Raw genomic sequence first — 54,126 nt, 5'->3', positions numbered from 1 at the left:
GCAGTGAAGACAAGGAGAACACAATTTCATTCAATACCTCATTCTTACCTGAGGTCTGTTTTGTTTTTATCTCTCAGCAGGTTTTACTGAAATATTGTGTATTAGGAAACAACCTCTCATATTAACTCAGTTTCAGTAGTGCAGCAGTTATGATACATAAGAAGCATTCTCTGAGGAGGCGGCAGGTTCTTCACTCTTTCACTTTCTTTCCTCTTACCGTTTTGTGTGCCATAAAGAAGAAGACAGGACAGGGACCCCCTATAGGCAGTGCATATCTGCCTCTAAAAGCATCACTCAACTTTATGTTCACTTCTGGTTCCCCTAGCCCGGCTGTGTTTCTTCCATTGGTATCTGCTCATAAAAAAAGGTACAGAGGTTGTAAAAGAAGTGGAACAGACAACTGCTGGATACACACACATTTACATGAAAATCAGGTGTTTCTACTGTACGTACCCGTCGGCACTCACAAAGCTTAAGTTTAAGTGGAAAATAATAAATGTTATGCTGGCAGCATTCATAAAAATAACATATTCCAAATATTTTATCAAAACGTATTTATTAGTAATAAACACACATACAAAATCCCTATATACAAAATACATTTTCTTTTAAATTACCCCAGTGTAAAATGTGGGATAAAAGGAAATGTTTTAAAACCCTGCAGTGCACTTGTTTAGGTGACATATAGAACTAATTACTTTGCATTTTATTAGACTGTGACCTCAAATCTCCGGCTCAACAGGCACCTTAATCCCTTGCATGGAGAACACTGTAACTTCAGGCTTTTGGGCTTTCTCTGATGTTATGTAACACTGTTTATAGGACACATTTTGAATACTGACTTTAGACTGACAGAAAATGAAGTGCTACCAATTTGAATTATCAATGAATCATTTTGATTTTGAGAAGCAGAAATGTGAATGTCAGCTTCTTATATGCAGATACTGGTATTTGTTTTATATTAATAACTTTGAGTGTTATTGAACCATTTTGATGGCCAATTCTTTGATTTTTCAATGTTTCATAGACTGACAATAACCAATTAATAAAAAAAAAAAAAATTGAACATATTAGTCTATGGTGAAAAAGATAGATATCAACATCATGCAAGCTAGCCAAGGAGAAATACAAAGACACTTAGTAGTTATAGTTGGCACTTGAGTTTGGTGGGAGCTGTGTGAGAAGTTTATAGAACTTATATTGACTTAAAGACAATACAAAAAAAGTGGATATTATTCTATGATAGCATTTCGTTTTTTTAAATGGTTCAAAAACTGTGGGAAAAAAAAGAAAATCCTCAATAGTTTTTATAAGGTAAAGTGGAAAAAGGTCACAGTGAGGCCATCTTCAACCAGAAATGATCCTGTTTACCCCCCTGGAGTGGAACTGAGAGGACGCTGAGTGACGCAGGTGAGAGACAGGCGTCCAGCCAGTCCCTGGACCGCACCTCTCTTATCTGCCTATGGAGTGGAGGAGGAAGGAGTGACAAAGGCCAGGGCGCTGGGTGTGATAAGGAAGGGCCTAATGTCCTGCTTTGGCCCTGGCTCTCACCCTGGCTGTCCGTTGCGAGGGGCCATCCAGGGGCCAGGAGCTGACCACAACCAGGAAAGCCTCCAAGACGGTGTTTTTGCACACAGGTATGAATCTGACCCTGTGCTGTCAGATAATACAGAAAGGTGGTGTGTGTTTACATGTGGTAGCTTTGGGGCAGTGAAAGAGAGGAAGGGAGAGACAGACAGAGACGGAGGGTCAGGTGGAGTTCAGGGCAGATTTTTTTGCCGTCTCACACTGCAGGAAAGCCAAATTGCTTCCGGATCTGGATATACACCCCTGTTCCTTCCCGCCTCTGTGTCTTCCTCTTTCTTTCCTTCCATCATACGTTTTTTCTTTCTTTCCCCCCCCTCTTTGTCTTTATTCTGGCTCTTGTGGCAGTCGGTCCTGCTGGGCGGCATGGCTCAGAGTGACTATGTCTGTAGGGAAGCAGTCTTTGAGCAGGATACCTCTGTCTCTCTGGCAGTCCAGCTCTCCTATGAAACCATACCAGTAGATCACAAGGCCTGGACCGAACCTGCAGTGTAAAACAAAAGAAACAAAGCACATATTTCCTTAGTACATCATTACTGTCAAGTCTGAGAGTTCTGAAGTAGCTATGAATGTTTCTTTTAAATTCATATGTGCAAAATGCTTATGGCTGTTGACTTTGGGTTAGGAAAAACAAGAAAAGCAAGAATAAGTAAGTAAAGAGACTGAAAGATGGGACACAAGCAAGATTGATCTATGAAAGATATGATCGCTTAGTTTATTTTCCCTTTGATAACACTTCAGGAAACTGAAACAAATAAAAAAAGCCGCCAGGAAGATTAAGATCTTTGTGACAGGGTGATACACACTTGATCATATTACAATGGCAGTGAAGAAAACAATAATCTGAGAAATAACAAAGCATTACACCAAGGCCTCCGGATCCTGCCGTCGGAAGCCTTTGGCACATAGCAGAGAACAGAGAGTTCAACACAAAGTCTGAGACTTAAACACACTGCATCTGGCGGCTAATGTTAGCCAATCCAACAGTGTCCAGCTGTTTCATTCACATTCACTTTAAAAGCCAGAACAACTTTGACTTAGTTGGCAAGCACTGCAGCTCCTAAAAGCTATAAATAACAAATTGCCAAGCAACTGAGAAGTCAAGTTCAGGCTATTTAAATAAAAGTGTTTTTTTTCTATGTTTTGTTCTCTCCCTCTCATCATGTTGCTGCTATTGTTTCTTCTGGGCACTGTAACTACTGTACACCTGAAGGTCTGCTGAAAGGTGCAGAGACAATTAAAATGGTTCTTCAGCGGGAACGTTATTTCACTACTTCTCCTCACAAAGGCAATAAATCATCTTTCAAGCTATTTATTATGCCCCAAAGAGCCACCGGTGGCCCCTCTCTGCCTCATATAGATCATACCTATTCTTTGAACATTAGCTGCCATGCATAAAGACATGTCACAGTTGAACTCTGAACGGAGAGCACCTCAGTCCCCACATGCAAGACCAGATTCAAGGGGGCTGACAGTGCTCCGGTCCCAGACACTCTATCCTCAGACAGTTAACAATGTTGTGGGGCCTCGGGAGAGCTAGACAGGAAGCTAGCCAAAGGGCCACGGAGAGCAACAGAAGTTCACCTCCAAGGTAAAGTGCATAAAATCTTGAACCTGTGATCAATCATTTCATATTAAAACACAGACCCAAACACCCTTTGGTGTTATTTTAATATTAATTACAGAAATCTTTAGTCTTTTATGTGGTTATAATTTACGAGCTTATTATAAATACCTGGATGTTTGAACCCCCCCCCAACTTTGACAAGTTATTCTAGCCACATAAATTATAAATATGAGTGCAAGAATCAGTTGTCGTGACATTGCCAACTATGTATATGTTCTGTTGACTGAGCCTTGAGGCAGTGCATGTTCTACATACAGTACTTGTATGGAGACAGTCACAAGCACAGAAAAATATGTGACTCCAACGCGTGCACCCCTCCCTCCAAGAGGCCCTTCCAGCAGTACATGCTTCGGAGCCCCATCCCCGGATTCTACATTTTACAGTGTGTGATTTACGGTGCTGTATCTATGAGCAAACAGGCCAAAGCTAACAGCCCAGCAGAAAGCCCACAGATGCACACTGAAAGTTCACCACGATGTCACACACATAGCTCAGCCTCTCAGCACTGCAAAAGGCTCAAGCCCCCAAACTCTCATCGTTTCCATGGTCCACTGCTGCACATGGCCGCCAACTCTTAATATGGAAATGTTATGGAAACAAAACCTAAACATTTACATAAGATGACTTTGGAAAAGGGGTTATGCTCTTCTTTTTATTCAGCCGCCGTGCTGTATGCATTTCCTGTGCTCTGGATGGGGAGGTGAATCTGAAGAGGGGGGAACAGGGAGACTGGTCTGCACAGAGTGGAGAGAGGCAACCTTCTGGAAAGGTTAAAACTGTACATCAACAGATAAGGCAGCGGTGTACGATACATCATGTCCCGGCTCTGTCAGAGGAGGCCGAGCACAAATTGAAACAAGCAAAATTATAAACACAGGGGAGCCATGTCACCAAGGCCTTTCCATACCGTAAAGAAAATAAATGGACTTTATATCCTACTCAGAATTAATACAGGTCAATACTACAGGGATCTGGAGGTAAAAATCGGAGACTGGGAATACAAACAATAACAGTAAGGGGGAAGGGAACGGTCAGGGGGTCGAGGCTGAGCCTGATGGCTTTGGATTGAGAAGAAAAAGTTCCAAGCAGCATCCACACTCTGTGAAAAGAAATGATAAATACACATGATGCTATGTACTTTCAGGTCCCTCTGAGTTTGTGTGTTATAAATGCCTGATGAAGTGAAGTTCAGTTGAACATTGTCAGCAAATTATGGTTTATTAGGTGGGCCAGCTCATCTTAACCTGGCACGTGCTTATTACATCCACCACTTCTAAGTCAGAGTCAGCCATCTTCCAATAAACACCTAGCTGTGTAACGAGTTAGGGAAATTGTTTGTGAAATGTAGCTAATTTTAGCGAGGGGGCAGGTTGACGAGCCTGGGCGTGGAGTGCGGCTGCCAGCCACGCTTTCGTTAGTGTTAATGAGCGGGTGGTGGTCGTATTTAAAGCAGGTGCCAAGCAGCTTACTACGGCAGCTTAATGATCACTAAGCGCTCAGGAACAAAAACCTTCAAATGGAGAAAAGGGAGTGTTATTAGTGTCTGCCTGAACACACACACAGCGAGTCATGCAGCCAAGCCTCACACAGAGCTGGAAAACTGAATTAAATCTCTGCATCTTAAATGCCTAACCCATGCATACACAGAGCACCAGTAAAAAAAAGTGCAAATCTAATAAAAATACAGTAAAACACGAACTGTACCTTTCAGAGAATGTGCACACTTGCTTTCTTGATTTTTATTTATGCCCTTCTCATTTTCTGAGAAGCCTGAGGTTGCTAGAGGTCAGACAGCTCACCCTTTACCTCTTCCAAAAAAAACGTTCTGTTTTTTATAGTACAAACAGATCAAGGCTAATTTGATCTGCCACATTTGGTGAGAAAAAGCTTTACTAAAAACTGGGGACCGAGCACCTCTGCCAAAACACATTACACACCATGACGGATTATCAATAAAATCAAGATGAATTTACGCTGGACTTTAAAACACCGTCATTTTACATACCACGCAGACCCATTTTAAACAAACGCCCCGGCAATGATTTAGACAGCGTAAGCCTCTACCTGAGCCTGAACTCTACGTCTCTGAGGTTTCCTCACAAAGACCTCTTTGTTTTCAGCATCCATACATCAGGTCACAATGTAGGCCCACTAAAGCACTGCCAAGCATTAGCTTTAGTCTTTTCTCTGCTCCCTGAAATGCAGGTATGGAACCGGCTCAACTCCTTTTAAGACAGAAAGCATTGAGAGTGATTGGGGTGAGAGGTATAGAGGAATTAACATCTCTGTGTTGGAGACAGGCGGACTATGTACATAGACATAAAATGTGTGTATTAGTGACAAACGGCCTGCTCTTTCATGGTCAGTCCATGCTATGGGCAGCTGCCTAAAAGGAGTTTATTTACAAGGTCAGATAATGGCTGTGTGATCTGTTTGTACGTGCAAGGGGGGCAATGACCCAGGGCCTGCGTTCCAGGTGATATGGCCCCTCAGCTGATCACTGTACATCCAGTGTCTTTATTTTAAAAGCCTTTCAGTAGCTGTTTGTAGCAAGTCAGCCAGCCTTATGAAGAAGACACCCTGATAACACAGGCCTTAGTGCACACAAATAGGATATTTAAAGGCTGGCTCTGCCCGGAGGGGCGTCCCCGAACAGGGAGGTAAATAATCCCTCGCTACAAACTATACATCCTCCTGCACATAAATAACAGGAGATGAATGGAAGAGTTAACCTGCCACAGACAAGTTATTAACATGACTACAGCTAAGAATAGAACACCTTCTTTTCTCTCGCCACCGCCCCCTACATTTTTGTGGGCAAGGAAAAGTAAAATTCTGCTCAGCTATGTAAAACACAAATACAAAAGGCAGCCATGTGCACACGGTTAAATGAGTCGCCCAAGTCTACACAAGCATCGTAATTAAAGTGGAATAGAGGACAATAAATAATAAAATATCTTCTTTCAGTTGTAATTCTTCACGACATTTTTATGTTTTCTGTCGATGGGTTATGGAAATAGAACGTGGAGCGGATGTGGTTTGCCTTTATCACTGTTGGAGGTAGAGAGAGTTTTACGCGTATGTATGTTTGTGTAGTGTAGTGTTAGGTTTAACATAGAGGTGTAGAGGCGGGATGTGCGAGTATGAAGGGTGTGGGAGGTCAGGTCGAGCCGGTGTGTCGTGAGGTACATGTTACACCAGGAGCTAATTTACGCTCACTGATGCATGATAACCAGCACTACAGGACTCTAGTGCTTATCCGGTAACCATAGCAACCACTGTAACCTCTGTTGCAGGACCTCAGCTCTCGGACCCTACACAATATTAGCCAATGCTATCTTAAACTTAGACACACAATAAAACACAAATTGTAAGAAACACAGCCTCCATTATTTACACGAGGAGATGAAATAAGTGACTAAAGGAATATCAGGGATACTACCTCTAATCTCACAAAAATGACAAATGTGATATTGAAAGGGAAATTAAACGTGTAAAATATAATGATTTATTTGGGACAATTGGGAGAGCTGGGTCTTTCAGAACATATTTTAACACATAAAACATTGAAAAATAATAATGCAGATTCAATTATAAAAAAGATCTTTGTAGTCAAATTCACTTTCCTAAATTAGTTATATAAATTCCCTTTGTTGTATTACTGTAATGCAGCCTAAATAAACTATTATATTTATATTATCTGAAATAGTTGTAATTTTAACTATGAGAACATTTTCTTGTATTGTGTGATTGTTGCAGGTCAAGATTTGCATTACATTTAGTATTTTTAAAGGAATATATCAAGCCTCAAACCATGTAACAGTACAGTGTTATAACAATGTATTGCTTACATTATGTTCTTATTACAGTGGTGTTTCATACAGTATGTTTCAACTTGCTGCATTAGGAATATTGTTTTATGTGCTTTGAACAGGGATAAAGAATTCTACACAACCGTGAACGCTGCTAACTTTTAAGTACTCATAGTGAAATCCACAAATACCAATTATTCACCTCCATCTCACTTTTTTCTGAATTATAAATAGTACAAATACTTTTTTTATTATCACATTATTTTTAACCTATCACTGTTAAGCTCCGTGAACATTAGTGGGTTAAGGGACACTACAGTCTTTATCTTGCTCTAACAAATTATCACTTTCTCTGACCTCAGTCTACCTCACGACATCCTATCACCTCAGCCACCTTCTCACATTAGCCTAAACCTTATCTCCTCACACACACACACACACAATCTGACAGGCTCTATATCAATCAGCTGATTGATAACCAGGCTAACACATGATTATGTGAATGAGCAGTTGAGCTAACAGGCAGCAGCCCAATTTCTATTTGTATAGCACAAAAGCACGAAGGAGAGAGCATACGACATTTGGTCCTAGTTAGGATCCGTTTGTACAAAATCATGCTTCCCAAACATCCTCCAGCCAAAGGGAGGAGTCTTAATCAGTGTTTGGAACTCGTTAAGTCCCTTAACTGAGCATGTCGCCGACCGCATTAGCAACACATATCTGAGGGACAAGTGTGTGTAATGTGTGCTGGTGCCCTGTAAGATCTACGGCGTCACGCTCTAACGCACTTTGACACACTCTGGTCTGCTTTGGATGTGGAGCGAAACCAAACAAGGTGTGGTGTGGCTTTGTCTGTTTAGTGTTTAGAAGTTGTTCCAAACAGTATCGGGGACACACATACGACCAAACAACCTATAGACGACAGCTCCATGATCACACCAGAACATACATATTAGAGCTTATGGAACAAATAATTCTTCAAACAGATCCTTTTTTTTTTACGCTTTGCTCCTACTTCTCTTTTACAAATATTATTACGTTTGAATTCATCCCTTGTAATATAAATGTAATAATGAGAATGCTCCGTCTCATCTGTGTTACTCCCTGGCTGTGTAAGGGTTAACATTCAGTCGGTCAGAGGAGCTCACCTGATCTTTCCTCAGATATCGACTCCTATCCTCCATAATGACCCTCTACATCATGAAAATGGCTTGATCTCCTCAGTTATGACACACTGAGTGGGTATTCATTAACACTTGACGCTGATATTATTAAATTCTATTATGCCAATGGCTGCAAATGGTGTCTCCTATGCAAGTACTGTACTGAGCAAGCCATATACTGCGTTCTTGAGTCTGTGTAAATACATTTTAAATGCACACTCTGCAAAGGATTGAGATGACCGTCATTATATCTGATATGGGAGGTAAGAATAACAGAAGAAGAAATGTCTCTGAGGCTTCTTCTGTTTTTAGATGAGGCTTATTAGCCTCTAAATCCAAACACTGGGTGCAGTGCTAATTTGGAGATCAGTCCAGAGTCCCTGTGGCCTTTGATGAGTCCTCATGTCTGTAAGTTCAACTTGGAGACAGGAAGCTCCCCGCGGTGGAGAGCGAGCAGGCTGGGGGCCTCTGCAGACGGAGAGGACGACAGCGTCAAGGGGATACATGTTCCTTTAACCTGTTATTGTGAACTCCCAACAGCCCTAGCCGATAATTGCCACTTGTCTCTGGGGAAACACAGTCAAAGGCAGGCAGAGGGACGGCCATTTTGTGTCTGCCGCTGCTCCTAGTCCCATGCCGCCCTGGTCCTAATCCTGCCCTTAACCCTAGCGGCTAATGTGTTTTCAATTTAGGATGATCCCCCCACTACAGGCACGGCCCTAATCAACAACAGTTTGTACTGTAACCCTATCTGCCCTCGCTAGGGCAGCGTCAGTCTGACCGGGCGCCTGCAAACCTGGTACGTCCAGCACAGGAACAGTGTTATGCGTGTATATGTATGGATGATATCATGTTTATATGTGAGGTCATAGGATGTGTGCCTGATGCTTGGCTGTTTATCTTCCACATCTTGTTATGCTATTGAAACAAACACATAAATATGCACACACACGCAATGTAACGGCACGTACAAAAAAAAGAATGTCAATGCTCTATTTTTAAGGATGTTTTTTGGATTAAAAAAATATTCTGTTTTCGTGATGGATAACGTTATCATGGCTATGTTTAGTTTTAGGTGATGTTTTTAGTTTGTAGAGTGTATTTTGCAAAGAAACCTTTCATTTTTTCAACATTTCAGAAGATTTAATTCTGAAAAATCCACAATCCACTTCAGGAATAAGTGGTATATCTTAAATTCGGCTGCCACTCAAGTGAGGACTGAATCAAAAGTAAGGCATGGAAAGGCAGGTGTGAATGTTTGTTGTGTAGGGCCTCTTGGCCTCTGCATCCATGAGTAGAACCCTGCCCCAAAATTAGAGTGAGGCCTCTAATGTCTCCCTGGGAGAAAAAGAGGCCTGGCTTTCGTCCAAGTCAGCACCTTTGGAAGTGCAGTCGTGTTACCACCACTAAATCAACATGTCAGCGCCCGGCCCAGTGAACTTCTTCACCCATACTCCACCGCTTACAGCTACTCCACACACCTAATGAATTGGTGTGAATGCCCATCTGTCTATTACAATGAAAAGGGGAAAGGAGATATGATGAAAAATAATTCAAAACATATATTTGTTTTTCAGCTGTTGCATAGAGCATTTGCAGTTTGCCAATATGATAATCCTAACCAGAGACAGAAACACTTTTATAAGTCCTCTTACTTTAACTAAGGAACAGCCAAATGAGGTTAAAGGTATCCTCGCCACCAACCTTGGCCTCTGAGTCCAAAATGGATCTGTCCCAGTTTGGGTGGCGAGTTTGGAGACGGACGCAGGCGAAGGGCCACAGAAAGCCGTGTGCTTACTCTGCAGTCTGTTTACATTCCTGAGGGTAATTTTAGCCCCTAGGGGGGAGCAGAGCAGGGGGGCCAACATGTCGTTGGGGCCTGTCAGTGGTCGACGGGCCAGCAGGCGCAGTGGCGGCACCTGGACATGTGGGTGGTACATAAAAACACACAGACCTCCAGCCGACAAATCACTGGAACGGTTTTCTGTGTTTTGAACTAATCAATTATTTACCAGGTTTAGTAGGAGGACATTTAAATAGAGCCAACGAGCATCTTCTACATATTATCAATGGCTACCTTGTCTATGACTGGACGACTCAACAGAGACACGAGCCAACATAGAGAGGAAAACCACTGCCTTGGGGGCTTAGGCTTGCTAACAGGCCCACCACAGAGCACCATTAGCTTTGGCCAACACAGGATATCCCCAGTGTTTTCACTGATGATCTAGGGTGCAAATCTAATTTCATTGTAGTTTTAAAAAATTTGCTATGCAAACAAAAAAATAATCCAAGCTCAAGAATCGCTGAGGGCTTCTGTGCGCATATTGGGGATTTGTCTTGTATTACTCCCAGCCCAGGGTGTCCCTTCAAAGGGCAAGAAAGCAAAATGTCCATGTGTGTTTGCGGAGCTTGTGTGCGGCTGCACATGTAAGAGAGAGGGAGGGAGAGAGACTCTGAGCTTATCGAAACTAATTAGGCGAGGGATGAGGATGGAAGTTAAATACTGGGCTACATGTAATGAAAGGAGCAGAGTGGGGGACATCTAGGGGTCAGGCCCACACCAAACAGTGGTCCTCAGGCAATCTGGTATTGATTTTCACTCGTTTGGGGATGAAGGTGGACGGGGGGGGGGGGGGAGTCATAGAGAGGGAGACAGGGAAAGGCGGTAGTGCTGGAGTCTAAAGGTCTTGCGAGTTGTCAACTTGACAGTTTAACCCCTTTTGGAGGAGAACAAACAAACAGAGGGATCTCCTGGGCTGACAGCGTTGATCTGTCATAGCGACGACGCTGCAAAGCCCCACACAATGCCACACAGGAGAGGAGAGTGGGGTGGGATACAGATATGCAGAGGCACATTCCTTAAGCCTAAGAAGATAGGACTGTGCTCTGCTTAAGATCTGGCAACCCTGATCTATGAATATCTGCACCTCAGATCAGAGAAGGGAAAAAAACTTAACTAAATGAATACGGTTTAAGAACAACTAGATTTAATATGAATACATTATGCACATGATATTTCTTATCAGTGGTATTATACTATATAACTATTTATGACAGAACACACATGGAAAAGTCGACCAAAGTGGGCCCATGGGTTATATTTTGATCTCTTTGCTTGTCAAAAAGTTGGGATTTCTCTGAAAAGAGTATGGGTGTTCAACCACACAGACACACAGATGTCAGCGCTCCTCTCTTGTCACTCAATCTGTGCAGGCCGTCACCTCGAGCACCTTCCCTTCTCATGTCCTTAAACACTTGAAGACCCTTTTTCACTTTTCCCCTCAGACTGCCTCATCGCTTTGTCACATTGCCAAAGGGGGGACTCCATTAGCCTGGCCATGCACAGAGCCCCCCGACTCTCACTTATACTTAACACACACAACCAAAAACACACACACACACACACACACACAGGGGGAAGCTGATCCGTGCAGCCATGGCTGTCCACATCAAATTAGAGTGGCCCCTATTGTCCCTATTACGGCCTGGGAATGCTCCATCATGACGGATGCTACGGGGTCCCTCACTTGTCAGGAGTTGTCAGACAGAAAGGGAGTCTGGATACACACAGCTGACAGGTAATCTTAATGTCTTCAATTAGCCCAATTAGGCCTGTCATAAACAATTCGATAAGTGCTCGACCAACACAAACAGATAGACGTACGCACAAGCACACACGGACGCACACACTCACACGGCCAGGTCTGCAGGGTATTAATGAGAAGGGTAATGGGTATATCAGCAGACGCTTGACTTGTCTTTTGTTTCGAGGAGGGGTGTGTCCCCCATCCCTTGCTCTCAGCTGTGCACTGCTGGCTGCTACCTGGTCAGTTCAAATTGTACTATCTCCTTTCATTAGCACATCTCTGGCTGAGAATCTGAAAGGCCGTGACAAAATTCATTTGAGACGAGTAGGAGCAGATTGCCTGAAGCAGGTGCTATAAGGGAGATAAAACAAAAGCAGCACCTTTGAGAATCTGTGTGTGTGCATGCATGCGTGTGTTTTCTGTCTGTGTGTGTGAAAGGCTTTCCCCTGGTCTTCACATGCTGTTCTTTTCCTTGCTCTGGTAAATGGGTAATGACACAAGAGTGCTTTAGAAAAAAGAAAGAAAGAACAGGGACCAGAGAGGAATCGGCCTAGCGCACACTTAACGTTTACAAAGCTGTGGTGAAATATAAATATTGTTTCTAGCGTGACTAAACAGGCCAACACCTTCATGTGGAGAGGATGTGCGATAGCTAACACTGTTTGATTTGGTCTCTCTTTTGCAATATCTTATCGCAGAACAATGGTGACACCCACTCTACATCCCCTCCTTTTGTCCTCTAACCGTTTCTTTGAATTCATCTATTTGCATTCACTATCAATTTATTTTTCTCCAGATACGCAGGACACGATTGAGGAACCGTGAAGCACAGGCAAATGGTTAAAACAGAGATTCCACAGTTTGCAAACACAAGACCCGAGCATGCAAGTTTGCATCAGTATTTGAACAACAATTTCAAATCAACACTGCTTATGTACAGAGGCCCTGAAATGCCTCGTATTAAGCAACAACAGAGCCTTAGTATACTGGTCTCTGGGCATTCAGGGCAGTGTTGTTTAAAGACAAGAAAGCAATGAACTATAAATAATCCACAACGAAGATTTCAGTTACAACCAAGGCATTAAGCACAATGGTGAAATCCAAACACAAATGTATATTCGAGGAGTAAATCTTGGACTATCATTTCTATCAGCGATATTCATGATGGACATCTAGCTCTACGTCTGATTTTTACCTCAAGTGACGGCTGGAATGCCATACGAGGGAAAAAAAGACAGAAGCAAAGAAAGAGAAAAGCCGTCACCGGGAAGTTGTAATAGGAAATTGCTCTTGGCAACTATTTGTTCAAGCACCAGATTTTTTTCATCTTTATGCCAACCCAGCGAGCCCCCATTGGAAAACAGGGCAGGTCTCCCTAATGAGTAATCTATTTCAAAGCAGTCGTGTCTGGGCATGACAGTTTACTGAGAGGCTTGAAGAACTGGTAATTACCAGTGTTACGGGGCAATTAATGCATATTACACTGCGGCACTCATGGCGGTGACTGTCAGCTCCCCAATAAAAATGAGCACTCTTCAGCTAAAGGGTGACATTAATTGGGCCCTTAATGACTATGCAGAGGAACCAAGCCAAATAGGAACAAAACAGGGGACTCGCTCTGACTCCAGCAGAGGGCTGGAAATTGGACTAAAAATGAGATTAATTGCTGTTTAGAAAAAAAGAAGGGAAAAAATGTGGTTGAGGGGAAGGGGGAGAAAGAGGTTGGAATTATAGGGTGCAGAGAGCAAGGGCTGCTCATACAAATGACAATTCAATTAATTATTTTATTCTGTATTTTCTATACCTTAAGACGGGCAGACAGGCGTAAGGTCCTTTTCGAGGGCTCTGTCTTCATATGTTGCTTATTGCATAAACACTAACATTTCCTTAAGCACCCACACACTACGTCTCAGGGTGTAAATGTTCAAATGAATGTGTAAAATCTTAATTTAAGCGAAAAGAGGCATGAAGAAGGTATACATGTATATAGCTAGGATGTATGTAATGAGATCAGGTAGCTAGGTCAACCATAATGTGCAATAAATAAAATTAACATTGAAGCAGCGAGAGTTTCTGGGTTACACATTTTCCTATGAAGCCTAGGGCCTTAAGGATGTCTTTCCACTTAAAACAGTCCATAAAAACATTAAGCAGAGCTTTCATTAAAAGTAGATCTGCCAAAGTGCAGGCCTTCCACCCCCATGGATGTTTGTTTAGAGGGAGATCAAGGATGTGGTGGAGACATGAAGTAATTCTGATGAATGTTGCTAAAGCTAGGCACGTACTGAACACTACCTGAATATGCAAGCCCCAAATCATAAAAACATCAGCATGCAAAACATGCCGTCATTTGCATACATTTTTTATTCTGGATTTCCTTGCTATTTAAATATGCAGTTAGAAATAGTCCAGCTCTGCCTCTTGCGCTGTCACGCTGCACGCTCACACTGTCATTGGCCCTGATAGAACTCTTCCGCTTCAAAGAGAGCTTTGCAATGGAGAGGAGAATGAGCAAATATTTGAATTGCAAAAACACATCATCTTGCGAGGGGAGAAAATTCAAGACAACTTTTTAGAGTTAAAGACATCCCCAACCCCCAGTAAGCTAACCCTCTGCACACAGCTCAAAAAGGCAACATATTCATCGCCGCTAATTTACCATGTCCAAATTTGCGTAATGGGATATGACACATTTTAGAGGGGATTGCTGAAATAAACTTTAATTTGAGTAGAGAACCATAAAATGTTTTAAGCTGCTCCTGTATTTAACTGAAATCCACCGCACAAATCCAGGTTCTCAGGCAACCTGACATGGATTTGATTGCAGACTGAAGTGTAATTAGCTGCTTAGGTTATCCTCTGCTAGGTTGGAGTAAGCTGTCCCTAAATTGTAGCTAGCTATTTTAGCATAACTAAAGATACCTTGAGATTCTACTGGAATATATTTTCCCTTAAGAAAGAGCTCAGCCAGTTTACAGCCATTTTCATGCAAGCTTTCTCCAGAAGAATCTCCGACATCTTCCAACTTATGCAGAAGTTAGTGAAAAAAAGTGCAATAAATAATCTTCATGACAAATCAATAATATGACTCATAGCATATTTAAAAGTAAGAGCTCCACAAATTGAAGCCAGGGTAAATAGAACATACAGTATAAGCCAACATTTACAGTCTCGCCACAAAGGCCGCAGACACATTTAACAGCAATAAATACCCATCTTCAGACATATAAAAAAATACCCATGCAAAGAGGGACAACTGTGTTTATGATTAAAAAATGTATTTACCACAGGCTGGGAAATACCTTGAATTTTAAATCGGGGAAAATGTGAGTGTCTCAAACACATTTAAGGAAATGTCTAGGACACATGGAGAATCACTGTGAGTAGCTAAAAGTAACTGTGGAAAGAAGGGCGATCAGCTACTGGTGAAAAACTAATTTAATATAATTATTTTCATAAACATCCAAAGATGTTAATGCAATACAGTTTGTAAAAATAATTAGATGATACAATTAGGGTTTACACGGTTACCTTGATTCTAAATTATATGTTAACAGGAAACCTAAATATGAGTCAACTTATAATAACAGTCCTAACATTGTTAATTATTTTCAGCTCTTAAAACACAGTAGGCATTTTCCAAAGCTCCTCAATACACCGTCCACTTTTCACCTCCCACCAGTCAAACCTTCCTGTGGCCTCTAGTTTTCGTGACTACGTGTAGACAACTTGGAGACAGGTCATAGCAGAAATCAAACCCGAATGATGGATAGCTTTATTGCACAATGACCTCTGTCACTGCGTTCTTGCCCTAAATCAATGCTGGCGATAAGAGCCCTGCGCCAGCGCTCACCTTGGTATGTTCACTAGCAGACCTTATCTATGACAAGAGGAAGTATGAGTAATAACTAAAGACAAGCTACGACAAAACCACTAACCCCACCTTGTCAAACATAATTTACAATGTATATCCCTCTCCCGCCCCCCCCTGCTGCTGTTAAAACAGTAATTATGAGAACCAAAGAGATTTGGGACTTTGAGTTTGGAAGATTAACCTACGATAGGACGGTGGGAGAGCTTTGCAAGAAATATTTGGTCCAAGTGAGGTTTCAATTATATAACAAGAAAACTTTGTAGACAGAGGTCTGACATATCGTACTCTTCACTGGAACAGTCATTCACAAAATCATGAATAAGATATTTAAATCGTAGCACTGTCTGGAGCGGCCAAAATGTCAGTGATGCAGGAGAGAAGAGGTTAGAGGTTAAAGGTTAGAGGAGGGCTGACAGGAAGTAGACACAAATACTCAATAAAGATTACAGCATTGAGAACTCTCAGACCTTTGAGCAGTTTTTCATTTGAGTGTGTGTGTGTGTGTGTGTGACAGAGAGAGAGAAACACAGAGAGTTGAGCGAGAGAGCGAGCATACTTTCAGGCAGTCGAATCAAAATGGAAAGAGAGACCAAACATGACATCAAACGCTGCAATTAGCTGACCCCTTTCTCTAAGAGTCACAGTTGGAAAAGCCCTTCCTTTAAAACACTGATTAAAATACGTTTGCTTTCTCATTCAAAATGACATTTGACAAGGTTAGTAATATTTCAACTACTGCAAAAACATTCTTGTGGCCGTAATGCTTTTTTCCATCACTTTTCAGGGGCGCAGGTAACCTCGGAGCGAGTTTTCCATGAACTCAGCACTACAATTTGAAAACAAAACGGCAAAAGTTCAAAGTTTTACTCAAGCGTGTTTTGTTTCACCCGGGCAGTTGAAGCTAAATGTTTTGCTATCATTATTCAGAGAATTTATCCCCTTTCTAATTCAAACCACAACGAATATTTTAAACAGGGCCAGTAGTCTTTTCTCTAACCACGAGCTCGATCCTTAGCAGACACTCAGGGGGGCTGAGGACTGTCAGCAGCTCCGAGGATAGAATTCCTCAAAGCGCTAAACCCCCTCATCACCAAATTAGTAGACGTGTAGACTGTAAGCCAATGGCCTCTCCAATGGAAAAGTGATATAGAAAGTGAAATATAATTTAATAATGCAAGAACGTAATGATATTATTGGACTTTTTTCAAAAAGAGCCTTGAAGGATCTGAAAAGTAACACGAAAATCATATGAATATTGTTTGGGACAGTCTTTGTCAGTGTGCAATCCTGACAAACCAAGCTGAAAAAGAGAGTCAAGAAAAAGGGGTAAACAGATCAGAACTGGTCAGACCAAAACTCGGTCTAAAGTTAAAAGTTTTCACATCCAATCCCTTCGAAAGAGAAGAGAATGTGTAGTGTCGGGCTGGACAGTGAGTCGACCAAAGCTTAACTGCAGCTGTGCACAGATTGAAGTGGCACTTTCTATCAGAGGTCTTTCGCCAGACAGCTCTATTCTGCCCTTTCACTTGTAACCTCCATGACACACAGACGCCCAATACAAAAAACAAGAGTGGTCATTTTAAACACACTGCCGTCATTGAAGAGACAGATTCTGGGTTTTTACATGGGGGAAGATTCATAGTGAGAGCGTGCCAGCTGATAGAGATATCACTCAAAATGAGAAATAAATGTCCCCGACATATCCGTGGCGGCCGTTCAAAGAGGGGGGGGGGGGCGTCTCAAAGCCCTAAACTCTGTGCAGAGTTTATATTTCACTTGTTCCGAAATGTATGCCTCTGCTATCTCGCATCAGTCCAAAAGAAAAGGATTGGGTATCGCCTGTTTCAACTTCCCTCCCATGATGAAACGTTACATCGACAACGGACGGATTGGTATTTGGATCGTATAGTTACCCTGTTAACTCCTTAATACTGTCACAAAGGTTTGGTTTATGGTACTACAGAATAGATAAAATAAAACATATCAGCATTAACACAAAAGATTGAAAGGAATATATAAGTCCACATTTATTTTAAGAGGTTTCAACAGGGTTCATTGGCCAAAGGCATTTTTTTCCCCCGATTCTTTTATAGACCTGACGAAGCTTGTGGAGACAAATCTGCTGACCTGATAGATCTTGTACATTAACCCTAAGAAGTGATGAGCAAAATCAGAAGGTCAGCACTTGGACACAGGCTCCTCATGTGTCTTTGATTACACACTCCCACTAAGGGATAGGCAGGCAGAGATGTTTAAGCTATCAGGCAATCAGACCGCCGCGAGACGTGAAACTCAAACCAGAGACGGGAGAGGGCTGCCTGGGAACAAAGATGGGGGAAAAGGGTCCTGACGAAGCTCTTTAACAAATGCCAGGCCGGTGAGGCAAGACTCAGATGTGCTTGTATCTCTTTCAGGGTTTCTGGCAACAATGCAATGAAGGGAATTAATACTGAAATATAAAGCAAAAGTTCAAAAAAACAAATACCTCCTTATCTGGTATTTAAATTCAGTTACTTACGGTACATCAATCTAAATGACGGCCATGAGGTACAATCAGATATAGGTCTTATATAGTGAAACAAACGATTCAAAACAAGAACGTTATATTGAGAGATGGATGAGGTCAGATGGGGAATGGTGGAGAAAATCTCAATTTAACTGAAGAATGTAGAATGATAGGCGCAAATAAGGAACAGCATTGTAGCTGTTGACGCAATGTATTGTGGAAAAGATACAGAAGCTGATGGGGTTTCTGGCTTTTATAGAAAACTTTATATTTGTATCCAACACCCTCTATAGTAATCTTGTTTGATTTACTGGGTTATCTACAAAGATTAGGAGAAACTTGCCATCTTGGTTTAGAATACTCAAAGATGTGTCTATCACTGACAGGTCAAGCCAGAATATACCAGAAAGGGAAATGTACATGGACAGGACAGTACAGAAGTATGTGTCTATTTTATATAGGGATTGCATTTCTGATAGTAATATACATGTTCCAGATTACTATGTAAACAATGTGAAGAATACAATATACAGAGAGGATGAAGAATCAGGAGATCAATGGGGAAAAAATAAATAAAAATAAGCATGGGTGGTAAAAAAACAAAACAAGGTTATGTGAGGGACAGTGGGCCTATAAAAAGAAGCCCACTGTCTAGATTATCTATAAGGAACCACTTATCACAAGCCACCAGCTCCACATGGTGACTGATGGGCCTCCATGGACCCGAGTACCAGCACATTATCAGGTACACACAGAGCTGCTCTTTAAACACAAAGGCTGAAATATGAAGCATTGTTTCCTTGGCTGTCATTCCGTGAAATATCATATTTATTTTGGGTCTAAAATAGAAAAGAGTGTTTACTGTTTTTGTGCTCTGAAACACAAAGACAATACTGACCAACACATAAATTACAGCAAAGATAACGTGGCTAAACTGAAGCATTACAAATCCAAGTAGCTGATAAAAAGGTTCAATTCAATCCTGAAGTCTTCCATTAAAAATGAGCACAAGTAACCTTTACCATACAGAGAGCAATACTGCTTGATGTGAGACAAGTCAAAATCAATAAATCATAAGAAAAGAAAATCTTAATCCGCCCAAAAAGCTGTTAAACACTTGCCATGTCATGAAATCGCACATCCAGAACTAAAATATGCATTCCTCCTCTATCCATGTGTACCATGCAACAATAAAAGCCCCTTTTCTCTATATCAAATGTCGTTCCTTAAGAAAATGTCAGGAATAAATGGCTGGATAGGAGACAAAAGACCAAACTGTTGTATTTCAATTGTAAAATATTTGTTTACCAATAAGCTATTTTTTGCACTTGGGTCCCATTCATTCCCTGTTATTGGACTCATGGTCCATTGCCCTCCTTAGGTTTGGAGGGATAATGTGATGACTCTCGGCCTCCCTACTTACTTAAATACTTTAAAAAGGAGTTATAAAAATAAATAAATGGTGTTTTATCTTTATGTCTTCTTTGCTGTAATTGTGTTGATTCGAGTATATTAATAAAAACCCTTGCATTCGTTTTAGCCTTTAAGGTAGCATGCAACATCTATGTGTCTACACTGTCTCTGTGTCAATAGCAAATATCACTGCAAGTTTTACGTCACATTGAATTAAATGCAGGCCTGATTTTCTTTTGTGGGTCGGGGAGCCATCAAAATGTCTCCTGTTAGATTGAGTCTTACAAAGAGCCATTCTACCCTTGCTCACTACTCTCTGGGCTTTTGACAAATGCTGCTGACTTCTTCCTGGAATGAAACCCAGAAGGTCACCGTAAAGGAAGAAGAAGAAGAAGGAGGGGGAAAAAGGAGAGCGAGACCGAGAAAATGAGGGGTGAAAAAAAACGTGCGCATCTGTAAGTCTGATGACATACATTGTGAAAGCTGACAAAAAATGTGCGTTAATCTTTAAAAAAAGTTCCATGGCAAAACAGGAATTCATGGCGCAGACATGCTTGCACCTCATTTAACTCGAGGCTTTCTTCTCCATCTCACAGTGTCACAGGCTAGCAGAGAGACAGGAGGAGGGACATTATATCGCTGAGGTGCCGCTTTCTGTCCCGTTCCTCGTTTATACACACAGCGGCCGTGTCAAGGCTGCTCTCACACTCAACGGTAAATGACAAATTTAGATAATGCACACATACAACCCTACAAAAATAAATAGGAGACATGGCGGCTTAACCAGAGCTAAATCCTGAGGCTGCTGCAGACCTGAGAGTGCGGATTACACCCCAGACGCCTTAAACAATGCACCCAAATGTGCATCCTTAAAAGCATGAAATCCTTGAAGCATCAGAGCCGACTTGTCATTTGCCATTAATATTCCAGGTTGCTTGTGCTTTAGGGGCAAGCATTGCACTTCTGTGTGCCGATGTGCCCTCAAACAAACACTTGCAAAGCCCTAAAGGAACCACCATTGTGGATAGCTATTTTTCTAGCTGTGGAATATTCTACGAGAGGAAGTCATAACAAAGGAAACAATAAAAGAGGCCACGTTCCTGCTCTGCATGGGGTATCTAGAACTATAAATAGGAAGGCAATGTTAGAGGTAATGTTAGAGGTGCTTGTGCTTTAACAGAAAAAAATCATATTTGTGCTTTTATTTGAAAAACAACATCATTTATGCATATTAAATAAATAGCAAGCCACGTAACCCTGAAAAGCAAAATTATTAAAACCACAATAGAAAGGCTTTTATAAGAAACTTAACACATTGCTGACACTGTACTGTAGGTGTAGTAAAGCACCACATATAGTATGAGGTCAATATGATTCCAATTAAGTGTTCAAAGGCCATTATTGCATGGAAATGTGTTTCTTACATTATGTTCCTCCCTTTCTTTGCTAGGAACATCTCTGAAGGGAAGGTGAGGTGAAGTGTGGTAGGGTACAGGTCTTGGAGTTGTCACATTGTCACCCCAGAGGCATCAGTACCTGTCCTTGGGGATGGCCCTGTAATGTCCGGCCTCATTGGATCAGCAGCAGCCTCGGCCTGTGGGCGCCACCCCCCCTCTCAGGTGACAGCCCCTATCTGCTCTGGCTGGATGATGGTCCTGCTGCTACTACTGCTTATATATTGCATTAAATGCACTATAAGCCCTTCTAACATTCAGAAAATGCCTCTTTTTTTAATTGATCAAGTCATACACATAAAAAGCTAATTATCTGCGAATCTGAAAAAATATTTGAAAGAGAAAGCTAAAATCTGTTGAATTCATGAAAGATTTCCAGCAACACATAATGTAATTAATTGGGCATTCCTGTCGGGAGTACTTTGGAAAGTTCAACAAAAAATGATGGACATTTCCATTAAAAAAAGACAGCAATTTACAATATCTGGAATCAAAAAAATCATTTGATGTCGCAAATGGATTGACGGCTCTGAGAGAATATAACAGAATTACCACGCAATGTTATTAGGAGCTGTAAAATCTACAGTCTATAGTTCCAGATATAATTGGAAAAAGTTCAGAGAGAGCTCAAGATGTCTAATTGCAGCGGTGTCAACTAATATCACATAAACACATAAATCAGATTTTTGTCTATTCATTAGCCAATGTGTCGGCGAGCAGATTAGTGATGTTGTAGGAACAGTCTGGTGAGAATCTTGAGAATGATGACTTCCTCATTCATTGTAGTCTTGCTTCCATGTGTGTGCAAAAAAGTGTTGCAACAAAAGACAGGCACTAATCTCATTTGCGCAAAACACATTTGAATGGAGATCGATATGCACTTTTAGAGGATGAGAGTTGTCCGCCCTTTAATTAAGCCAGGACATGAATTATCTACATGACAACAGAGCGTGACGTTCAAAATTACAAAAACATTAGAGGAAACCTAATGCATGTTCGTGCATTCAAGTCTCAACAAATTTCAAAGTGGTCAAGCCAGATGATGTATAATAGCAAACCCAAAAGTCTTAACCCCCATTTCATATGAGGGAGAAATGAGGCATACTGTCCCATTATAAAGCTATAAATCATTTTCCGTGGACGTCTGACAGCTTTTTATCAGATCTAACCTTTTCAAGCCTCCATTAAGAGGGCTAACATTTTCAACTCTGACACGTTTGCAGTTTAGGAATCTCACAGCTGATTTACTCTGGGAGGGGGGCACGATGGAGTTTATGCTCATATCCACACAGGCTGTCCATTGTATTGGATTGTGAGGAATGGGGGAGGGAAACTAAGAAAACAGCGAGGAGAAGAACAGGCTCTGAATCTATTTATTCAACTCTACATTTGCCCTTTAATCTGCTACTACAGTGCAGAGTGGTGTTGTTGCTGAAAAGCATTTATGTGGCAAACAGTACATTCTGATGTAGTCTATTGATTCTTTAAATGGTACACAACTGCTGCATGAAGGGAAGTTAATGGCTGCCTGAATTCTTCATAATCTGACTAATAATTAATGGGTTTCAGAGGAAACTGTGAAGCCATTTGTTCAGACATTTGCTGTTTGATAAGGCTTTGATGTCAAATGCTGTAATGTTAATATGTTTGTATTTTTGTACAAGCTGTGATGTATGACTCTCCTGACAATGAGGACCAATAATTGATCAATAGATCCATCTATAAAGTATCAAAACTTCTCTGGTGTCATTTGTCCTCAATTTGAGCTAAATGGCATTTAAAGACTCCACAGATTGACAACAACAAATTCATTAACTAAACCTCACAGGGACAAACATAGAAGCATTTTTTAAACAAGACTTTTGTCTTAGCAGCGCTAAAAAAATACATGTGTATTTCTACATAATTTCCTTAAAGGTGGGGTAGGTAAGTTCTCGAGATCGCTAGAATTTGAAAATACACAACCGGAGAAAATCTGCCACTTCCTTACAGAGCCCCTCCTCCAACACACACGAACGCGCACATGACCAATGAGGGCACGAGATAAGTTTGTGCACAGATGGAAGGCTGACAGGCAGGTAGGCCATCCAGTCATTTTAGCCGGACCGGCTAAAATGATTGGTCGTGCTTTTTACAGTACTACGGCTTCCACAGATGACATTTTTTTATGGATTTTTTGTCAAAGCACTTAAGATATTCATTGCTATCGGGATGTTAAGAGCATTCCATGGAATATAACAAAAAGTGTATCTCGAGCCGGTTTCTCAAACTTACCTACCCTACCTTTAACCCTCAGAGTTATTATTTATTGTGTCTATTTTTTTTACTGCAGTGAGAGTTGCCAAAGAAATGTCGTTGTACTTTGTATGATGACAATACAGATATATTCTATTCTTATTCAAGTGTACACATATTCAGAAAGCCATAAAATAATTGTTATTATCCAAATATTTTCAGGATTAAGTATTTAAAAAGATAACTAATCAGACAAATACAAGGGCAGAACTTCAGTGGCTGCTTGGTGAGTTATGGAAGGAACGTTGCCAACCATAATCGATTTAAGTACACCATAATCAAGTGAGGTGGCACCACACAAGAGTCCATATTTCATTACATGCTGTGTTTAACCTTACCCACTTCTCCTAAAACACACAAGAGGCTCATTATGTGTTTAATATTCACCAGCAGGTGAATAATTTTTATGCAACTCTGATAGTTGGGCGAGATGGATAACTCAATTATCTGAACATCCGTCAGAGCACAGGGCTCGCTGGCTCTGGAACGCCACCAGCTAAGATTGATGGCTGCAAGACACCAATAGCTGCTGCTTCGCCATCTCATCCAGGCACTGGGCCTGAACACGCCGTTTGATTCTGCACGAAGACCGTTATTCTCTCAATTTCTTTCCTTTTTTATCTTTTTTCTTGGGAGCATTGTAGGTGAAGCGTCATTACCCCTCACTCCACTGAAGAGGGGTTCATTATGGGGTTAGTGTGTTGGCAAGACTATTGTTTGGATGATAAATGCAGTTGGTGAGGGCTTTAGAGGGAAAATTAGTTATGTTTTTTCTCTCTGTCTACAAAAACATGTCCCCATTGCTCACTCTGCAATGCTTGAGGGCAAACCGAGAACAATTAACACAAGCAATGGGTGAAGCAGCTCAGTTAAAGCAAAGAGGGAATTCATGAAAAATAAGCAAATCACTGGAAATGTCAATCAGGGGCAATGAAGTAATTACAAACACTGCTGTGCGATTCCAAGGGCAGTCAAAAAAGACCGAAAAGGTTTAGAGTCAAGCACTGAAATCAGTTTGAGGAATGAAGGAATGGACAAACACCCTAAAAATCAGTGCTTTAGGGCCCGTCTCATAAACCGAAAGCAACTAATGAGAAGTGAAAGGAGGATGATGTCACCCCATCACTCTCTTGTACCCTATTTCTCTATTGGTCTATGTTTTTGTGACTACAAAGCGCTGACCCTAAATTAAATGTTCCACACACACACACACACACCACACACACCACAGCACACCCACACACACACACACACACACACACACACACCACACACACACACACACACACACACACACACACACACACACACACACACACACACACAACACACATCACACACACACCACACACACACACCACACAACACACACACACAACACACACACACACACACACACAACACACCACACACACACACAACACACACACACACACAACACACACACACACACACACAACACACTACACACACACAACACACACACACACACACACACACACACACACACACACACACACACACCACACACACAACACACACACACACACACACACACCACACACACACACACACACACACACACCACACACACACACACACACACACACACACCACACACACACAACACCACACACACACACACACACACACACACACACAGATAATGCATAAGGTCTAACAATAAGAGAAGGATGAGGCCATTTTCAAATGTCAGCAGTAAATGTCAATTAAAAATTACAAGGTTGCTTGAAAAGGTAGGGTCTGAAGGGACTGACATTTTTTCTTTTTTGACACAACAATGTTTATCTGACCAGGCTGCTGGCTGACATGATGGGATCTACTTTGTCAGTTCTCTAATACACTCGGACAAGGCGGCCCCTGAATATCAATGAGAGACACCCGTGGGCAAATATGTAAGGCTTAGTCTAACTCTAACTGTCCAATCAGCCTGTTAGTATTCTGGTATTTCACCCTACTGTATGCTTATGCCACGAGTAGCAAAGAGGAAGACCAGACAGTCTGATGCCACCGATTCAAACAGAGAAAGAATGACTTGCACGGTAAAATATTTATAGAGACATCTGATCCTCATGTCATTATCCAATTAGCTATTTTCCTTTATTAGATTTTTTTAAAAGTTTGACTGATTGAAAAAGCCCTAATTTTGGATACTTTATCAAAAAATTGTCTGCCAATATTCTGGAGCTTTAGCAAATCCTTTTATTGTCACCAACTTTCTTAGTGACATTTTAATGAGACCTAACAAAGCTAGTAACCAACAAAGACTGGCCCTTTTTAAAATCACACCTCAGCGACTTTTAACAATAGAATAAAAAGGAAATAGTATAAAAAAAAGCCTTTTTCTTCTCCAAGCAAATAAAACTATCTTACTCTGAGAAAATAAAACGCACCATTGACTTTGACCTTGACCCCCTTCATTTTAACTGCTCAATGATATTGGATGAGTCATCTGAAAATCAAACAATTTCTCTGCTGACAGCATCCAAGTTAAATCAGTAGGTCAGTCATCTACAGTGGGAACATTTTCTAAATGTGGAACCATTATTTCCCTTTTATTTACTTTTTGGTCTTTACATTTGTTTTTAAAAGGTATGGCTTAAAATACAGTTAATTTTTACACTATTTGTAGGACATGTGGAATTTTCCCGACATGTACATTGCTGGTTGAATAAACAATTAAGATGGCCTATGAAAAAAAATGTTGAATGAATATTGGATATTTATAACAGTTAAACCCTGATCGAGATATGTATTGTAACAATGCCAACAAAAGCATTCAAATTCATTAATGATAAACAGTTTCCCCTCCTGTGTTGTGGTTTGGACAGATCCAGGAATCTGATCTACATATCTGCACATGCACCAAGAAAACAATAATAAAAAGTCAGTGCCGGGGGGTAGCATCCTCCTTGGGCTCTGGCACCATGTCACAACATGTCAGCTGGCCGTCACGGCTGAGGGGGGGGGGCGGGGGCTTCAGCGATGCGGATGGAGGCAGTGTGGGCGGCTATTCAACTTGGTGACTGGAACCCCACACCAAGGGAGGCAGGGATGTGAAGACCACATGTGAGTGACCCCCTTCTCTCTCTGTGTGCCTCAACATATTATTTTATTTAGAAGAAAAAGCCAATATAACAGTATTTTGCAAAATTGTTGGAAAATGGGTGGTGTTGGGAATAAGTATTACAGGTGTTCTTCGCCAATATATTTACCTGCTATTTAATAATAAAAGAGTTATTATTATTTTTCTTTTTTAAATGGATGGGACACTACAGGGCCTGTTTAGCCCTTCAACCAAGAACTAGCCCACAGATTACTAAATAAAAAGGGGCATTACTTTACCCCCTTGTGAGCCTTAATAAAAGTTGTTGTTCTATGTTGGCAGACTATGTAAGGATGGTTGGAAACTATGATCTCTCAAGAGACAATGAAATGGGTATAATTTTACTGAACCTTATTCATTTCTAGCAGTGAGACATACACATTTATATGCATACACACGCCTCTGTTCCCCCCCCGCGGGGTCAGACAGCAAGGCCTTGTTCCTGTCCAAAGGTTCTCATGACAACAGATGCAACGGATTAATGACCAACTTCCCAGCTTTCCTTCCAAAACAATGTGTATACTCTGGAAAACAATCAAGCTCATAGGCAGACCCTCTAGGCTGTTAAAGGCTCCAATGGCAGAATTGAATGTGGATGTAGTGTTGTGTACAGATGTACCACATGGAAGTGTGGGGTTAGTGTGGCCCATGCCAGGGAGGAAGTGGTTAGCTTTGTTTGACAGAGATATGAGCCGCCTTTGTAATACTGAGAAAAAGCTGACTGTGGTTTGTGGTCAAAAAGGAGAAGTTATAAACAATATGCCAACTGGGGAATTGGGAGTTGCAGCATTACATGGAAAGGTAATACCTGATTTAGACCGATAGTTCAGCTCCATTGAACTCACTTTTTGTACCAGGTTATTTTCTCTATTTAGTTTTCTAAACTGCTATGCTATGCCGAATAAAACTGATGTGGCATATCAAGCAGCGGAAATGCAAATATGATGAGGCTGACCTGTTCCAGTAGCTCCAGAACTGTTCGTTGAGATAGGTGCGATGACTGTGGTCGTCTCCGAACGAGGCTTTGCTCTCAATCCAGTGAACAATATGTCCTTCGACGGCTTTTGAGAAACAGAAACACAGAGCAACACAAAGTAAACTCAGCAAATCAGTAAATACGGTAATCCATGTCAATTGTTGCTTTAACATGACAATATTAAGAGCACTTCTGTTGAAGACAACATACTGTAGTTAAGATTACAACATTTATTTAAGATAAAACATGGTTATATTATGTTAATACTTACCAATGGGAACCTCCAGGATGATATCAGGTGTTTTATCGTAGCCCATAACTCTTAGTTGGTTTTCATCTAAAGGAGATAAAGTGCAACATCAACGTGTGACTTTTACTTTGTAATAGGTTTTACTCTTCACCGAACAAATTCTGTTGCATCAGTCACAGGCAGGTAACCTCGCAGCCTTGACCAAGGTGCTGGTAACAAACCCTTTAGAAGAAGACATAACAGTAGAGGACAGCAAGCACAGTAAAACCATTAACTACATCTGCCACGTATTCGCTGTCGTTGCAAAAAAGAAAAACCCTGTAAAGCCCAGTTACAGAGCTGCTCTTCAGTTTGTAGTTTGGCAGAGCTTTATAAAATATACAGCAAAGGGACAAGGTTGGCATTATAGCCTCTGTAAGCATGACCCCTGCCTGCACAGGCCGCAGCCATTGTCCTTGACTTCTGGTGCGCTTCGGCCATTATCCCTACAACACCTGATTTCTCCATTAAATCTCAGGCTGACCAGGTCATTCAGTTCCAAGGGCCTGCCTCTTTGTCTCCAGCCAAGCTCAACTAATGGGGCATGGAAGGGAATTGAGGAGAGATGGAGGGTGGCGGTGTCAGTGGTGGTGAGGAGGAAGCATCAGCCAAGGAGAGAGAAAAACAGCCGAGTGGGGTCAGAGAGGCTGCCAGAGGCCTGTGGTACTAGAGGAGCATCCTGGGTGTAGATGTGTATGTGGTGGGATGGTAGTTTCTATTCATACCTACTGGGCTGTTGATGTTGTCATGTGGCTCTGATCGCCTTTTTACATCACCCTTGATTAAAATTAATGGGCCATCCCTGCTGTTGGGTAGCTTATTTCAAATCCATTTATCAGATGGGGTGAGTCTGCCTTTAGTGGCCCTGGTGCCTCCTGAACTCTGACAGTTTTAGAACAGTCCTTTGTAAAGCTCTGAGGAAAGGTCAGCACTCCAGGTTCAAATAAATGATATGGTCTTAATGACAGTGGGAATGACTTTTATCCTTCATCACTCATCTGACCTAGGGGATGGTGATGGGATGGGGGTGATGGGAGGAAGGTCACAATTTCACACCTGGACACTCTACCTTGATTTAATATTGTCGGAACAAGATTATGATTTTAATAGAAAGACATTTAGAGAACAAACATGTAATTGGTTAAATATTAGAAACTAAAACAACATATTTGGAGTTTTTCATCTCCAAACTAGGGGCTGGATAGATAACAGCTCCTTGTTAGCAAATCAATAAGAGATAACATCCATAGCATCAGTCATGCACAGGTCTTCCTTCACTAAGCGTACAAAAAGATTACAATGCCATGAAGAGACGTTAGAAATGTGATGAGGAGGTCAAAAGATAGCTTACCTAGAAAGGAAAGGTTCCTCTCCTTTAGTTTTTCACAGAGCAGCACCTCATGTTCTTGGCCAATAGCGCTGAGGAAAGAGAGTCAAGGATTCTAACACACAGGAAAAGAGGAATACTATCCAGTGAAACACCAACATGTTTAAATAGTGGAGCCTCAGCCGGGGTAAGTACATGAAAAATAAATACAAAGTAAATTATAAGAATTCATACAAGTCGCTCACTAACAATATTAAATTCTATCTGGAAATGGGTAACCACAAAAAACACTGATGTTAGCGATCATACAACCTCAAATTTGCATGTTTATGCTTGAAATCAGTTAAAGTAAGGAATATGCTTTACTCCACTATTGGCTTACTATGCAAAGTGAAAGCAAATTCTGTTTTTGCCGATGTATAGGGAAAGCACAATCAGAGTTTTTAGGTCAAACTTAATCTGCTTTCACAACAAATCTCCAAAGTGCATTACCTAAATGAGGAAGAAACAAATGCCAATTTGGCAAAAATGTTTAGAGCGCCTGCACAGGCTGCTCCACTCTTTCCTCTACAATCCTGGAAGTAAAATGCTTTTAGAATAAATGCCATGTTGCATCAGGATGCATGCTGCTTGATGTCACAGAAAGCAATACAGCAAATACAGAGGCCGCATATCATATATGCAAAACTGGCTTTTTACCAAGAGAAAAAGAAAAGTTCTAATGCAATTATCCTGCCCTCAACAAGCACTCTACTCCCAAGATGGATTTTAATTAATAAATACATATTGTGATTGGCCCAAATGCATTAAAAGCCATACCACTGATGTGAGGATGGAGCTCTTTCAAATAGCACATAGAGGGGCGGTTCTAATGAACTCTGTGTGGCGGAGTAACTGACTCTAAGTTGACGCTGACAAAAGGACAGCCAAAGGAAGGTAAAAAGGGGGGACGTAGAAGGAGGGCACGGTGGGACAGGGTTGACTGGATATGAACAGAACAACACAGCCCGACCACCACACACCAAAGCTTGGAGAGACACAATAACATACAGATGAACCCATGTACACACATTCAAATAAGTCTCCTCCCCCAGGAAATAGTTGGTCTGCTACCCAGCTGCTTAGCCCTGAATAGCTTTCACTCTGAGCCTGCAGTCAAGGCCTAGCCCCTGTTTGATAAGGAGGGGGTATTTGTATTGATGTATAAAAAGGGAAGGGCAACACTGGAAAAATAAGGAGTAATTCGATTACAATTAATATCAGAATAAAAAAAAGAATTGATTGATAAATTAATAGTTCATATTGGACTGATTAGACACTCTTCATGGTGCTGAATGTAATTATAATGTTAAAAACTAAATGCAATTCAATTGAAAAGTATTTAACAAATCTGCAAGTAACATCTCTCGGTATAAAAATAAAATAACAAAACACAAGGGTTAAATAAAATACCAAAGAAATGAACACATTTCCAACACATGGGGCTTATGAATGATAATTTGTTCCCTGTATCATAGAACATTGGGTCTGATTCACTGTGTGCACATGGAGATGCATTTAGATCAGCCAATCCTCTCCTCTCCTCCTCTTCCCTCCATCGCCTTCCAGCCGCTGTAGCGGTGAAAGTGGGATGGCAGGCAGGATGAAACACTTCCTCTGTGAAGCAGAACTTTTATGTCAGGTGAAGCCAGACACATCCCATCCCCTTCAATAGCTCCTCGTCAATTTCAGGCTTAACATTTTATGGGATAGGATACTGTTTGATGCAGTCTACCAGCGGTCCATAACAGCAGTCATTTATTGTGCACTGAAAAGAGGGGGAAGAAATATTATGGCGTGCAAAAAGGGTGGGTGGGTGTAAGGGAGGTGGTACAGCGGCGGGAAAGGAGAAAACACATGAGATGCTGGCAGATTGGCAGGCATGACCGCCGGCTCTCACGTGACCTCATCAGCAAACATGAGCGGCTGATGCCGTCTGTCAGCCAGGTGGTACAAAAACACTGAGAAACTCACTGTACCTAAGCAGGAGATTTGTTACATCGACAACCCTATAAAAAGGTATCAGATTTAATTGAATAATTAAAAATCATCCCATGAAACAACACAATTAAGACGATTATAACGAATATTTCAGTTCATATTTAAACGTCACACTTACCTGGTAAATGTTCTTCGCTAAAATGTGGTCTGGAATCAAGGATGGCTCTTTAAGCATGCTGCTGAGGACTATTTTAGAGGCTGAAACCAGAAAAAAGAGAGATAAATTATTACAAAAATGTTATAAATATATATAAAATATTATTAAATGTATGCAAATCACATCAAAGATTACAGCGCCTATAGTCTACGAATGCAACAAATACATCACAGCTGCTTTTAATTGAGAGAAAACGGTGAAAATATACAGACCTAAAAGACAGACTTCACAAACGATAATTCACCATGCCACTGTTAGTGCAATATTTCCTCACGAGTCCATTAGATGGCTGCTTGGTGTCTATACAGATTTTCTATAGATAAATGTTTCAGTCCAGAGCACAGAAGCCCCATGTAGTTTATCTACGTTATGAACGCTGACTATTCTGCATCTCTCATCCCCATTCTAGCTCTACTAACATTATAAATCAGGAGGGAAAGCCTGCTGGATTGATTCGCTGGGACTGCAACAGCAAAAAAAAATTCTTAAATCATTTCTTAAAAAGATTTGGATTAAATGGATTGTATCATTGTGTGACGAAATGGTTGAGGCACGCCATTTTAGTGATACATGGTCCTGACAGACTTGCAGCATTGCAGACACTACAAGGAATGTTTCTATTCACATTTCAGGCATGGATGGTGCCTGTACCAACACTGCACTGATGTCTCCAAGCTCAGCTAATAAACTGCGCACAGCATATACAACTCTGAAAACAAGACAGCTTATTTGAAATGTATAAAAATGGGTTTGAAAAAAAAATGGTGTTGAAAAAAAAGATACAAAATGAAAAATACTTTTTGTAAATGCTGATTGGCTCAATCATTGATTTTAGAGGAATATTAATAAAACAGTCTTTTTAGCCCCGTTTTTGAATTTATTTAATTGGCATTACTCCTTGAGAGAACTATCACAGAGAGGACAAACAGTGCTGTGATCCCATCTACCTTGTGATGAAATAAAGAGGGAGGAGGGTGGGAAAAGAACAAAGCCCATTCAGCACTCCCTCCTCTCTTTCAGTTTCTTCTTCTTCTTTGTCTCCATCTTTCTCTGCCACCTTTTATTTTCCTCTGTTTCAGCCTCTTCCAACCACGGTACTCCCCCAGCCCACCCCATAACCTCACACTCCCTCTTAGAGCTGCAAGGCACAGGGCTGTGCTTTATTTCTTTGCTCATTTTTCTCAGAGATTGGTACCTTCACACGCAGATCCATATCATGCTCCCGTTCAGTGCGGGCGGCGGTGAGGAAAGAGGGTTATATTTTCCCCTTGAGTTAGGACACCTCATGACAAATGATAATGGATAATCAATAAAGCGGGAAATATGAGGCAGCAAACTTTATGAAGCCAGGAGACATATTACTCCCCAACAACACTGGTTTCCCTTAACAAAGTCACTACTCGACTGTGCCTAATAATCTGAAGGAAAATCAAAGGACCTGCAACCACATCAGCAATATTGGCAACTTATTCCACTTTAATGGCATTTTGATTGATTTTTTCCCTCTTCCTAATGGTCGCTTTATAGATTTGACGCTGCTTCTGCAAAACAGTAGTGTGTAATAAACCTCCCTGAAGGCAAACGGCAGCCATTAAAGCTCTTGTCTTACTAGCTCTCATAATTGGGGGTTTGACCACCACCACATTTCGGTCTCTCACACAAACACACACTTTGAGGTCTGGCTTCCTTTCTCTCTCTCCTTGTCTCTCCTGCCCTTTGATATTTGTTGGTAGATGGCCATAATAAGTGATAGGATCCCTTCCTCCTGCTCTTTCTGAGCGATGGGGTTAAAAATAGCCATAAAGAGGTGACCTTGGCGCTGACATTGTGGAATTTCAGCCAAGCATTGACCTGATGAAAATGGAAGGCCAGGCTGCTAATAAATCAGGATGCTTTTAAAATGAGTTTACCCTAATGCCCATTCATCACAGGCTGTAATGCCATTTGCAGGCCCAGGATTCGCTGCCGTGCACAAACACAGCAGTAAATAACAACAGGGCCCTTGCATCCCCTCGCATCGTTGCAGCCTCCAACATCAGCATACATTTATTAAAGCCGCCCCCGCCTTGCACGGCAGCACTCCTCTATGACACCCTGAGCTCCTCTCTGCCACACACACACACACACACGCGCCGTGCTCTTTAAATACACACACTCAAGGCACACAGTCGCACACATAAAACACATGCAGGGAAATAAAAAGCATAATCTGAAGAACACCAGACACAGAGAACAAAGCCCTGCAGCGCGACTTTGCACCTTGTAAACACTCGCCAAATTTACAGTAATTGTCCCATGCTGGTATAAATTCTGACTAGGCACCATATCACACCGTCAACATCTGAACCGAAAAGAACAGAGAGCAGGAGAATAATAGATCTGAAAGCGCTACGCCTCCATTGGGATTCGCTAAAGAAAACAACCAGTGTAAACAAATCACAGGCTGTTTCATATGCAACTCCAGAACAAGATAAACTATAGGTAACAGCAACATAACCATGGCTTGATTTCTTATTGCGTACTTGTGTCATTTGTAGCTACTCTTCCTTTCTCAGCGAGGGTGAAAAAGTCATTATCTCAAACACAACAAAATGTTGCGAAACCTCATTAGATAGCAACATTTGTTGCGGGAGGACCGTAATAAACAATAACGGATGACGATTCTTATTGCCCCTGACACTGATGAGCTCCTCTGCAAGTTTGTTTATTAATTAAAACACCCACTCTTTTCCACGGGTGGGGGGGCACTTATCCATTTCCTCTAGAAACACAGCCCCCCCCCCCCACCATACTCCCCATGCACAAGCCATTGAGCTGTGGAGGGGCACTCGTTCATCAAACTTCATGGAGCAAGGGAGAGACAGGTCCTGATAATGTGCGCCACTAAAGCTGATTTTCCATGATGAATCTCGGAGCATATAAATTGGCTAATATCTGAAAACATTTACAGATACTAGAGGAATTGACTACTTGTGGGACATGATGGATGAGGCCCTGCGACGCTGGCCGACAGCTCTGCAAATCTCTGCGGCTGCCTAAAGCCCTCATTTGATTTTCCAATTTACTCCTTTTAAATTTATCCTCCCGTATTGAAAAAAAAAACAGAAGATGGGAAAGGGAGACGGCGAAAGAGAGAGTGGGAGATGAGAGGAAGGGGGGGGGGGGGGGGGGGGGGGGGGAATGTGTTTTCTTTTTAAGTATCTGTGGTGGTGTGTAGGTGCTGGTTGATGATACGCGGTGGTATCTCTGTGCAGGAGGAGCCCAGTCCCTGAAGAGGTTACTGGGGCAGAACTGATCTGCTTCCACCTGATTCTCCCTGATAGCGGTGAGATGAGACTCTACATTTCGGTGTGTGTGTGTGTGTGTGCGTGTGTGTGGCAGTAGTAATAGTATATCTGGGGAGGCTCTGCTATGGAGAGAGGCTTCCTGGGTCAGGCCATTAGACTGTGGCAGAGTCTGACTGGAGCTTCTCTGCTGAAAAGGAGTAATTAGTATACTTGTCAAGTGAAGTGCCACGCTGCTGCTTACCTCCCTTGCACCCAATCCCTGCATGCATACACACACACACACACACAGAAACACTCATCCTGCCTTTACCTCCTTACTCCCTCCCTTCTTGCTAATGAAGTGCCCTTACTCTCATTATTTGAAAAAAAGGCTGCATATACACAACAGCTCTACCACAGTTAAGGGGTGAGGGAGAGAAGTGAGGAGCACTTGAAGACAAGAGCGGAGCAACCATAACAATCATAGTGGATACCAAAGTTGAGATTTGACTGGATAGAACATAATACAATATTCAGTTATCAACACGTCTGATCTGCAAAACACTGAAGCTATTACAAATTCTGTCAAGGAACCAAAGGATCATAGTAGACACTAACATTCTCACAGTGTTAACATCAAACGCAGGACATTTATAACCTTGCGTACAAGGCTTCGGTAAAGGAATGTGACAATAAATCTTAAAGGCGGTCGAATCACATAGTTACAAAACATGGAGCAGCAATCTAATCTGGAGCTGGGCCTTGGGAAAATGGAAAAGGTCAAATAGCTAGCAAAATTGCCTCCTCAAAAAAAGTATGTCTAAATCTAGAGGCACATCAACTCCTGTCAGTGGAGGGATAGAGAGAAAGATGAAGAGATAGCAGGAGATGGAAAAGAAGAGCAGGAGCTCCCCCAACGTGAGGATATACGAGGTAGTATCTACTAACAATTACAATACAAGAGTTTACAATTTAATCCTATCATTTACAGAATGTATCAGTGGGTTGAGACACTTTCTGTGTGCACGTGTAATCCATTTGATGTCATCTGAAAGGCATTTAAAGACATTTTAGATATATTTTCTGTCAACATGAACATTTTAAATAGTTCCAAAATATATGATATTGTTAAATTAGAGTTAGTATATCAGTTATGTCGTTGTGGTCATAAAATGTGTTGCATTTCTATCATATCAATTCAGTTGCAAGGAATCAATTTATAGTATTTTCTTTCGTACAGATTTTTAAAATATATTTGAAAAGAGGGTTTTGGGTAAGTTCAGTTGAATCTAATGTAATTGTATTGCCACTATTAGGGCTGTGCGATTATGGCAAAAATCCTAATCACGATTATTTTGGTCAATAATTGATATCACGATTATTAATTGCGATTAAAATACGATTAATTGCACAGCCCTAGCCACTATACATATAAACTATGGTACATATTTTCGATTTAAAAGACATTTATACATACAATACAATAATTCATTTGAACACATCACAATGAAAGAAATTAAAATTAAAATTAAACTGTAATGCAAACATATATTTAGCTGCCTTAGTTATGTTTCTGTTTTATTGTCATCAAATTCAATAAGTTCCTAAAGTTAACTTGTCATATCCATGTGCCCCATTCAGGACATTAATCCGTTGCCAACAACCCTGAGAGGAATTCTGGCCTCCTCATCAAAGCTGTCTCACTTGGTTTAGAATAATGTATTTTTTCCTAAAAATTGCAGCTCTTAGTGACCTTAAAATAGTGGATATAAACTGTGCAAAAGTCCACACGTGACCTTTCCTCCCCTACTGCCCAGTCTGTTTTCACGAGACAAGGAGCATTATGGATGTTGATATCATATTCAATACGTGATAAAACTGCTTTGAATGTATTGATTTATTTACAAGCACCACCAGATAGTCTTTCATTCTGCTAGACTGATGCTCTCTACAATATTTCTGCTGCAAGGAGAGAGGGGGGGGGGGATGCAGCTTGTTGGTGGCGGCGTCATGTTAAGGTGTGGTGGTGGTGTGTGAAGGGAGGGGAGTCAACAACAAGCAAAGCAAAACAAAACAAGGAAAGGAGAGAAAACAATTGAAAACTCTGTATTGATCCAGCACTAGTGATTGTACATATATTCCACAGTCCCAAAGGCCCCATTCCTGTGTCTCTTGAATGCAAAGGGACAGAGAAGGGGAATACAAAAAACGATGGTGCTAGGCAAAGGCAAGCCACTCACCCAGTTGGGGGTAATGTCCCTTATATAGAAGTCTATTGATCTTTGCAATGTGCCTGCTGGCCCTCCCTCTGGAGTCAACAAAAACAACACAAATACACACACACACACAGGCACACTGGAGTGCAGTCTGGGGCTGGAGGGGGGCATGACGGATATACCTGACAATAGCACAGGACCAACCTGTGAGCTAATTGCCAGGAAAGACAATTATCCTTGCGTTGTTTAATAATGGAAACACATTACTGGAGTCTAATATACACAGAGGGAGATAGGACGATTTGACCGCACAACCCATGTGGACAGCAATTAATTTGCAAAGGCCAAGCAGGTCATTAGGAGATTGCAGAGGAGAAAACAAGTCACCCTGAAAGCAACCGACTTCACAGCTGGCAAAAGTGAAAAAAGGTACAGTATAATGACGTCAACATTTGAAAGGTTTTATATAAACAGCAGGTAGGATTTTACCAGATTAAAGTAGATGTTAATCGGATCTAAATCACTTTTCTTTCACAGCGTGCCGGCTTAGTTATGCTGATTTAGATCGATGATTATCTTGTAAAAGCCATCTAGCTTCTCTGACATCACTGTACAAGAAGAAGAAGAAGAGCCACAACCATGACATTACTCTCAAGCCTGCAAACGCTGTAATAGTCCATGGTTACAACACTGTTTTGAAATTAAACAACGATCATCCGGGAAGTTTTGTCTGCTACAAATCTATTGTGAGCAATAATAAAGCCTGTTTTCACTGTATGGAGATGGAGGGATGCAGTGTGCTATTATCTGAGACCGAGTGCTTCTCCTGGATGAATGCCCTGTTCTACAAGCAGCTCAGACTAGTATTTTGACAGGCAGTGGATAACGGTGGGTCCAAAGCAATCACATCTCTGACTTTGACAAATGGCTGTGCTGTGGCGAAGTTGAAAATAACACACATTCACTTTAATCTCTTTCTTGATTAAATTGAAATCACGTCTTTTTGACATCATGCGATTCACTCTCAAAGCACTGGCTATCGCACACAATCTATTGAAATGTTATGGAATCATATTTGCATGTGATATTAGATTTTTTTTAAGTGTTACTGCAAATGTTTCCAGTATTTCTGCCAAAAAACGATTACACAAGATATAACACAACTCTACACACTAACAGGAATGTACACAGACAAATATTTGCATCTGGAGTTTTGTTTTCTCGCAGAGTGTTCATCAGCGCTACCTGGAGATGGTTTGCTTTTCCTGCCACATTTTCCTTAACTTAATTTCCTCAGAGGACCCCAGTAGAGATGGAGAAAGAGAAGGAGGTGAAGGAGGAAGAGAAGGTAGGGGGAGATGGATGCATTGGGGGATGAAGGAGGGTGAGGAAAGAAATCAGGGGTGTTATAAATAACACTGATGAGGTGAGCTAGAATTGATCCACACTGCAGTTGAGAGGTGGGTGGTCCTTCCAGTGCTTAATTGCCAGTCATGTGCCCTGGGATGCAGCTAGCACTAAATGTGGTCTGTCTCTCATTAGGCTTGGACAGGCTGAAAATACAGCAGCAAGAACGGGATTTGGGACTCAAACAGAAAGGGATTCAAAAGACAAAGTGCTACAATTAAGACTGATGGGGGGGATGATAGAAAGGATGGAGTGGGAAATGGAAAAGTGTTACTCACGCACTCCACCCTCGAGGCCCTGAAGGAACCTGTCCAGGATGATACGAGCCATGAGTGCCGGAGACAGATCCACCTTTACATAGATTGAACAACAAAAAGAGAGAATTTGCCTTAATGAAAAACCAGGCTATGCAGAGTTAATGCTACTTCAAAACAGGGGTATAGTGGAAATAGTATTCCTCTCTTGAGAATTACTCCATTTACAAACCTTCAGACTAAATCCCACATATCCATTTGGAAGTGCGAACACATTTCAAAGAACCTAAGAATTACGGCGCTGAAATTACACCGCCGGTCTACTTTCGGCTGATGTCACATGGATAATAATGATTGTAATGGCTTTAAATGATATTATTGGGTTTTCAAACCTTGACCTAACTTTCAACAATCTCTGTGCAAATTGGTCTTTGAAAGCGTTGCTGTGCAATAACCTTTCCCACAGGAACAAGAGCTCGCCAATTACGCAGCCAAGCTACCAAGCTGAATTGCCTTCGCCTCTGTCAAACGGACAAACGTAGTCTCTCATCTGGAATGAAAAAGCTGCACACACTTTGCCCGAGACAGAGACTATGCAGAGCTTTAATCATAGGATGATCACCAAGGAAAAACTTCAGACACCAACAGGACACACCGGAGGGACTGTGGGAATGCAGCCCTTAATGGGAAGAATAGAACCTGTGGCTGCAGCGCTCTTTGAACACAAAGACACCTTGAGAGGTGTTGAGAGGTGTGCAGTGTTTTTAGTTTGAGTGCAGGGAGATGCCCTGACAGGTAAGGGAGTACTAATGGCTGATACTGAAGGTGTATACTTGACTTCATTCTTATGCCTTCCCGGTCATTATAAACAATATTACCAGGAAATTGTTCAAATGGTACTGGAATGAGAAAACAAAAGCTAGCATTTATTTTATTATTCAGTTCAATCAACAGGCACCCCTCACTAAATGCTCCAAATCGTCAGAGTGAGGTATTAGCTTTAAAAGGTAAACCAAGCATATGGAGCTAATTCCTTTTTCTAAGCATTGCTTTTTATCTGCTAAACATTAAAAAGACACATTAAGTCATTTATTGCTAAATTGCACAACCTCTTCAGCATTGAGAGAATTAAAACATTGCTTGAAGACAAGACATTTCTAGCCAGCTTGTTATGAAACACAGCTAGAGATCATTTTTTCTCTTGTTAGCATAATTGGGGACCAGAAGTGAATTTGCCCTCAGCCTGTAGTAAGAATGGTGCGTTTCATCTTTTCTCTGATGCTTGTTGGTAACGCTGGGAGCAGAGAGGCTTCTGTCTAAAAACAATGTCTTTTTACCCGCAGAAGTATTTGTTAACGTCTCCATAATATTGCACTAAAAAGGCCAAACATGTCGGTAATAATTAAGGAGTGAGCACAGAGTTTATATCTTCATTAAGACCTCTGTTAGCGTTTTAAACTTAGCTTTTAGCTTGAAGCTACAAAAGCTCTCTTTCCTCTCCCCAACCTTTTCTAATTCCCTCTCCCTTTTGTCTCTGCTCTCAATTCTTTCCTCTTTGTGTGTAATAGTTTGCTCTCTATACACATTTTTGGATAATGAGCATCAGATTCCTGGTAACCTGCATCAGGGCTGACACATGAAAAATGGCAACATTACCATCGCTGGCCCAGACTGAATAAGGACCACCTGATTAGTTCAGGTACTTGCATCTCCCTAATTTTCATATTAATCATGAGTCTCCATTCTCAAGTCAGGGCGCAGCACTTCATGGGTTTAACATGTGACTAAGACTCACCAAACCTTTATTTCCTGCAGATAACAATTATTGTTTAGTTAAACTCCACTTTTATTAGCCCCGTAGGCTAATGGCTGTCACGTAGAGAACAGTTGTGTAACTGCACTGTTCTAAACCCCTTATGTTTAAGTAACCTTTACATAAAACTTCATATACAGCTTGCAAAAACACAGCAAATGTCGGGCTTAGAACCCTCATTTATGGAAGACTTCTCGGGCAAAAAAGAAAAGAAATCCATGAATAGTTTTCATCATTGTTAATCATTTCCCTCTGTTGGAGATATATTGTCTCATAAAGGGATGAAACTACATCAATTAGCGGTCTGGGAGACCATGAGTGCTTGGTTTAAATGTTAAGTAGCATATTAAAATGACAGTTAAATGGTTCATAGACAGTTATCTCTGAGCTGAATTTAATCCTTTGGAGAAAAAAAAAATCATGTGTCAATTAAATGGAGAATGAATAATGGCAGTTAGCTTTGAGGTGCCGCTGATGCATGTGAACTACTTTGATTTTATATTAAGAAACCCTCAAATCCAGTTGCCTGGTGTATTCACCAATACAGATTAAAATGTGAATTTAAATGTTTTAAAAGCTTACACAGTCTACATTCAGTTCTAAATATCACAATATCAAAATTGCCAGACTAACAATGGGATGAAATGACAAAATGAGAAAGAAATCAGTATCTGAATAATCTAAAACATATTGCATAAATAATCATTCAGCAACATAAGCTGCTTTTTCCATATTTTGTTCACAGAAGAGAAACTGTAAATTATTTAGTATTACAACAATAATTTACTTATTAGGTCCAAATGTGAGAAACACTAGGGGTAACTGATGGATTAGTTTGCACTAGAGTAAAAATGCAGAAACTTGATCATGTGAATAATTGAAGTGTTGTTTTATAAAAAGCACACAAAAATCACACCACTATTTGATTATTGTACCAAGTTCACATGAAATTATACGTATGAATAACATTTTCTGCATCAACCAGAGAACCAATCCTACCCTGACCTTTCTAAAGCAAACAGGTGGTGAGGTGATGAAGAGAAGAATTAACCAATGACCCGGCCCTCACCTGTCCGCAGTTTGCGGCAACTCTGCCTGAAGTGCAATTTGGAAAATTACATAATAAAACACAACAAGTATTTTCACATCTGCTTAATGGAGGTGAGGGCAAATTACATTAAATAATTGATAATGGTGCGGACCAATTTACCAATTTTGATAATGACTAACAGACTACTGAGAAAATCTCAAACTGCAGCCAATTTCTATCTATCCATTTAAAGGAAAAAGTAGGCATCAATTGAGGATTTTCCTTTTGAAGATAAGAAAAGAGAGACAGAGAACAAACTAAAGGTTAGGCCATTACCTCATTGGCCAACTCCAGCAGTACGGGGGCAGTGGGATGTGCCTTGGCTTCACTCAGATACCTTCATTATAACAAAGAACAACAACAGCAGTGAAAAAAAACATGGCCCACAAAGGCAGACAGAAGGGTAGAGGGGACTAGACCAGGCTAGCCAAGACATGCTAATGTCCCTGATGACTCTGCCCTAGGTGGCATATGGCAGGCTCAGTGCGGTTAAAACAGCACTGCTTGAAGGGCTTCAAATTTCCTTGAAGCCAGATGATGGTGATAGTTAGTTAACCCCTGCCGCCCAAAAAGCCTTTTTTCCCTCGCCAGCTAAAACAGCAGCTCCCCTCTGATCCTACCCAGATCATGTCTGAGGTTTGTTGTTTTAAGTGGATTAGAAGTGCATTATCCAGTCTTGTTTACCCCAGGACAATGGCCTAATATGCTAGATAAAGGCTAATTGCAATATGCAAAGAGGTTTTCCCCCTACAGCCTGTTTTTCTTTTCTTTTTTCTTTGAATTTGTCCGTATTCATTGAATTACAGATAATCATCCCGTCATAACCCTGAGTAAGGCAAATGTCTAAAGCCCGGTTATTTATTTATTTTTCTGCTTTCACTTTGACATGCAGAACAGAGCTTAGCAGGTGCAAGTGGAGGTCTGGAATGAATCCTGAGGGTGGTGATTTGTTTGGGGAAGATTATATCTGTCACGGTGGCCCACCTACTCTCTGACTTTAGCGAGTCCATTCCTCTGTCACAGAACAGGGAAGACAAAGAGAGCACACAAGAGTGGGAGACAGATACAACAAAAAAGAAGTGAAAGATAAAAATAGGGATAGAGATGTGAGGAAGATAAACAGAGAGGGCTTGACAGAAGAAATAAGTAATACAATACAAAGAAATACAGTACCTTTGGTAGTGGCTTTCAATAGCATCTGGTGCATGGTGTCTTGAGATTGTTCTTTTGATTCGTTTCTATCATAAAGAAAATACTGGTTATTATTCAAAAATAAATAATAATATTAATAATAGTTATTTCCATACATTCATTATTCATTCTTTATTTCAAGGGAGGCAGTGTGTTATTTTTCCTATTCCACCTGAATAACATGCAGACCTGTTCAGCCTAGGTTCCTCCCTTCATGCTCTGTTGTATATGAACAAGCGTAATAGATCTTAGGTCAAAGTAATTTAATTTCAATAAGTTTGCTAGGGGTCAAAGTGTGCGAAGGAAAGCTTGTTCAAACCCCCATCCCCCCGCTACCCCCCTCACTCAAACCTTGTATTCATTTCCCCTTTTTCGATCAAACAATGACCTTATTTCAGATTCCACACCCTGACATTTCCCTGCAATTCAATTGCCATCTTCGGCGAGAAGGAGGAGGACAGGGGATAAAAAAAAAGGAAGACCACTGGTTAAAAAACAACTTATTTAAAAACTACTACACAGAGAAAATGTAATTCCACAGAGACGGGCAGTGTGACTGACACCTGTCAGGCGGATGATAAATGACTCCATTTTCTGCCTGTGCTGCCTTCTGCCACTGGCGGCAGTGGCCATTTATCATCATCTGCTGTCAGCCGTGGAAAGCAGCAGTGACAGTGCGAGTCAGCAAACATTTAGCACACGCAGCCGCACTACACGGGGAAATTATTATTGTCAGAATAATAATGGTTTAGCATAATTTATTACAGGTCCACCAAATAAGCAGGGGCTAGATGTTATTAGACAGATGGATGGGAAGGCTTGGCAGACATCCACTGAGGCTCAGGCAGGCAAGAGCCCTCAACGTGAACGTGAGGAGGAGAGGGTGGAGGGAACAAACGGGGGTATGGCGGGGGGGGGGGGGCCTTCTCCAAACCAATCAGAGAGCTGGCAGTTCAATTACAAAGAAATAAAGGGACATTCATCATTCAATTAGGCACCTGTCAGGGCTCACAAAGGAAGAAAACTTCTAACCTGGTACTCCAGGGAGAAGATGCTCAGAAGAGTGGACTGCGAGTGACTGGAACAAATAAAAGAAGGACAAAGTTAATTACCAGAGTGCATTGCACAGAGACAAAGGGAGAGGGGGAGCTTCAAAGCTGGGGCCAGCTGCCCTGTAATCTAAAAGAACATGAAAACAAGTGTGGCAAAGTTGTTCCAGATGAACACCTCTGACAAAGGATTCCTGCCACGATGGCGTAGGGGTGGAAGACAGGGGGAGGTTATGCGTGGTATGAGAGATGAGAAAAATATACCCTGTTATTTTTCCCTTTCACTCATTCATACATACCATCTTCTTCCATCCCTTTTATCTACAGTAAGAGTGCTGGAAAATAAATTGTTCAACATTGAAGTGCAGTTATTGCACTCATAAAGAACATACCCAAACCAAACATAACAATGTTGAAGCAAACGTAATGACATTCATGCAGATAAAGGACAGGATTTGCTGAGAGAAACCCAGCATTCACTGGCAATAACACTCAGTGGTTTGGTAGATGTCTCTTTGCAAAAGGAGTTGACCACTGTGAGATTGTGTATCTATTTGTGTGATTGGTGTAGCAATGCACAGATAGGAGAAAGTTTTCTTGCTTCACTGTCAGAGCTGGCATATGGGCCTCTCTGGAGCCGTCCCACTGCAACTGATGGGCTTTGAAAATGGAAACTTTCACTGCAGGAAGCTTGGACTCCCAGGAGTCAGTGGATTATATGGGATGCCATAAGTTACATTCATCTCCAGCTCTAGTCAATGTCAAACACCTGGCAGAGAGAGAAACCTGGAAAACAGGCAGCTCCAACAGGGACTCACGGCCCCTTCAATACTCCTCTCCCACCCCCACAGGCTCCTTTGGGTTGGGGATATTTAAAGTGGTGACAGATATTATTCTAATTGGATGATACATACCTCCACGTGCATATCAATGGGAAGAACACATGAACGCAGCACACACACACACGGACATACACAAACTGCTATGTGATGGTCTCCAGTGGTTTCCATATACTGCTCTCAGTACACTTGATTGTAAAATTTAATGGACTTTTGGTTACAAGTCACCTGAGAGTGGTATGTAAATACTGAGGAGAGGCTGAAGCTTCCTTTCTGCATTAAACTATTGAGTCCACATAGGCCTTCAACATCAATCACTATAAACCATGAAATAACCATGTGACATGTAAACAAAGCCAAAGGAATCTCGAACATTGATTTCTGTCTGGAGTCTCCGTCTGCGGCCATTTTTAATAAAAGCATTTTAACCACAGGAATAGTTTAGCCGTTTATAATGGCTTACCCCACCAAACACGTCATATTGGGTTCTTAAGATGCCAGTTTTTAAGTTGTACTGCCCGGAGAACAGCTAATTTGTGACTATTCAAACTCTCTGGGGCTCGACCCATCACAGATGAGTCTTGTCAACCACAAAGTTACAGTTACAATATGTGAATGAAAAACAGTTTGAAGTGAAGGAGAAGAAGGGGAAACTCTCAGAAAACACTGCTAACCTCAGCATTAATGTACAATGATGCTCGGGGATGAAGGGGCCACTGCAATTAAGTGGGCCATTAAATGGTCAACTGTCAACATGTGGACACTTAAGGGAAGAAAAAGAAATTCTTCCACACTTCAACCGTGCACCTGAGCATTTCAACAACATTACGGCCTTATTGTTGGCATGGGACCATCACGATCCCCCTGTTGGAACAGACATCTGTTAGGTTTTAAATGGATTACTCTCTATAATGAGCATGATTACAGCCTAATTGCTAAATCTATACCCTGTTAACTTTAAAAGGGACATAAACTGCTCTAAATATCTGGGAAAACATATCCATTTCAAAAACACAAAGAACTTTGGGGACTTTGGTTTTTTCTGCTTCACCTATAGCAGTTGTTGCTGACATGGAAAATGGATAAAAGCTTCACAAATGCTGAAACTAACTTGAGTGTTGAAACAAGACCAAGTATTGTACGATTTCGAAAGAAAAAGAGAGCGATGTAAAAGAGATGAGGGCAGACACCTGGATCCAAACCAAGACGATCTGCATTTTATAGAGTCTGTCATATTTTACACTGTGCACATATTGTATAGTGCCCTTTTTCCATTTAACAGACATGAATAGTAAGTTATTGCAGACTTTGCATGAATGTATATCCAATCTGTGCTCTCCTGGGCACAGTAGGCTCTATTCATGCTAACATATAGTGCTAAGTGAAGTCTTACAATGGGGATCTGATCTGCCTGCTGCACAGTAGCACTGTTATACACTACCTTACCTCATAATACAAGATTCTGAGAGACATGGTCTGAAACAAAACTATTCTATAAATATTCCAAAACCTGATTTATTTCTCACTGCCTTTTTTTGTTTTAAACAAAGCATTTTATTCGTATGTATGCACATTATGAGCACAGAAGAATGATTATTGCATTTTATGCTTTTTAATGCTGTGATACAACATCAAAATAAAGTAGTATTTCTTTTGCATGTCAAAACATTATTGTTAAATTACAGAACTTTCTTCTAGGGTTAATCCCAAAATCCCCCCCTGGCTGTGACAACTTTGGAATCCTAAATTGTAACATCTGCACATTGACAAATCTTAGTGTTTTTATAATAACTAATTCATCAATCTATACCATACTTTTTCAATTAGATAGATGTTTGACTGTTTGATTTTAAAACAGTGTGTAATTATTTAAATGTATTAAAAAGGGAAAAGGAACATTTTCAAACCACTACAAAATACACTACAAAAAGAGTCTATGGCACTTGCAGCACATCTGAACACTGACCTTTATGAGAGAAGAAAACATAAAAATCCCTCCCTCTTGGATATAATTTAGAACATGGGGAAACAGAAGGTTGGGAGACAGAAGAGTGGTTAGGGAATCATTCACTCTCAACCTAATTACCCTTCCTTACAACATAAGACAGAGCATTAATATGCACTGGCACCCAAAATAGTAAAGCAGCAGATTAAATTAAAAACAATTAGGGACTTTCACTTTGTCACTGAGCTGGTATGCTTGTCTGGTCAGTGCTTTAGGCTCTATTAAGTTAGGCTATCCACTGGTTATGAATCTGACAAATTCATATTTGAGTGTTGAATTGCCTTGACTCCTCATGCGTTCAAAGTGTATCAGTGTCTTAAGCTTACATGAAAAGAAACAGTTGCGAAAAGCCTAGAAATTCCCATCAACCTAATTAATAGGAGATGAGGGAATTCAAGCTATCCATTATATTCAGAATCTTCCTATTTACAAATAATTAATTATAAACAATAGCTGTAATTTAGGTAATGAAAGCCACCTGGCTAATGGCATTGGTATCATATGCTGCGACAGTATTTAGCATTTGGTGGATCTGCATGCAGTGAGTGTTGCATGGTGAGACTCTTCAGGGCATGGAGCTGGCTAATTAAGGCTAGCACATATTTTTCCTAATGGACGATGAAGCTGCTTTTTTTTAAAGAGAATGACATGGATAAAATGATTCACTCTTAGAAATTGTATGGAAATATTGCGCAGTTTTAATACCTTGTTGTTATATAAACACCTTATAAATTACTTTATTAGCTAATGCTTCCCTAGCAAAGTTAGGATTTATATCTCACCTAGATCTCATTTCATCAATGCGGGATTGCTGACAATAATATATTACGCATTTATTTTCCTATAGATCAATATTTTATAAAGTGAAAAACAGCTGAATGTGGGTAAAACACTCTGGATATGCAAATGCTGCTAATTACACATGCTGATATGCAAAATGCTAACATCTGTTTCTCCATCATCAGCAGCAAAACAAATGTGTACCAAAAAAATCTTTACGCGTTAATGTATAAATGCGATATATTTTGACAAGAGATAGAAACAAACACAAATCTCAGTGTGTCACACAGCTTCGTACAAATACTTGCACAATGAGCGCACGTGTTTGCAGTTCAAATTAGTGTTACTTTTACCCCGGTGCAAAACAACTGTAAAGCCTTCTTCCTATTACAGAAAACACATTAACAATCATGTATAGTATTTACTGTAATTGCAGTTATATTGTTATATTTTCTTGTTAGTAATCAACAGATCCACTATATTCTTAAGTTTTTTTCTTTAAAGGAAGAAAAATGCCTTGAAAGCCTGAGTACATTCCACTACATTTACTTATATTGCCCCCCCTCCCAGCTCTCTCTGCAGAATACAGACTTACAAGCCCGAGGGGGACTATGGACAGAAATGGCTCCAGTAGAAGCACAACAGGACATCACCCCGTCTACAATTGTCCTAATAGACGAAAAAATATGACCCCTACAGAGGCCTATTCACTTTATTACAATCTTTAACATTTCTGTCTGCTGAGGTGCACGTAGATGTCAGAACTGTTAAATAATGGTGGCAAAAAGAGCAAGAAATATCCCACAATCACATCCCTAATTGTGATTCCTCCTGAAGGCTGGGGATCTTCGTGGCTCTGTGTGTGACAAAACATGTTATAACTATTATGATGCGTTGCCTTTGCTATCGTGTAATTATTGTCATCGCTGCTTCTGCAAATTCTCGTAGAACTTGAAAATGAGGTCCATGTTATCCGTCAAGTGGCGAGCGTCCACTGGTCTGGCAAAGAAACACATTATACTGACCAATTGCCTACTCCCCCAAGCGTGGCTGGGGAACTTGTACCATTCTGGGCAATTTGTTTCATTCTTCTTTTGCAATTGAACCTAGTATGCAAAGAGAACCTGAGGCAAGAGACTGGCTGCCCAGCTGAACTGTGCTGCTCTATGCTGTAGGTTTTCCTCGGAGTGTATCTGGCTCTGGGGGTTGAGGGACGACACTGTTTCTACCGCTATGTACAGTGATTTGTTGGTATTACTGACCATAGCTGATATTTCTGAGTTGATAATTGGCCTCTATATATTAAGACCTTATTTCATATAGTATTTTTAGCCCAATGAGCCGAAAAGGCGTGTGCTTGGACGATGTCTTGAAGATATGAAGAGGAAGTAGTCCTTCCTTTGCTTCCTAATCAAGTAATTGACTCCATCTTTTATTCATGAACTCCTTAGCTTGGCATGAAGTTGTAAACTCAGCACAACTTCTCTTCTTTCTCCATCCCTCCTCTCTGCTTACACTTCATTCATCCCTTCACCCTTCCGAAGCTCATCTAACCACATAAAGCTGTGGAATTAGTTTGCCAGCCTCTCAGCTTTCAAGGGTTGTACCCCAAAGCCACAACTGCCAGTTTGTGTTTTGTTCAATATGGCGGACCAGAAGTGTGAGGCCGTGCACCGGGGGCCGCCTCAGCTGCCCCCACAGGCTCTGCACTAGATCAGTCTCTGGGTAATGTCATTGCCACTTCCAGGCTACAAAAAAGCTCTTGTAGTTTACCTTCATGAGAGCTACAACAGAGCAACTCATTTGATTCCACAGAGACAACAGGGGAGTTCTCAGCTAAATGTAGAAAACACTCCGACTGGGACACTTTAGAAATGCTATATTAATACTTTGGCAGTATGAATATACATCTTTAGATCCCATTTCCCTTATAAAATGACATTCCTCAACCTTAAGTAAAGGTGTTTGAACTGATAATATAAAATGTACAGGTTTTAAATTGGACCAATATAACAATAAAATGGTTGATATAGATATTGTATTTAGATTTAGTTTGAAAAAGGCTAATGTAGTTTCTGAAATGCAAGAAAATTATGTAACTTTATAATTAATTTATATAGCAAAGGAAGTGAAGTACTTAAAGCAGCTAACCAATTTTGCAAAAAAATAGCTGCATTGATTTTGCAAGAGAGCCTAAAAAACAATGATGATCCGTCAGGTATTTCGTTTAGTTATATGAAAAAAACCATTATATATTTATATATATATAAAAAGAGCTTGCCAGTTTAATGCATCGTGCCTGTTATCAAATCCTTAGCTTTAGTCGGCATGTAAATAAAGAAATAAACACTACAGCAACGATAAATAATCAATGAGCAAGTCCCCAAGCTTCGTCCTGAGCCTAGATATTACCATCAAAAACAAAGTGTGTGTTGCCAAGAAATCACCATATCAATGGCACATGCCACAACAACCCTGTCCCGCGTTTTCCTTTCAAAGATCATGCTAGATAAACCCCAAATAACAGAGAAATTAACAAATGCTTGACATTTGCTCAACATCCATTATTCTGACACTTCTTCAGAATTTCAAAAGGCTGAACGCATGCTTAATCAACATTCATATTCCCAGAGCGAGCCCCAGCACCATATTGCAGCCCGCCTCAGTGCTGATGAAAACGGCACATTAGGGCCCGATTCGAAAAACGTTCAGGGACTCCTCACCAGGGAGCTGTGCGAGTGTGTGTGTGTGTGAGAGTAAAAAGAGAGAGAGAGAGAGGCAGTGGCTGTGTTTAGAGGGGAGGGATGCTTCACACTTAACTTTTTAAGCATTTTAAAAATCAGAGGCATCTGCCCCTTTCTGCACACCCTCCCACTTTCATGACTGTGAAAGCCATATGAGGAGTGAGCCGAATGGCATTTTAAAGAGGGGGGTAATCATTACATCCAAATTCATTCATAATACAGCACAGAAGGACACAGAGGACTCTCATTCCCTCCCTCTTTTTCTCGCCCTTCTTACACAGACTCTCTCTGGGGACAAAGGGTGGAAGGACTGGGGTCCCCTCTAGACCCCAAGGGAAGCCAGGCAAGGCCTTAGAGAGCAGCCCATCATTTCCAATTCTAATATGTGGCAAGAGAAGAACCTGATGGGACTGATGTCACATTTTTCCCCAAACCGACCTACGATGAGCCCTCCCACCCCCCCCGCTGCCAAGCCGCAGTCCAGATACTAGGCAGGACACCACGGCTGGGTAAAAAGGAGGGCAAGGAAGAGAGGGCAGGAATGGGGGTTGATATTTGCATGTCCCTCCATTGTGAGTGGGGGTAAAAAGTGACAGCACCGTGTCCAATTCTTTTCCCCCCAGAGCAGCTCGGGCCCGGCAAGAGAGGCCAGGCTGACAGATGACTCCCAACATCTGTGTTATGCAGCCGTTACAGATGAGGGACTCCACATCACAATCTCTCTCTTTCTGTCTGTCTATGGGACACTCCCTCTCTCCTCCCACTACCCATACTCTTAGTACAACAGAAAGACTGACAGACCTTCCGTGGAAATTACCTTGAAATGGCCTTTAACAATCTTTTTGTTCAAAGTTAAAATGTTCCTCCCTTTAAGTCCAAAATTAATGGCAATGATTATGAAATGGTTTTGAACACAATGCAGCATTCAGATGTTTGAGGATCATGGCCATTCATACTACATACTCATCAATGGAAGTTAATGTTGCTTTTTTGTTTGTTTTAATAGACTAATACATATTATTTAATAGCTAATATTATTAGAATTACGAAAATTATTGATAACTAAACAATGTCATTCATAAATGTTGACTGTTGTTATTTAAAAAGTTAACATAAAAATACAATAAATTATATTTGATGTTATAATTAGCACTTAACAAATAATAAGTGTGTCTTCGAGCCCCAGAGGAAACTACTACAGCCTCTTTCATGACGCTGGTAGCCAACACATGAATCTGCACTTCACTCAACATAGCTAGCATCATTTGGAAATCGACCCAGTGCGATGTGAAATTATATGATATTCAGATACCTGTCTTTTTTATCTCTCCGAGCATTATAGTCAGAGAGATAGAGTGCAGGCTTGTCCACAACAAACCCCTAACCCCCCCTCCAACCCTCCTCCTGCCAGCCCCAGCCTGGCCAATATTTACGCAGTGGCAGGGCTCCCACACAGTCCGAGGGGACAGGAGGGGTGTGGGGCGGGGGTGGCTGACTGCCGTGCCTGAGCGCATGCTAAGAGATGATGGATGGCCTAGTCGATATGTTATGTCTTAAGAGCCTGATTTCCTGCCAGTCCAATCACTAACCCTCCAGAGCCCAGCTCAGCTGATTGGACAACCAGAATAATTTTGCAGGCTGTGAAAACACTGCTGCCGTGCCTGTCTGTCAGGCCCAGTGACGAGACTCAGGGATTTGAAAGAGCAGGAGTCTCCCCAAGACTGGTTATGGTGAATGAAATAATAACAATAACCAGCGAGACTAAACAAAAGAGCCAGCTCCTCCGGAAAGAGAGATCGTGCTGAATTATTGGAATGAAAACGCTCCAATGTTTTTCTTTAATTATTGCACCCACCAGTTCCACTTTTTGAAAAACTGGTATTTGGACTGTTTGTTAAAGCCAGTTTGGATAAGAAAACTGAAAGGTGAAAGGAAACTCAAAATAAACATGAGAAGGAGCTCATAGTGGTGGTGCCTAAACATACAGGATATTGAATGAACTTTATACGCATGACATATTCCGTAAAATGCTGACAGTGAGAATAAAGGCAAGATCAAGCTCTGCTGTGTCTCCTTTGGGGATCTGATACCTTCTTCTAGATTGGTGATTAGGGCACAATGGAAGTAGGAAGCTCCAAATACATACGACTTTGTAAGTGACCTCGAAGGGATCAGCCATGGTGTCCTGGTGGCCTTGGGGGATTACACATGTTAGGTTCAATAAAGTGAGGGCCCTCAGTGTCAAGGAGAAAGGCAAACACAACCATTAACCTCTCTCTTCGATTTCTAGAAGTGAAGGCGCTGCATGGCAAAACATCGGCTAATGCTGTGGTGGAAGCCTATAGAGAAACCTGTGTAGAATTAATTAGTGGTCATAAGGGGTGAATTAAATGGGGTTATACATATCTAACAGAAGATTAAAAAAAAGAGACAGAGGAATAAATGATGGTATTATTGGGAGTCGATAGATGTTAAAGTCATCACTCAGTATTTCAATTATTATCCAAACACATTATTTTGGGCAATTTCAGACACTATTCATTGATGTACATTATAGAAAGTATGTTATAAACACAAAACATTTACACATGTGAGGAAGCTCAAAGAGTTCAGCGCAGTGGTGGAATGTAAATTACTCAAGTAATGTATTTAAGTACAAGTTTGAGGTACTTTCACATTATTTGAGTGTTAAAATTATATGCTACATTTTACTTCCACTCCATTACATTTTTAGTGGCAATATTTTTGCTTTTTACTTCACTTCCTTTATCTGACAGCTTCAATAACTTTGAAGAGTCAGATTATTAACTGAAAAAATATATAAATCAACTAATAAATAATAGTTTTATAGGTTAAGCTACCCAGCAGTATATTAAGTGATTAAAATTAACCCCACCCTTTACCAGCTGCAACATTAAAGTGATAAATGCACCAATAATTATAGTCCAATAATATATTATTCTGAAATGGGGCATTCTGCATGATGAGTTATTTAACTTTTGGTATACTTCTTTGTTTTGTGCTTTTACTTGGAGTAGGGGTTAGGAATTCATGCATTTTATTTATAACAGTGTATTGATACACTAGGCCGGGCCACTTACTTTGGAAATCTTTCTTTCAGAATCTTCATACATTGACGGGTGGGTCTCAGCTGATCAGTCCATCTCACAATCTCCTTATATTCAGCTCGGGACAGCTTCATCTTCTTTGATTCGTATGACTTTGACTGTATTTATCTGTAAAAACACATAGTGAGAGTTTGATAACCGGATGCTCCAGTAGCAATCTGATTTAGAAAGGGAAACGACGACAGGTGACTGGCAGCTGTCAAAAACAGCTGTACCTGCACTGCTAACCAAACATAGCTTTATGTTATGACTGGCGCTACACACGAAAAAACAACAACCCTACATAAAACATTTCCTCACATCATCTAAAGACTGCTGGATGCCAATGCATGCAACACATTGTAAAATATGATCTTGGTTCATAAATGTGTGTGTAAAAGGGTTGTTTACCAGCGATTCCAGCAGCCTGTTCACACTTCCCGATAGCAGCTTCCCGCTAGGAAGTTGAAGAGGTGACATTTGTGTGAAGAGCCCTATGATTGGTCGATGCATCTGCGGAGCTGAGTATACCAGCATGTGATTGGTTGGTTGGTAGCAGGTAGGCGGAGTTTTGCTCAAACATGCTGCTGCTGCTCTGTGATTGCTGCTACGAAGCATCACTGGATTCTCCCCAAATGCAAGCAATACAAAGGCAGGTACTTGAAATATTTCGCCATAGTTTCTCCTGCAAACTCGTTGACTGCTTTCCAGTCCCACAGGACAAAATAAAGGGAAATTCATGAAAATGCACCGACGTTGGTGGAATTTTTAGAAAGCGAGTGAAAGTTAAACAATTAGATGAACATAGGTGAGATAAGGGAGCACCTTGTTGAATGATAACATAGTAGGCTACTGTTGAAATATTGACAACAATTTAAGTGTCAATAATTTAAGTTTAGAGCTAGTATTTTTCTGTGTTTGCATAGGCTACAGTTGGTTTTACTGATATGTTCAAAGACAGACACAAAATGGGCAGCCTACAGCCTGCGTTGGGCCTAACTCAACTTCAGTTTATGCTAATTATAATGCTGCCTCTTTTGTAAATATTTAAACAATTGCAAATCCATACAGAAATTGCCTGTTAAAACAAAGAATAATCATTAATTTAATGTTATTGTGTTTCAGCTCCTA

At 41.0% G+C, this 54,126-nt stretch overlaps 1 protein-coding gene across 2 annotated transcripts; it reads right to left on the bottom strand.

Moving 5' to 3' along the window:
- Nucleotides 1-653: 653 nt before the first annotated feature.
- cdin1 (CDAN1 interacting nuclease 1) lies at nucleotides 654-53,501 on the bottom strand. 2 transcript variants are annotated; one of them, XM_034115001.1, is made up of 12 exons: nucleotides 53,407-53,501; nucleotides 52,990-53,124; nucleotides 43,504-43,549; nucleotides 42,454-42,518; nucleotides 41,557-41,617; nucleotides 38,402-38,474; nucleotides 31,196-31,275; nucleotides 30,795-30,844; nucleotides 29,062-29,129; nucleotides 27,693-27,758; nucleotides 27,401-27,506; nucleotides 654-2,068 (listed from the first exon to the last, which is right to left on the bottom strand). In XM_034115001.1, exons 2-12 carry the CDS (start codon nucleotides 53,088-53,090, stop codon nucleotides 1,912-1,914), a joined length of 873 nt encoding a protein of 290 aa, XP_033970892.1. In that variant the 5' UTR covers nucleotides 53,091-53,124; nucleotides 53,407-53,501; the 3' UTR covers nucleotides 654-1,911. The 2 variants fall into 2 exon arrangements, with proteins under 2 accessions (XP_033970892.1, XP_033970972.1); XM_034115081.1 differs by lacking the exon at nucleotides 43,504-43,549.
- Between the last annotated feature and the right edge of the window lie 625 nt (nucleotides 53,502-54,126).

The sequence above is a fragment of the Trematomus bernacchii genome, unplaced genomic scaffold, assembly GCF_902827165.1.
Source record: "Trematomus bernacchii unplaced genomic scaffold, fTreBer1.1, whole genome shotgun sequence".
In the NCBI taxonomy this organism is placed as follows: domain Eukaryota; kingdom Metazoa; phylum Chordata; class Actinopteri; order Perciformes; family Nototheniidae; genus Trematomus; species Trematomus bernacchii.
Note: the sequence above shows the minus strand (reverse complement) of the source record. Positions and strands in the feature narration are given on the sequence as shown.

Coding starts and splice junctions, on each gene's coding strand:
- cdin1 (XM_034115001.1), bottom strand. CDS start 53,090: ATGAAGCTGTCCCGAGCTGAATATAAGGAGATTGTGAGATGGACTGAT. Junction 38,475..41,556: donor TGCTGGAGTTGGCCAATGAG/GTAATGGCCTAA, acceptor ATCTATGTAAAG/GTGGATCTGTCTCCGGCACT. Junction 27,759..29,061: donor GAGGAACCTTTCCTTTCTAG/GTAAGCTATCTT, acceptor TATCTCCTTTAG/ATGAAAACCAACTAAGAGTT.